A 72,089-nucleotide genomic window follows, 5' to 3' on the forward strand; every position below is an offset into this window, starting at 1 on the left:
AATGTGCAAGCAAACAACCCAGCCCAAAACCCATCAAAAGGTTCCCTAATTGAACTGTGAGCTACATATATTCTATTGCAACATAACTACATTTAAAATGTTATCTAGTTGGTTAATGAAATACCTGCAAGCAAACAAGCAAGTTCAGAAAGTACTAAGGACTCCTTAGTTATACTGAATATTATTTCCCCCTCAATTTAGGAGTTACTGGTGACTGTAACAATCAGTTCACGATGGCACAAAACGAACATTTCAATGAAAATTATAAGATGCAAATGAAAGGAATAATGCTGTAGTTTTGAATAGAGGTATGATTGTTGTTTTTCCCTCTCCTTGGGTTTGCATTTTCTCACAATTAAAAAATAATAATTTATTTTATTTTATTTGACTTATATGACTTCCAATCCTGTGGGGCTCAGGGCGGCTAAAAAACCTACACATTCTATATATGTGCCCTGAATGTCAAAGCAATGGAAACTGCAGTTTAATGTTTCCAAATGTAAAATAATGCACTTGGGGAAAAGGAATCCTCAATCTGAGTATTGCATTGGCAGTTCTGTGTTAGCAAAAACTTCAGAAGAGAAGGATTTAGGGGTAGTGATTTCTGACAGTCTCAAAATGGGTGAGCAGTGTGGTCGGGCAGTAGGAAAAGCAAGTAGGATGCTTGGCTGCATAGCTAGAGGTATAACAAGCAGGAAGAGGGAGATTATGATCCCCTTATATAGAGCGCTGGTGAGACCACATTTGGAGTACTGTGTTCAGTTCTGGAGACCTCACCTACAAAAGGATATTGACAAAGTTGAACGGGTCCAGAGACGGGCTACAAGAATGGTAGAAGGTCTTAAGTATAAAATGTATCAGGAAAGACTTAATGAACTCAATCTGTACAGTCTGGAGGACAGAAGGAAAAGGGGGGACATGATCGAAACATTTAAATATGTTAAAGTGTTAAATAAGGTTCAGGAGGGAAGTGTTTTTAATAGGAAAGTGAACACAAGAACAAGGGGACACAATCTGAATTTAGTTGGGGGAAAGATCAAAGGCAACATAAGAAAATATTATTTTGCTGAAAGAGTAGTAGATGCTTGGAACAAACTTCCAGCAGACGTGGTTGATAAATCCACAGTAACTGAATTTAAACATGCCTGGAATAAACATATATCCATTGTAAGATAAAATACAGGAAATAGTATAAGAGCAGACTAGATGGACCATGAGGTCTTTTTCTGCCGTCAGACTTCTATGTTTCTATGTTTCTAATGCATGTCAGCACATGGCATATGCCTCCTAGTTGATATTAAGTCGTGGGAATGATGATAGGAGGCAGATTTCAGAAGAGCTCTTTACTCAGCAATTGCTCAAGACAACCCGCAACTTGCATTTTTATAGGGCGTTACCAGAAACATTTTCCCGCTCAAATGTTGGACCCGGGTGAAACCATATACAAACGGTCACTACATAATATCCCTCCCCTCCTGGATGGAACAATCTAAGCGGCACACTAATCACGCTAATTCTCTTGATGTGGTCAGGGATTTTTTTTCCCCCAGACTCGGGGCTGAAATGAACAAAACTTTTTCTCTCCTTTGTCTCCATTTTCAATCTTCCAGCAATATGTTTGCAGCTCCCCTTTTTCCATACAGGCCCTAAGGAATAACTGGAGTATCTACAGCATCTCAGTAAGATAAAAAGCAAGCTAACACCCAGCTCAAATTGCCAATAACCGGGAGGGGTTTAACGACAAAGGAAATGAAAAACTATGAAATCTTCTCACTGAATTTCAACCGCAGAAATGGCCCAGAGCCAGAAGCTTTTGGCAGGCTCCAAATTTGATTCTTTTCTTTGCCAGGATCAAATTCCATTTAGAATTATTTTTAATTCTTAAAAATATGCTTAAAGTACTTATTTGAGAAGGAATGAAAAGCAACTGTGGAATTGTATAGCCCTCAGCAAAGCTTCCCTTTGCATGCCTCACTTTTAGGAACAAATGGAAAAGTGAGGTGGAAGGCTTTTGATAGGATTGAGGTCCCAGGTGCGTTTTCTTCAAAATAGAAATGCTTTAATTACACCTTATAAAATATCATTAATATGTCAAAGCCTAGCTTCAGCCTCAGTCAAACAAACTATAATTTGAATAAAGACCTATTTTCCAGTATCAGGTTCATTTAAAGATAGAAATTAATTACCGAAGGACTTTTCTAAGTACAGGAAGTCCTTGACTTAGAACCGTTCATTTAGTGACTGTTCAAAAGTTATAACAGCACTAAAAAAGTGACTTATGACTGTTTTTTTCATATTTATGACTATTGGAAAATCCTTTTTCCAGGGATGCTTTGCGAGTTGACATCTTTTTCAGATTCGTTCCTTTTTCAGGTTTTTCCTAGAAACATAGAAGTCTGACGGCAGAAAAAGACCTCATGGTCCATCCAGTCTGCCCTTATACTATTTCCTGTATTTTATCTTAGGATGGATATATGTTTATCCCAGGCATGTTTAAATTCAACTACTGTGGATTTATCTACCATGTCTGCTGGAAGTTTGTTCCAAGGATCTACTACTCTTTCAATAAAATAATATTTACTCGTGTTGCTTTTGATCTTTCCCCCAACTAACTTCAGATTGTGTCCCCTTGTTCTTGTGTTCACTTTCCTATTAAAAACACTTCCCTCCTGGACCTTATTTAACCCTTTAACCTATTTAAATGTTTCGATCATGTCCCCCCTTTTCCTTCTGTCCTCCAGACTATACAGATTGAGTTCATGAAGTCTTTCCTGATACGTTTTATGCTTAAGACCTTCCACCATTCTTGTAGACCGTCTTTGGACCCGTTCAATTTTGTCAATATTCCTTAATTTTTTTTCAAGAAAAAGACAGTTACTGCATGTTTTATATGTTTCAGATAAGCTAAAGATATGAGACATTATGTGTAATGTAAATTCAAGACCATATACCTGGGGAGGCAAACAGTGTAAAATCAAAACTTTCCATTGTCTGTCGAAACCCTTTCATAGTCTCGAGAGAGAGAATACACTGTCTGAAAACACTTGTTGCATTTCTTCACTGTGGAATTCTGGAAGTTGAAATCCATGCATTGTAAAGTTGACACAGCTCAGAAACAGCAATGTAGAAGATTACACAAAAGCATTATAAATTTGGGAATGACAGTCAATCTTATCTCCAACTCTTAGTTTCAAGAGGCAATGAAGCACTAAAATCACATCTGGAAGCAAAATTTAGGATGGATGCAGATAAGCAAACTGAAAGTTAATCCAAATAAAACAATTGTACTGGGAAGCATGCATGGAACCGGTTCTGAAAAAAATTGCAACTCCCTCTCCCTGATATGTTTTTAAATTGAGATTGCTGACAGCATTTTCCTGCACAGTCCATCTGGTTAAAGAAAACAGGAATAAAAGGTAAGAAAGTATGTTCAAGATTATGTAAAGTCCTGACAGTTCAGGAAGTACGATCAGGTTTTATATAAATAGAAAGAGATTATAATTAAAAGCTTTTTGGTGCATTGCATAACTCTTATTGTGTAATTAAAATTCCATGGGAGCAAAAGAAAAAGAGTCACAGGGTAGTTTCAGAGGAGACTTTTATTGTACATATGTTCACCTGGAACAAAAATTATTATGTAAAATAATAGTCAACCTATTCTTGATACTCACTAATTTTCAGGATTTGTATTTTTGCAAATAAGCCACCAAGAAACTAAAGATCAAGTAGCTGCAATTTTTTGTTTGTGTGGCTCAGAATTGGGAGGGACGGAGGGAAGGAAGGAAGGAAGGAAAGAAGGAGGGAGGGAAGGAAGGAAGGAAGGAAGGAAGGAAGGAAGCAGGCAGGCAGGCAGGCAGGCAGGCAGGCAGGCAAGGCCAAAGTACATCCCTTTCAAAAAAACATATCAACTACATGTTCTTAAGCTTCTTCCAAAGTTTCCACAGAAGGAAAGAAGTTAAAAATTAACAAAGCAGCAATTGCAGTTTGGAATTTGTATTTGTTACTGGATTGGCTTTGATAGTAAGAAGTTACAGTAGATCTTTGCCTTTCTCAATGGGTGCACAATGATATCCCGTCTTCAGTTTAACCAAGTTACAATCACAATTGAACCCAAAATTTATGTTGCTAAGTTAAACATTTATTAAGGGAGTTTGCTCACTTCAATTTTATGTTTTTCCTTGTTAAGTGAATCACTACATTTGCTAAGTAAGCAACATGAGTGAATCTGGATTCCCCATTGACACTGCTGGTCAGAAAGTGGCAAAAGAAGATTGCATGACCCTGGATCACTGCAATTGTCGACTACTGCAATGCGCTCTACATGGGGCTACCTTTGAAAAGTGTTCGGAAACTTCAGATCGTGCAGAATGCAGCTGCGAGAGCAGTCATGGGCCTCCCCAAATATGCCCATGTTACACCAACACTCAGCAGTCTGCATTGGTTGCCGATCAGTTTCCGGTCACAATTCAAAGTGTTGGTTATCACCTATAAAGCCCTTTCTCAAGTTTGTTGAGAAAGTGGTGGCTCTCCAACTCCTGTGGTCATTGGACGAATAATGCACAGAAAGCATGACCTTGAAGTTAGGAGGGAATTCCTCTACCAAGTGTTGGTTATGACCTATAAAGCCCTTTATGGCATTGGACCAGATTAGCTCAGGGACCGCCTTCTGCTGCACGAATCCCAGCGACCAGTTATGTCCCACAGAGTTGGCCTTCTCCGGGTCCTGTCAACTAAACAATGTTGTTTGGCGGGACCCAGGGGAAAGAGCCTTCTCTGTGGTGGCCCCGGCCCTTTGGAACCAACTCCCCCCAGAGATTAGAATTGCCGCCACCCTCCTCACCTTTCGTAAACTTCTTAAAACCCACCTCTGCCGTCAGGCATGGGGGAACTGAGATATTATTTCCCCATAGGTCTTTACAATTTACGCATGGTATGTCTGTTTGTATGTTTGGTTTTTATAATAAGGGTCTTTTTAGTTATTTTAGTACGTATTGGATTGGATTGTTATATGCTGTTTTTATCTTTGTTGTTAGCCGCCCCGAGTCTACGGAGAGGGGCGGCATACAAATCCAATAAGTAAGTAAGTAAGTAAGTAAGTAAGTAAGTAAGTAAGTAAGTAAGTAAGTAAGTAAGTAAGTAAGTAAGTAAATAAAATAAAATAAAATAAAATAATAAAATAAAATAAAATAAAAAAATAAAATAAAATAAAATAAAATGAGTCAGTTCCCAAGCATCTGGATTTTGATCACGTAATCGTGGGATGCTGCAATGGATGTGTGAAAAACAGTCATAAGTCCCTTTATCCAGTGCTGTGGTAACTTTGAACAGTCACTAAATGAACTGTTGTAAGTCAAGGACTACCTGTATATATCTTCAAAAATCCTCACCTGCAACACAAGCACATCCTTCCTTCACTAAAATAGAGAGGTAGAAGAGGGTTACCGTTAGGAAGGAAGACAAGGACGCTATACAAAGGATGGGCCTTGAGGAAGGAATTCTAGATTTTAAGGACTAGTGGCACCAGGCATGTTCTTGATAGTGAGACTCTCCACTATAATCAAATCTCTGCCTTCTATACTAGCAGATTCTTCCTAGTTTGCTTTTTCTCTTCTTTTTTTTGGAACCGACTAGTACAGGTAGTCCTCAACTTACAACAGTTCATTTAGTGACTGTTCAAAGTCACACCGTTTTTCACACTGTTGAATCCCCATGGTCACACGATTAAAATTCAGACTCTTGGCAACTAACTCATATTTATGATACCGTGTTTCCCCGAGAATAAGACACTGTCTTATATTAATTTTTGCTCCAAAAGTTGTGCTACGTCTTATTTTCGGGAGGTGCCTTATATTTCTCAAATAAGACAAATTCACAGGCAGAAAAGCTGACACCCCCAAAGAAAGTGTACTGTACAGTACACTAATTACGGTACGGTACCTGTCAGTATGGCACACACACACACAAACGACAGCACTTATATGGTACAACAGTATACTCCTGCTATTGCAACTTCTGGCCACCAGAGGAACTACAGTCTACGCACTGTAGTGGAGACTGTAATGGCGGTGAGACAGTAGCAGACTGTGTCTGCTGTACTGGACGGTACAAAGCAATGAAAGGGGCCAGCAGGGGACTCCACATTATTACGGTACCGCTATGAACAGCTTTGAGTGGTACCGTATGTTTTTCCACCGTACTGTATGTAAACTTGACTATGCCTTATTTTCGGGGGGGGGAGGGGTGTGTGCCTTATATTAGCAAATTCTGCAAAACCTCTGGCATGCCTTACTTTCGGGGTACGTCTTATTTTCGGGGAAACAGGGTAGCGGCAATGTACCGGAATCATGTGATTAACTTTTGTGACCTTCTGATAAGCAAAGCCAATGGGGAATCCAGATTCACTTACCGTATTTTTCAGAGTATAAGATGTATCTTTTTACCCCTCCAGCATGGGAACCTGGATGCATCTTATACCCTGAATATGGCCCCACCTAGCCACCCTCTCCCTTTGGTCTCTGCCTCCCAAAAATTTATCTCCTTGCAGCAAGCAGTCTAGAGTCTGATTAGCACAAGCCACTGATTATCTGCCTCCCTACACTCAGCTGATTAATTGAAGCTGTAGGCAAATACACCTGCTAAAATGAAAGTAAAACTAAAGCTGTATGGAAGCAAATTGCTGGCAGGGAGAGGCAAAGCAAAATTTTATTTTCTTGTGCTAATCAGACTGTCAACCTTCACTGTGCTGTTGCAATCTGTCGCTTGGTTGTCATGTAGTTATGGGGTGGGTTAGAGAAGGAGGGGTGTTGAGAAGAGCATAGGAGGAGAGTTAAGTTTCATTTTCCTAGGTACCAGGAGGGAAAATTCCTAAAGAGTGACGTGAGGGTCAACATATCCCACCTGATGTATATGGACAATGAGGATTGGGCATAATAGCCGCCCCGAGTCTGCGGAGAGGGGCGGCATACAAATCTAATAAATAATAATAATAATCGCAAAAGGGGGTGGAAAAGGGGTTTTGATATATGCTTGTATTGTGCCATTTTCTCAGACTTTTCTTTTCTTTCAATGCATCTAGTTCTGATTTTGATAAATTCACTTTTGAACTTTAAAGCTAGGACTTTGAGTTTTATTTATCTTACATTCTGACTGGCAGCTCGTGCTGAAACTGGATGTTTGTTGTTTGCTGCAAGGAGTCAATAACTATAAATGCCTATAGAATAACAATAACTATAAATGCCTATAGAACTTTCAAATTAAATTTATTTTTTAAGACTGCTTTATTATTCTTCCAGACAACTTAACAATATGAAGAAGCTTTTTTAAAATAAAGGTTTGATCTCAAGAGGCCCAATGCTATTGTAGCTTCTTTTAAATAGCAGAGAATAACTATACTTCCAGAAACTCACATCAATTTTAACAGGATCTGTAAAAGTATAATCTGAAATGTAACAGTGTCCTATTTAGTATTAAGATAAGGCAGCTGAGTTAAACCCTCACTTAGTCATGTTGTGGAGTAGATCTATTTTAAAAATTGGTGAGGCGATGGTGTGATTACATTTAAGAAAACCTTCTGGCATTAATATACTGCACATTTCTCCAATTCTTTGCTATTTCTATGGGTCAGGCCAGGGGTAGGCAAAGGTGGCTCTTCTATGACATGTGGAGTTCAACTCCCAGAATTGCTGAGCTAGCATGATTGGTTCAGGAATTCTGGGAGTTGAAGTCCACATGTCATAGAAGAGCCACCTTTGCCTACCCTTGGCAATGTACATGCACAGAAATACATAGCAAACAGTGTATGTCATCTGTGCTGTTTGCTGTTTCCGGTTTGGAAAATTGCTGGGAGCTAGAGACCTTTTTTTCTTGTTTTCCTCCCCCAAAACTAAGGTACGTCTTACTCCAGTGGGTCTTATGCTCCGAAAAATATAGTAATAACCACATGACTAACTTAACACTTGCATTGATTCACTTAAAGTCTGGCAAGAAAGGTCATAAAATGTGGAAACTTTATTTAGAAACTGTCTCGCTGAGCAGCAGAAACGTTGGGCTCAAATGAGGTCCTAAGTCAAGGACTATCTCTACTTAGAGAGAAAGGATATGAAACTCTCTCCCCGTTCCTTTCTTTTTTTGATACTGGCTCTGTTGCGCACTGCATGAAGTCAAGTTTTGTTTTATAAGCTACAATGTTAACATTATTTGTAAATTTTAAGCCATTGTTTATAATTCCCAAACCTGGCTTTGTTCAATAGAGTAAACAGAAAGCCAAACTATATTTAGGTGTTGCTAAATATTTTATTTATTTTATGAGATCATCGGGCATTCAAGTCAGCTTAGTGTATTTTATAAAGCTACTGGCTTCTTACAGATGAGAGATAAAAACTAGGAGGATGTTACTACGGACAGGGCTTGTCATTCTGCTTGGCTGGGTGCCTGGAAGTCAACAATATCAGCCCTTAAACCAAAGGTCTTCAAACTTGGCAATTTTAAGATTTGTGGATGTCAGCTCCCAGAATTCTCCAGCCAACTGCCTTAACCTGCTCATGTTGAGACAGCATGAAATATATCCATGCACAATGTGTTCTTTATGAACAGCAAGGAAATCATGTAAGAGAATTAACCTTTAATCAGTTGAGAGTTACAGAGAAGCGGATTCATATCAAGGCATTTTGCTAAGATGACATCTCAAATCCATTCAGAAGTCTACCAGTTCCAATTCTGACACTACTGATAGAATATCATCCTTTCCCTTACCAGCAACAACCTACAGGTAGTCCTTGGTTTATGACTTGTAACTGATACTGGAATTATGGCTATACATTGTTCCATTTGTTAAGCGGACTGTTTTATTGTGTCTGATTTTATTAACATTTTTGCGGTGGTCATTAAGTGATTGTGGCACTGGTTAAATGAATAGAAACATAGAAGACTCGACGGCAGAAAAAGACCTCATGGTCCATCTAGTCTGCCCTTATACTATTTCCTGTATTTTATCTTAGGATGGATATGTTTATCCCAGGCATGTTTAAATTCAGTTACTGTCGATTTATCAACCACGTCTGCTGGAAGTTTGTTCCAAGGATCTACTACTCTTTCAGTGAAATAATATTTTCTCACGTTGCTTCTGATCTTTCCCCCAACTAACTTCAGATTGTGTCCCCTTGTTCTTGTGTTCACTTTCCTATTAAAAACACTTCCCTCCTGAACCTTATTTAACCCTTTAACATATTTAAATGTTTCGATCATGTCCCCCCTTTTCCTTCTGTCCTCCAGACTATACAGATTAAGTTCATTAAATCTTTCCTGATACGTTTTATGCTTAAGACCTTCCACCATTCTTGTAGCCCGTCTTTGGACCCGTTCAATTTTGTCAATATCTTTTTGTAGGTGAGGTCTCCAGAACTGGACACAGTATTATTCCAAATGGGGTCTCACCAGCGCTCTATATAAGGGGATCACAATCTCCCTCTTCCTGCTTGTTATACCTCTAGCTATGCAGCCAAGCATCCTACTTGCTTTTCCTACTGCCCGACCACACTGCTCACCCATTTTGAGACTGTCAGAAATCACTATCCCTACATCCTTCTCTTCTGAAGTTTTTGAATACGGTGGTTAAGCAAATCCATTTGCTGCCCTCGTTAAGCAAATGAGGCAGTTGTTGAATGAACACAATGATCATTCAGCGTTTCCAGAAATCAGAATTTGACAAAAACGCCAAAAATCATGGTCACATGACCATGGAATATTGTAAATGGCTGTAAACAGCGATACTTGCCAAGTGCCCAAAATGTGATCATGTGACTATGGGGTTAGTGTGTGGCTGTTAGAATATCAAAATCGAGTCATTAAGTACCTTTTGGAGAAACAACGGGGGACTTCAAATGGTAAGCAGCTGATAATTAAGCTGGTCATTAAATGAGGACTTCCTGTAGCTTAAGAATCCTGAAGATGTGTAACCCACAGAGCTTTGCCCTCTAATGAAAGAGAGACTGAAAGGAAAAACTTGAGTACATGGCTCTGTGAGCTTCTCCAACTGCTCAAAATAACCAATAAGTTTTGCCTAATACAAGGAACTGAAAAACACATTGAAAAAAGACCCCTGTAAGATAAAGAGAGGGGGGTGGGTGGCGTTGTGCAAGCAAACTTGTACAGCAAGGAAGAAAAGTACGCAGCTTCTGCATCAATTTCCATGTGGGAGAGAACCCAGGAATCAGAAGTTTAATTTTCATATCAGTATCTTACCTGACAATATGTCAGTCAAATAGTATTAGCCATTGTCCTGAGTCCTTCGGGACTGGACGGCATAGAAGTTGAATACATAAATACTGTAAATAAATAAATTGCGAATAAATACACTGAGCTGACTGTCAGTAACATGTTAATAAACACCGAGGGAGTGATGCTAACACTACAAATAATTGTTATTCTTATTTAAACGTATGTGTTGTTGACTCAGTCCAACTCGGGGATGCTTACAACCTGAAGTCCCTAAAATATTTCTCAGAGATAATGCTTTCAAGCCAAGAATCTCCTTTCTTCTGATCTTTGTCCTGCATTTCAAACTGCTCAATACCTCACACTTCCCCCTGTTGTAGGACATCTTCTTCCCTTCAATCCAATCCTAATAACCCTTGCTACACACTAAGGGATGACAACCTGATGCTTAGCAAATGTTTCATGCGCCTGTGGAAAAGTCCCTGCCCAAATCTTCCTAATGTAATTCATTGAGTTAATCAGCAAACCATATAAAAGATTTTGTGGGCTTTAATGAGTTTAAGAGGCCACCGGATAAAGTTCACTGCCAGCAGAAAGGAACGGAGCTTAGATACACATTGGGAAATGAGAGAACATTGATTGTGGAATCAAGCAATGGGGAGGGAAAAAATAGCTTTCAAAGGAAAGCATATAAAGTTGTAGGCAGTAAACTGTCGATAGGTAGTACCAAGAGAAAAGTCCCAAAGTCAGCAATAAAGTAACAGCAGTAGCTTTTCAATCTGGTGGTCTATTGCTTAATTTTATTTTATTATTGGGTCACATTTTTCCCTTCCAACCATTCCTATCCTCTCCCAGCCTCTTGAAACAGAAGAAAACTGACAGGTGATAGCAGGCCCGGATTTATTTATTTATTTTATTTATTAATCAGATTTGTATGCTGCCCCTCTGCGCAGATTCGGGGCGGCTCACAGCAATAATAATACAATGTAAACAAATCTAATATTTAAGTTAATTTAAAACCCCAATTTAGAAACCAATCATACATACTAGCATACCATACATAAAATTTTATAAGCCTAGGGGGAGGGAAAGTATCAATTCCCCCATGCCTGACGACAGAGGTGGGTTTTAAGGAGCTTACGAAAGGCTAGGAGGATGGGGGCAACTCTGATATCTGGGGGGAGTTGGTTCCAAAGGGTCGGGGCCGCCACAGAGAAGGCTCTCCCCCTGGGTCCCGCCAAACGACATTGTTTAGTTGACGGAACCCGGAGAAGGCCAACTCTGTGGGACCTAACTGGTCGCTGGGATTCGTGCGGCAGAAGGCGGTTCTGGAGATATTCTTTATTGTTTATTCTGAGTTCACGCTTCATTTATTGGAGAACATTGTGCCATGCATTCCCCCCCCCCCAATTTCCTTAACAACAAAGGATCATATAAAACATTTACATGTCAGCTACTGATTCTGTTCTTAGGTGGGGGGGAAATCACTTTGGTAGCCATTTGTAGTTAACACCAATTAGAATTCATGTTTGATTATTTGTTCAAACACCTCTCTTTAAAAAGAGACAATGCTGTCCTTTCCCCCATTTTACCCTAAGTTTATAAAAAAATTTATTGGGCAAAAATATCTATGGAGATTCTTTTTTTTTTTTTGGAAAATCTCTTTATTAACTTTTCTTATATCATTCCCATCACATATTATTTTGAATTACAGATTATACATATTCTCAGTTAACATTCTGACAGTAAGTTTTGACCGGTTTCATTTCATTATATACAGTACATTGTATTTCATATTTTTAAATTCTAAAATCTATTACGTTCATTAATTATACACGGTAACTGTAGGTCGTTTCAATTGTACTGTTGTTTCATATTATGTTGCTTTTATGTTCTCTTTTGAACCCATTCATGCCATTTTTGCCATGTCCTTTTTGATTCTATTAATTTATTTCCCTTAGGAGATTCTTAATCTTCCAAGTCATGGTTGTCATGAGGTTGCTTTTCAAATAGCAATCGGACTTTCTTGGGGCTTTTATCCCTAAAAAACGTTTCGCTTCTCTTTCAAAAAGCTTCTTCAGTTCTGAAGACTAAACAAACTTCTTGGATGAGAAGTGAACCCTAAGGAAATCCAATTATCTTTTCAAAAATCACCTTTGGGGAATTATTAATTAATTAATTAATTAATTAATTAATTAATTAATTATTTAGATTTGTATGCCGCCCCTCTCCGCAGACTCGGGGCGGCTCACAGCAAAATAAAACAATTCATCACAAATCTAAATTGTAGTTTAAAATATTTAAAAACCCCATTTACTGAACAAACATACATACAAACATACCATTCATAAATTGCATATGCCCGGGGGAGATGTCCCAGTTCCCCCATGCCTGACGACAAAGGAGGGTTTTAAGGAGCTTACGGAAGGCAGGGAGAGTAGGGGCAGTTCTAATCTCTGGGGGGAGTTGGTTCCAGAGGGCCGGGGCCGCCACAGAGAAGGCTCTTCCCCTGGGGCCCGCCAACTGACATTGTTTAGTTGACGGGACCCGGAGAAGGCCAACTCTGTGGGACCTAATCGGTCGCTGGGATTCGTGCGGCAGAAGGCAGTCTCGGAGATATTCTGGTCCACTGCCATGAAGGGCTTTAAAGGCCATAACCAACACTTTGAATTGTGACCGGAAATTGATCGGCAACCAATGCAGACTGCGGAGTGTTGGTGAAACATGGGCATACCTAGGTAAGCCCATGACTGCTCTCGCAGCTGCATTCCGCATGATCTGGAGTTTCCGAACACTTTTCAAAGGTAGCCCCATGTAGAGAGCATTACAGTAGTCGAACCTCAAGGTGATGAGGGCATGAGTGACTGTGAGCAGTGAGTCCCGGTCCAAATAGGGCCGCAACTGGTGCACCAGGCGAACCTGGGCAAACGCCCCCCTCCCCACAGCTGAAAGATGGTTCTCTAATGTGAGCTGTGGATCGAGGAGGACGCCCAAGTTGCGGACCCTCTCCAAGGGGGTCAATAATTCCCCCCCCCCAGAGTAATGAAAGGACAGATGGAATTGTCCTTGGGAGGCAAAACCCACAGCCACTCCGTCTTATCCGGGTTGAGTTTGAGTCTGTTTGACACCCATCCAGGCCCCAACAGCCTCCAGACACCAGCACATCACTTCCACTTCTTCATTGACTGGACATGGGGAGGAGATGTAAAGCTGGGTATCATCAGCGTACTGGTGATACCTCACCCCATGCCCTTGGATGATCTCACCCAGCGGTTTCATGTAGATATTAAATAGTAGGGGGGAGAGGACCGACCCCTGAGGCACCCCACAAGGGAGAGACCTCGGAGTCGACCTCTGGCCCCCCACTAACACCGACTGCGACCGACCGGAGAGGTAGGAGGAGAACCACTGGAGAACAGTGCCTCCCACCCCCAACCCCTCCAGCCGGTGCAGGATACCATGGTCAATTTTGTATTGGGGCAAAATGTTTTATGACACAAGTGCAATCTTTTAAGTTTCTAAGAACTCTTCATCATGATACTTTGAAGTCTAGTTTTAAAAAACGGTGAAGTGAAAGAAAAATAAATCTGGCCTGTGTTAGCTTGTATTATCTGAAGCAGTAAGAGAAAATGTTTACATGGAAAATAGTGTTACACCACTTAAGGATTCTACTAAAACTGTCAGAATATAAGAAAGAAATCAAATGTTTATAATGTCCCTATTTCTGGAAATATAATTTCTAGCTCCACAATTCTTCCCGCTGAAAATTCTAGAGATTTACAGCCACCATTATCTGGTTTTTGTACTTACCAATAACTTTTAAAAAAAATGTTATATAGATATGCCCTGCTTTGATATACCTCAGAAAACTATCAATTGTATAATTCCTATTGAAGGCAGCAATTATTATCGAACGCATTATGATTTCTTCTTCATTACATTTTTTATTAGAACATCCTTTTCTGCTTTATTTTTTGTATTTGTATTCCTATGCAGTTTAAATGTTACAATTTATACAATAAATAAAATAGAATTATGCAATCTGTTGTTTTGAAACTAGTTCCAAGTCACCACCCCTGGTTTTTCAAAAGATTCCAATCCCTGAAAAAAGTTTCTATTGGAATTCTATTTCATCAGAATAACAACACCCCCTTTAATTATTTTTTTTTGCAAGTAGTGAAAGGAATAAAATTGGAAATTGTGCAATAGAAACAATAAAATAATTTTCCATAGCTGAACAGGAGTCCAAGTTATCCTTTTCACTATCACCACCACCACCATCCCCCACAAAATCCCCCCAAAATCTAAAGGAATTCCTGCTTTCCTTTAGAACTTCACAAATTCAGGTCAAGTCCTTGTGTTTAGATTGCTGGATTTAATTACATCTTTTCTCCAAGGCAGGAGGTTTTGCAATCTTCTTAATACAGAGGGGAAAAGATAATTGGAAAAGAATCAAAAGTTCGCAGCAATTCATTAATCTGAGGCATGCCAAAAAAAAAAAAAGGCAGTCTAAATAAAATAAAACAGCTGCAAGGGGGAAAAGTTTTTAAAAATCCGAATAACAAAAACTGGCAAATAGCAAATAATTGTCTGCTCTTTACTCAAAAATTGTAGTTGGTTGCTTACAAAGCAACTGTCGGTAGTCTTTAACTTTTGGAAGTAATCATATAATTATCTCTCTGCCTGTGTTGTATTGGAATGCAAGCTTCTTAGGTTAATAATAATAATAATAATAATAATAATAATAATAATAATAAAAAATTAGATTTGTATGCCACCCCTCTCCGCAGACTCAGGGCGGCTCACAACAATAGCAATATACAGTGTAACAAATCTAATATTAAAAGAAAATATCTATAAACCCGTCATTTAAAAAACATATAATACAAGCATACCATACATAAACTCTATAAGCTTGGGGGAGATGTCTCAATTCCCCCATGCCTGGTGATATAGGTGGGTCTTAAGCAATTTACAAAAGGCATGGAGGGAGGGGGCAGTTCTGATCTCTGGGGCGGGAATTGATTCCAGAGGGCTGGGGCCGTCACAGAGAAGGCTCTTCCCCTGGGGCCCACCAGATGACATTGTTTAGTTGACGGGACCCAGAGAAGGCCAACTCTGTAGGACCTTATCGGCTGGCAGAAGATGGTCCCGGAGATATTCTGGTCCGATGACATGTAGGGCTTTATAGGTCATTGCCAACACTTTGAATCGTGACTGGAAACTGATCGGCAGCCAATGCAAGCCACGGAGTGTTGGAGAGACGTGGGCGGACCTAGGTAACCCCACAATAGCTCTCATGGCCGCATTCTGCACAATCTGAAGTTTCCGAACACTTTTCAAAGGTAGCCTCATGTAGAGAGCGTTGCAGTAATCGAACCTCGAGGTGATGAGGGCATGAGTGACTGTGAACAATGACTCCCTGTCCAAATAGGGCTACAACTGGTGCACCAGGCGAACCTGGGCAAACGCCCTCGTCACAGCCGAAAGATGATGTTCCAATGTCAGCTGTGGATCAAGGAGGATGCCCAAGTTGCGGACCCTCTCTGAGGGGGTCAATAGTTCTCCCCCCAGGGTAATGGATGGACAGATGGACTTGTCCTTCTTGGGAGGCAAGACCCACAGCCACTCTGTCTTGTCTGGGTTGAGTTTGAGTTTGTTGACACCCATCCAGACCCCAACAGCCTCCAGGCACCAGCATATCACTTCCACTGCTTCACTGACTGGACATGGGGTGGATATGTATAACTGGGTATCATCAGCATACTGATGATACCTCACCCCATGCCTGTTGGGGTTGGCTCTGGCCCAGCTCCTGCCCCAAGGAATGTGGAGGTGGATGCAGGGGAAACATCAACATGTCATAGGCCTGTTTTATTGCCGACAGAGGCAGGTAGTGCAGTTTCCTCGGATGAAGGTGGGGGTGACTTGGAGGAGGGACACAGCCCAGGAAGCCAGGAAGGTGGGGGTGACTTGGCACACAGCCCAGGAAGCCAATCTCCATTATCTTTGGTCAATTCGGATGCGGAGGTCTTGGACCCATGCAGGCGCAGTTATGCATAGAAGAGACCAATTGAGGACATATTACAGGAGATAAGAGAGGCCACCTGTGTTTGGGTGGGACTCTAGTAATTAAAGCTGCTGATGTTGGTTTGGCCATTGTGGAAGATTATCTGATTGCAGTTCTTCAGGACCGTGTTTTGCTGTTTTCCGGACTTAGTTGATTTTTCACGCCCTTGAAACCAAAGCAGAGCAAAGTGTGTGTGTCTCACTTCATTGGAAGGAGGGCTGTGTCGTTTCTTCACAGTGCTAGCTAAGTACTTAAGGACTGATTAAGGGAATTGTAAAGCCTACAAGGTTGTTTTGGGACGAGTGCTCTTTGCAATACAAAAAGGGTACTTTGCTTCTTTTGAATTTTGTGATAAAGAACATTGTTTTGAATTTTCAAACGTGTGTGTGTCTGAAATTTGTACCCTTGAATTTTCGGGAGGCTCATACCAGAGTCCGGCAGAACAATGCCCTTGGATGATCTCACCCAGCGGTTTCATGTAGATATTAAATAGCAGGAGAGGACCAACCCCTGAGGCACCACACAAGGGAGAACCTAGAGTCGACCTCTGACCCCCCACTAACACCGACTGCAACCGACTGGAGAGGTAGGAGGAGAACCACTAAAGAACAGTGCCTCTCAGTCCCAAACCCTCCAGCCAGTGCAGGATACCATGGTCGATGGTATCGAAAGCTGCTGAGAGGTCAAGAAGCACCAGGACAGAGGACAAGCCCCTGTCCCGGGCCCCCCAGAGATCATCCATCAGCACAACCAAAGCAGTTTCCGTGCTGGAGCCAGGCCTGAATCCTGACTGTTAAGGACAGTCTGGATTCAGGACCGCTGGAGTTGGAGCGCTACCACCTTCTCAACAACCTTCCCCATAAAGGGAAGGTTGGAGACTGGACGGTAGTTATTAAGCACGGCTGGGTCCAGAAAAGGCTTCTTGAGGAGGGGGTGCACAAGTGCCTCCTTGTAGGGAACCGGGAAGGATCCCCTCCCCAACGAAGCATTGACAATCTCCTGGACCCAGCTCCGTGTCACCTTTTGGCTGGCTGAAACCAACTAAGAGGGACACGGATCCAGTAAGCAGGTGGCGGAACTCACAGCTCCAATGGCCTTGTCCACTTCATCAGATGTCACCAAGTCAAACTCCTCCCAGACAGGTGGACAAGGACAGGCCCCAGTCACCCCAATTGACTCGTTGTCAGCCGACACTGCTGTCCAATTGGAGTTGAGGTCCGCCCGGATCTGAGCGACTTTATCAGCAAAAAAGTTAAACTCCTCGGCACTGCTCTGCAAGAGCTCCCCAACTCCCCCAGGATTCTGCTGATGCAATCAAGGCGCCATGATACACACATCATGCCACCTTGAGCGCCACTTTGTAAGTCTTAATGTGAGCTCTTACAAGTATTCGGTTAGATTCAGATTTACTCTTCCTCCATCGCTTCTCTAGACGTCTCTTCTGGTGCTTCAACTCCCGGAGCTCCTTGGTAAACCTAGGAGCCCTCCGGGGTCTAGCTCCACAGAGAGGTCGCAACGGCGCAATTCAGTCAAGAGCCTCCGTCGCAGCCCTATTCCAGGCCATGGCAAGAGACTCTGCCAAGCTGTGGATGAGTGAATCTGGTAAAACCCCAAGTGCCCTCTGAAAGCCCTCTGGGTCCATCAGGCGTCTGGGGCGGAACCGCCTAGTCGGTTCCACCTCCCCGCGGGGGAGGATTGGAGCCAGGAAATCAAGCCGCTGTAGAAAACGGTCTGACCGTGACAAAGGCAACACTTCTAAGCCCCCATTACTCAGTTGCTCCGAGAGGAATGCCATGTCAGGTGCGTGTCCCCCCTCGTGAGTTGGACCCTGAACTACTTTAGTCAGATACATGGCTGTCATGGTGGTCATGAACTCCTGTGGTAATCCAGAGGAACTGCCAAGTGATGGTAGATTGAAGTCCCCCAGCACGATAAGTCCGGGGAACTCCACTGCCAACCCGGCCACCTCCTCGAACAGCACAGGCTGGGAGGCAGGTACATGAGCAACAAGCCCACCTGAACCCCTACGTCCAACTTCACAAGGAGGACTCACAACCCGCAATCTCGGGAGCAATGAGTCTACGTAGGCAGAGATTCTCCTTGGCTATAATAGCCACTCCCCCCCCCTTCCCTGGGGTCGAGGCTGATGCCATACCTGAAACCCGGCTGGGCAGATTTCCGAGAGAGGAACTCCTGGGCCCAGCCAGGTTTCAGTCATACATGCCAGGTCAGCCTCCTCATCCAGGATCAAATTCCGGATGAGGAGAGAGAGCTTTATTTACCACCGACCTGGCATTGAGTATCAGGGCCCAGATTACACTCATCACCAGTACCCCGGGTTGAGCTCATGGGAGCTGGAACAAGGGATCACTTTCAGGCAGTGATCCCTTCTTCCCCCAGAACGGCTTGCCCCATGGTTCCCGCCATATCTGCCTCTCCCCAGCATTACCGGAATTTTCTGGCCCTCTGCCACCCCAGAGATAGGCTCTCCCAACCCTCCTGCCCTTCCATCACCAGGTGAGCTAAGCATCCCATCTACACTATATGCCAATCATCCATTCCATACATGTAACCAGTGTTCCCTCTAATTTTTTTCTCGGGTGGGCGGAAAAGTATAATGTCCGAGCGGCAGTCCCTTCGGGACTGGGCAGCACTCTTTCCCTCTCACTCTTTCCCTCTCGGCTTCTGGGCAGGTTTGAAAAACTCTGAGTTGATGATGATTTTTAAGTGAGCCATTGCTCACTGCTCAGCTTAGAGGGAACTATGCATGTAACCCCATTCATTCCATTTATTCCAATTATTACATATATCTATCATTTTAAAAAAAAACCTAATAATTTAGCTAAAAAGAGTAAAAAACGTTAAAAAACATTAGAAATAAAAATTATCAACAATTAGCACTATAAGTACTAAATAACTACTAAAACTACAGATACTAGTCGATTGGCTAGCAGTTCTTTAAGCAAATCAGCAGCAGATGGCACAAGACTCTAAGTCGGCAGAGTTCCAGAAAAGTCAGAGTCAGTGAGAGTGTCCAAATCTCTGTTCCGGTTGGTATACCTCGGGCTCCAATGTATCTGCAACGCCCTCAGCTCTCGTCAGTCATTCCAGTCGTCCTCTGATGTCTGTTGTTTTTATGGGGCGACATCTCTGGCTTTCCTCGTTCTCTGTGGTCCCCGCACGATCTCCGGATAGCCTCCAAACAGCCTCCACTCAGCCTCAGCAAATTTGTTGATATCCCTCTCCTCCTCTTCCACAACGACGTTCTCCCTTTCGAAAACGAGCAGTCAGTTCCTAGGCAGTTCGGCTTCCCACACCGGCTCTCCTTCTGACAGTCCCCCCGACGCTGGGCGCCCCCACCATTCGGCGTCCCAGGTCCGTCTAGTCCGGAGGGCCAGGCTAATTTGGCTGTTTCCGGCTCTGTTACCCAATTTTTTTAGAGCTTGGTCTCTTTTAGAGTTGAGTCCCTCGATCTCTTAGTTTTTAATCTCTCTGTGAGATCTGTGAGAGATCTGTGAAATCTCTCTCTCTCTCTGTGGTCTCTGCTCGGCAGGCGGCTCAGCTGTCAATAACGGCCGCCATTTTCCGAGCCTCAGCTGATCGGCTCTCAACATTCTTGCGGCTAAAATTAATCAGAAAACGCCACAAGGGAGAAAACCGGATTGAATTTTCTGAGGCTAGGGCTTCTCACCTCTCTGGAACTGCTAACAAGCTGCTGGGCTAAATCGATTTTTCCCTCAATTTTTTGTGATCTTATACTGTAGTCCAGTGGAGCAGCAGTCTCCTCCCTCCTTCTTCCTGCCCCACCGGAACCGGAAACCCGGAAATAAATTAAGATTCCTGCTCTTGATGAGTTTCTGTTGCTTCCTGTTTCATTCACTGTCCCACTGCAGAAGTTCACCGGGATAGACTTTGTTCCTCACCAAGCTACAGGTGCCGAGCAACATCACTTCTTCTTTGTTTCTTTGCAAGCCACAACGTAGCGCTGAGCTACATTGAGTGGGGGAGAGTAGCCATCTGCGTAGCTGGTATCTTCAAAAAGGACCGAGTAGTCATCTTGGGGCTGAGGCCAAAGAAAAAGAATGGATTTAGTTACTTTTTACAGGGGGATGACCACTGACTGGTCCTCTCCACTGGATTATTAAGCAGATTCGTTTTCTTCTCATCTTTCTCGATCTCCCTTCTTCCTACTCTTTCCCACACTTTTCTGGCCATTTCCACATTTCAGTCCTGCACTACTGAACTGTCTTAACTAAAAGCAGTCAGCTGCATCTTACTGATACAAACAAAAGCCTTCTTGGACCCTAATTATGAATGGATTGGGGAAATTTTCAAAGAGGCTCCTGCTTTCCTGTATCCAGAGCTACAAAGAACGTGCACTCATACATGATTTCTTAACAGTCATTTGCCATCTGTTGATTGAAAAATATTTCTTTGAACTTTTAATCTGTTTCTTTGATCTTTCTCTCTCTCATTTATCTCTCTATCTCATCTCTCCCCTCTCTCTCTAGCTCTCTCTCTCTTTTTCAAACGGAGGCCAGGGGCAACGCATGCAAGCAAACAGCTGCAAAAGTGGGCTGTTAAGGTGAGGCAGATGTGCAAGGTTTGGTTGCAACTGTCTGAAGGTAAGCAGCTTAATCCCCCATCCCGACTTGATTGCTACCCATGTGCTTTGCTTTGTCCCACCCCATACAACTAGGTGCAACCAAAATAGGTGGGGTCTTAATTAGGGCTTATTTTGGGGGTATGGCTTATATTGGGCACACATAAAAATTAATCTAGGGCTTATTTTCGGGAAAATCTCTCTCTCTCTCTCTCTCTTTCCCTCCCTCCCTCCATTTATCTCTCTACAGTATCTATCGCTTATATCCCAAATTTCATAATTATTTAAAACATGTAATGCATAACAATGAAGTAGCAACTCCCAATTAAATCCCTCTGCATTCAGATTTAATAAGACATATTTTTCTTTCCACACACCAGCAACCTAGCTATTTCACCATTATGCCACAACACATTTAAAATAATTGTTGATTCAGAATGCAACTTTTCCCATTGTTGCTTCTCAGCTAATTGCGATTTAGCTTCTTTTTTAAAGAAAGCTTAAATTTCAAATATATTGCCCTTCTATCTGCACTTCTGATTTAAGACAGAGACGGATCTGTTAAACCAGGAATACGATAGCTAAGGGGCAAAACAACGTAACACTGATCAAGTGAAATTCCAGTGCTGAAGAAAACATCAAGGATTTTGGATTTGGCAAAATGAGACAATTTTCTATAAATAATTTTCAGAGATACAGTGGTCCCTCGGTACTCGAACGCTTTGGTTCTCGTACATTTTGGATAACGAACAAAATTTTCGGCAAAAATTTGCTTCGGTATCTGAACAAAAATTCTGTTCATTATCCGAAATGTTACCGCCGGGGGCTGCTGCAATCCCAGCAACTTCAGTGGGCTGAGGAGCTCTCTAAGAGCTCCAAGCTGCAGGGTGGGGGCTGCTACAATCCCAGCAGCTTCAGGGGGCTGAGGAGTTCTATAATTCCGCCCAGCTGCAGGAAGGGTGGGAGCTGCTGCAATCCCGGCAGCTTCAGGGGGTTCCTTTCTTCATTGCTTCCTCCTATTACCTGTAAGCAGCTGCAAAAACTTTCTCCTTCCTGGTGGCTCCTTCCCTTCGAGTAGCAACAGCGCCGGGAACGTCACGTGATGAAGGGAAGCCATTGGAGCCATCTCAGCAGTTGCCGCCACTCCAGCAGCTTCCTTTCATTACGTGACGTTCCCGGCGCTGTTGCTCCTTGAAGGGAAGGAGCCACCGGGAAGGAGAAAGTTTTTGCAGCTGCTTACAGGTAATAAGAGGAAGCAATGAAGAAAGGAGCCCCCCGAAGCTGCCGGGATTGCAGCAGCCCCCACCCTTCCTGCAGCTTGGAGCTCTTAGAGAACTCCTCAGCCCCCTGAAGCTGCTGAGATTGTAGCAGCCCCCACCCTTCCTGCAGCTTGGAGGAATTATAGAACTCCTCAGCCCCCTGAAGTTGCTGAGATTGTAGCAGCCCCCACCCTTCCTGCAGCTTGGAGGAATTATAGAACTCCTCAGCCCCCTGAAGCTGCTGAGATTGTAGCAGCCCCCACCCTTCCTGCAGCTTGGAGGAATTATAGAACTCCTCAGCCCCCTGAAGCTGCTGGGATTGTAGCAGCCCCCACCCTTCCTGCAGCTTGGAGCTCTTAGAGAGCTCCTCAGCCCCCTGAAGCTGCTGAGATTGTAGCAGCCCCCACCCTTCCTGCAGCTTGGAGGAATTATAGAACTCCTCAGCCCCCTGAAGTTGCTGAGATTGTAGCAGCCCCCACCCTTCCTGCAGCTTGGAGGAATTATAGAACTCCTCAGCCCCCTGAAGTTGCTGAGATTGTAGCAGCCCCCACTCTTCCTGCAGCTTGGAGTACCGAATTTATTTATCCCATTGGAAATAAAGAAAATAGATTTAATTGGTTCCCAGTGAGTTAACAGGGGCTGGGAACCAATTAAATCCATTTCCATTATTTCCTGTGGGATAAATACATTCGGTACTCGACCAAATCGGTTCACTTCTGGAACGAATTGTGGTCGAGTACCGAGGTACCACTGTAGTTGGTTTGGAGGGAAGACAAGAGGTTGCCACAAAGAAGAGGGAGTGAAGCTATTCTCCAAAGCATCTCAAGGCAGGACAAGAAGCAATGGGTAGAAACTAATCAAGGAGCTAAGCAACCTAGAACTAAGGAGAAATTTTCTGAAAGAACAGTTAATCAGTGGAATTGTATTCAAGTTGTAAATACTCTAACATTGGAAGTTTCTAAGAAGAGACTGGACAATCCTTTGTCTGAAATAGTATAGGTTTCCTGCCAGAGCAGGGGGTTGGACTAGAAGACCTCCAAGGTCCTTTCCAACTCTGTTATTCTGTTCCATTCTGCATTGCTCTACTCTAACCAAGCAAACTAGAGACTGAGATAGAGGTCCTGACTGATGATCTGTAGTTGTCAGGCTCCTTCTCTCTCTGCTGTTAGATTACAATTAAACGTTGATGAATAATGTTGTCTTTGTTGTCTTTTTAAAACTCCTGCTCCATCCACACCTGGTTTTATCTAAATCACCAAAGTCCTGACATGTCACTCCAGCGAAGATGGATGAGTTTGATACCTTGATGAGTTCCCCATTGATGAGATAAGTGGTACCTCATCTTACGAAAGCCTCTTCTAACGAACTTTTCAAGATACGAACCTGGTGTTTAAGATCTTTTTGCCTCTTCTTCCGAACTATTTTCACCTTACGAACCCAAGCAGTTGCTGCTGGGATGAAGGGGTTTCTTTCCCCCCCCTTTTTTGAAGAAAGAAAAGGGAGGGGCAGCTTGGAGGAGTAAAGAGTTTGCATGCTTGCAAAGGCACTGAAACGGTGTCTTTTTAAGAAAGAAAAGGGAGGGGCAGCTTGGAGGAGTAAAGATTTTGCATGCTTGCAAAGGCACTGAAATGGTGTCTTTTGAAGAAAGAAAAGGGAGGGGCGCCCCCCTTGCCTTTCTTCCTTCCCACTCACCCTTTAGCCTAGCCTTGCTTCTTCCACCCGCCCCCTTTAGCTGCTCCTCCCTGCCCTCTGTTCTCCTCCCTTCTAAAGTTTGGGATTTTCCTGAAGGATTTGCACGCATTATTTGCTTTTACATTGATTCCTATGGGAAACATTGTTTCATCTTACGAACTTTTCACCTTACGAACCTCCTCCTGGAACCAATTAAGTTCCTATGATGAGGTACCACTGTACTAGAAACCTATGATTTGACACTCTATTACAAGATTCCCCAAACTTTCTTGTTTGGCGAACCAGCGGAGGCAGTGGGGGGAAGGGGAAGGGATAGTTTTACGTATGTGTGCTGCTTTCACGAATGCACACACTTGCCCAACATTTCTGCGGTCCGATTCTAAATGGGCTGTGGCCCCACACCAGGGATTGGGGACCCTTGATCAATTAGCATCAGCTGGACAATATTACAGTTTGGACCATTTGTGGATGAAAACTCCTACAGTCCCTTACTTACCCGCTGAGGTGGAGCATGGATAAGGGCTCGGTAGAAGCAGGTGGTTTGTGGGTACAAGGCCAGGACCAACTGGTCCTTCTGGAACAAGGCCTCTGGGTCTGTTTCAGGATTGGCCTTCCACTGAGGCAGAGGGATGATGCGACGTCGGCTCAAAGTATGGCGCCTGTGGAAAAGCAGAAGTCAAGAGAAGCAGATTTCTCGCCAAAAGCCCCATAATTCAGGGCCAAAATATGTGAGGGTAGGGGCCAGTGTTCCCTCTAATTTTTTTTGGGGGGTGGGCGTAAAAGTATAGTGTCTGAGCGGCAGTCCCTTCGGGACTGGGCGGCACAGAAATAATAAATAAACAAACAAACAAACAAACAAACAAATAAAAAAACCACCCTGTTTTGCCTCAGAGAATTTCAAAATAAAATACTGTACTGTGTGTCTATAACAGTGAGCTCATAATAGGGCAACTCTATCAATATCAAAATGCCACTTAAATAGTTGAGCTAGTTTCAAACTAGATTTTGATTTTCTTTCTCTCTTCCTTACTCCCATTCTTTTTCTTTCTCTTTTCCTTCCTCTCTTTTTTCTATCTGTTTCTCTCTCTTCCTCTCTTCCTCTCTCTCTCCTTCCCTCTCACGCTTTCCCTCTCGGCTTCTGGGCAGGTTTGGAAAACTCTGAGTTGATGATGATTTTTAAGTGAGCGATTACTCACTGCTCAGCTTAGAGGGAACTATGAGAGGGGCTGAGGGACACAGATGAATTTCAGGAAGCAGACTGGGGAACAAAACATGCAACATTCTCTCCTGAACGTTCTCCCATCAAACATCAGGGTGACCCCGAACCTGCTGGACTTTCACAAGGACACAAAGACCTGGTTATGTGCTGCGGCCCGGGGCCCCAAGTGTGTTAAATGCCCCATTTCTTGATTATATTAATATCTATTGCAATAGTTCTACTTAACAACCGCATACAGTATATTTATTCTTGATTATGTAATGTTTTTATAATGTAGGCTGCCCAGAGTCACTGATTGTTATAGAAATTAATTAAATTATATATGTATAATTTACCTTTACCTTTAATAATCAATATAATCACTTACTCTTTTCCTTCTTCATCAATGTCATCCACCTCATATCTGAAGAAGAGAAAAAGTTGAATGAGAGTTTGAAGAAATCCAAATGGAATGCCCCCAGAGAAAAAGAAACAAAGAGGAATTCTAACACAACATATCCATGGGATATTAAAAGTCAACACCTTCCTTGGAGTCATTTATTTGTCCAGATTCCAGTGAGAAGTTAAAGAATGCTAATAAAACTTTGCAACCTACCAGAAAAATGTGGTTAGTGCACACTAGAAAGATAACCAATAATAACAATTACCTGCACAGAATCTTGTCTATTCCTTATGTAAATTTTAGCATGTGTATCAATGAAACTCTGCAGCCATTTCTGGTAATGCAGTGAAAGGAAAAGAGATTTTGCTTGAAGTAGGTTTTACCTGCAGAATGGCTCAATACAGTGTTCCCTCGGTTTTCGCGGGTTCGAATTTCGCGGAACGGCTATACCACGGTTTTTCAAAAATATTAATTAAAAAATACTTTGCGGTTTCCCCCCCTATACCACGGTTTTTCCCACCCGATGACATCATATGTCATTGCCAAACTTTCGTCTGCCTTTAAAAAACTTTTTTTTAAATAAACTTTAATAAATAAACATGGTGAGTAATAATCTAAATGGTTGCTAAGGGAATGGGAAATTGTAATTTAGGGGTTTAAAGTGTTAAGGGAAGGCTTGTGATACTGTTCATAGCCAAAAATAGTGTATTTACCTCCGCATCTCTACTTCGCGGAAATTCAACTTTCGCGGGTGGTCTCGGAACGCATCCCCCGCGAAAATCGAGGGAACACTGTACTGACTTCTTTAACATTGTAATGATTTAGCACATAAGAACCTGCATCATGGAAAGACATGACTAATAGACCAAACGCCATGACTAATTAGGACTAACTAACAATTCCCCCCATTAAACAAAAAACCCTTTGGAACCTAAATCTAGAGCCCCTGAGGGCAACATTTAAATTAGGGAAATTGGGGTCCTTGACTAAAAAGGACCCCAGAAAACCAATGATTTTAAACTGTCGACCAACTTATTTTCTCTTTTCTGCCTTCTCCTATTCTCAACCTGTCTTAGCATCATTCCATGTCTACAAAGTGGTGGCAGTTGAAAAACAAATGGTGGAGCTTGAAGGCTTGGCAGAAGAAAAGACCTGGGATGACATAGAAACCTACACCCTAGATGGTTCTCCCATGTCTTCAAAAGCAACGCAACGCAACGCATTTCTGACTTCTCAGACAGGAATCTCTTTTGGACTCCTGAACCGAATCATGTAGTAGTTTAGGCTCAACGGGCATGAAACACATAGAATTTTTAAAAACCTTCTTGTCACTTTAAATGTATACTAATCAGCATATATTAAAATGAAATCTTGTTGCATTCAACTCTCATGTTAACCATTTTGCATATACAGTGATACCTCATCTTACGAACTTAATTCGTTCCGTGACCAGGTTCGTAAGATGAAAAGTTCGTAAGACGAAGCACTTTTCCCCATAGAAATCAATGTAAAGGCAAATAATGTGTGCAACCCCATCCCAAAAGTCACCCCTTTTGCCTTGCGCCGCTGGAAATCCCTGCCTCCGGAATTCCATTGCCAGCCGAAGCGCTGGGATTCCCCTGAGGCTCCCCTCGCTGAAGGATTCCCTTTTTTTCTGACCCTGCTTTGAATCCCAGTGAGGAGAGCCTCAGGGGAATCCCCGTGCTTCGGCTGACAACGGAAGTCCGGATGCGGGGCACCCCAGCGGTGGTGGCTCGGGTTTAAGGTGAAAATAGTTCGGAAGAAGAGGCAAAAAAATCTTAAGCACCAGGTTCATATCACGAAAAGTTCGTATGAAGAGGGGTTCATAAGACGAGGTATCACTGTATCCATATTCTCTCTCACACACACACACATACATACACACACACGATACAAAAAAACACTGCAGTCCAGTTCAGATGTATTTCTACATATACATGGTCGGGGGGGGGGACTTCAAATCTTGAGGGTTTACAAGATGGACGGCATAATTCAATTCAATTCAATTGATTAGATTTGTAAGGATACAGTAATTACAGAATCTAGTACTCCTGCTATAGATACTTTGAAACCTTCTGCCAGAGGGGACCAACAGAAACAGACCATAAATTGGGTGCGTGGATATGATGTTTAACAATGCTTCGAGCTCTAAGCAAATAGCGCTTATAAGCAACACCCTGAATAATGAGAAGTAAGCTCCCTATTATCTTCTCGGTTGTCCTCACCACTCTCTGTATGGGCTTTCTAATTGAGGAACTGCGGCCCCCCAAATTAAACGTTTGCATAAATGCATAAGACGTTCTCAATTGTGTCCCTGTAAAAGTGGCCATGACAGAGGAGATAGATATACTCATCAGATGCAGGAGATTTATTCATTCATTCATTCATTCGATTTTTATGCCGCCCTTCTCCTTAGACTCAGGGCGGCTTACAACATGTTAGCAATAGCACTTTTTTAACAGAGCTAGGCTATTGCCCCCACAATCCGGGTTAGACTCAGATGCAGACTCTGGTTTGCATGCTTCACCAGAGATAATGAAGAGACAGTTCTTGGCACCTCCAGATACTATTGAACCACTTCTGCAGCTGTAGCCTTGACACAAAGTATAGTATGACTATCCTGGCTCTTTCTAAAATCAGCAATGATCTCCTATCTTTTGTTAACATTCAAACCCAGGTTATTTTATTGCGCCCATCCATTTAAAAATTCACCTCCTCTCTATAAGAATCTGCACCATCATCCCAGATAAGACCCACCATTGCCGTGTCATCCACCTATTTCACAATATGATTCATAGCAGACTTGGCACAGCAGTCATCCAGGTGAACAGTAACGGACTCAAAAAAGACACAACCCTGTAGGGCAGTGATTTTCAACCTTTTTTGAGCCGCGGCACATTTTTTACATTTACAAAATCCTGGGGCACACCACCAACCAAAATGACACAAAATGACACCCTAAGACACTCTCCTCTCTTTCTCCATCCTTGTCTCCTCCCCACCCTTGTGTGTGTGTGTGTGTGTATACACACTCTTGAACCATTTCCAAAAACAGGTGAGGGCTGGGTTTTTTCTCTTATACTTTGGGTGCTTTTTATCATATGCTTTAAATCAAGAGTCACTTCTCTCTCTCTCTCTTGTTTCTCTCTCTTTCCTCCCATTCTCTGCCTCAATCATTTTCTCATTTCTCTTTTTTCCTCCCCTTTTTGCTCATTTCTCTCTCTCTCTCCCTTCCTCTCATTTTCTCTCTCTCTCTCTCTCTCTTTCTTTCTTTCTCTCTTTCTCTCTCTTGCTTTCTTTCGCTCTCACTCTTGCTTTCTTTCCTTTTCTCTCTTTTCTTTCTCTCTCTTGATTTCTCTCTCACACACACTCTCTTTCTCTCTCTTTCTCTCTCTTTCTCTCTTTCTTTCTCTCTCTCAGCAAAAAGTTGCGAGACCGGAACCTGAGCTTTCTTCTTCGCGGCACACCTGACCATGTCTCGCGGCACACTAGTGTGCCACGGCACACTGGTTGAAAAACACTGCTGTAGGGAACTCTTAACTCAAGGACTGGAAACTTTTCTTTCAACTCGCACAAACTGGGGCCTATCAACAAGGAAATCAATTATCCATATACACCATGCATGCACACTTCGATACCAACTGTAGTGTTGCCAAATTTATTATCTTTCAGGACAGATTGGTTTTGAATACGCACATGCACACCACACAATAATCTAATGTCAATCTAAACTTTGGGTGACTATTTGGGCACCCAAAGCCCATTCAGCAACGTTTTTGGAAGTAGTTTGCCATTGCCTTTTTTTTTTGGACTGACACAATGATGGCCTAAGGTGTCTTCTGTGCTCAGGGCAGGTGTGAAACTCCTAGTCCAGCACCTTAATCATTAGACCAAACTAGCCCTTACCTAATGCATCTACATGCTTCAAAATGACTGTTTCTGAGACAAACAACCAGTTCTTAATTAGCAAAACACTATCTATTAAAATAAAAACACTATGAACGTAAAAACACTATCAATTAACATAAAAACACTATCTATGAACGTAAAAACACTATTAAAGTAAAATAACAACAACATGAAGACTCTCAATATCACTATCACAGTCCCAGTTAAACTCACTTGTTGGTGGCATGATTGTAGCTCACAGCCTCAGCCAAGATCCACTGCTCATCCCCATCAACAGCCTTGACACGAGCGGCCACTTTATCTCCTGGTTTGGCCACATAATCACTAGAGGCAGGAATGGCTCCGCAAAGGGGAGGCGGTCTGCATGAGAAACCAGACAAAAGGGTCTAATCCATGTCTGAAGGGTGACTTCAGGTGCTCAGAACCCACCATTACCTTCCCAGCAATTACTTTTCTCCAGGCTTCCCAATCCACAATGGAAGAGTCATGGCGCTCTGCTGTAGAAGAGTCATCAGGACTCCACGGCGCATTGTTTTGCGTGGCGGCTCGGAGTCATTGTAGAGGCCAGCAATCTTGGCAGCTGTGAAAAGAGAGGGAAGCAGACCAAAAAGGTTTGGTTATATGTAACAATCAATAGGGACAGACGTGTCTCAACCAATATAAGATAAAATGAATGAATGAATGAATGAATGAATGAATGAATGAATGAATGAACGAACGAATGAACGAATGATCGCTCAATCAATCAATCAAAGGCAAAACCAGATGGATAGTTTAATCTTAGAAAATAACACTTTCAATATTCCAAGGGAGTAAACTCTGCAGGCAGTCTCCCAGCTTTTAGATAAATCTGTCAATCATATTCACTTCCATATCAAGAACAGAGTAACTTTATGTCATAAAGAAGAAGAGAAGGGAACACTCTGCAGGCAAACTTGAAGTCTTGAATGTAAGGGGACATATAATCTAAATAAAAAGAACTGGACTGTAAAAATATAGATAACCACTAAATGGCAATAAAGCATTATACTGTATATTTATTTACTACCTAATGGTTGTCTAAATATTTGCAATCCTGATCTGAAAGCATTAGACTTGAATACAGATTGTCCTTGACTTAGGACCATGATGCTTAATAAACGGTGGTTCTCAAAATTCAATCCATCCCGGCACCCCTGCAATCATGATTTCAATCTGGGCAGTTAGCATCCAGCTCATACTTAAAATAGGTTGTTGTGCTCTTCAAGCCATTGTTGCAATTTATTACCTTCCCTGAATGGCTACCCCATCAATAGGAAAACCAGTAAAGAAAACTGCAAGTTCCTGGGATAGGTCTCTCCCGCCCACACCATTTCTCCTTGCCCATCTGCTCTTACTCCATAATAGCCACTAGCATCCCTGCACATCCCCCTAAGCTTCACCTCCCTCACAACATCTCCCTCTTATCTACTTGCCTGCTTGCAAACCGCTTGTGACTTGCAATTCCCAGCTGGCTCCCCTGTTGTGGGAAGCCAACTGAAAGTTGCGAGGATGAGGATGATAACAATGATTAACTTTTATTCATTAAACATGAAGCTCAGTCAACTGAACATTTAGCAACGTATCAAAAATATTATGGACTGGCACTGATGGTTGATACGGGTTGCTTCCAGCATCCTAGGTATCGACCAAATATCTTCTTAAGATGTACGATATTCTGAATAGCAGAGTTTTTTGTTATTCCACTTGTGTTATTGCAGGAAGCTGCAATTTGTTGATGTATTTTGTAAAATTCTTGGACATGGTATTAAGTGCCCCAATAACAATGGGTATCACTGTAACATGTTTCATCTATAATTGTTGCTGTTGTTGTTATTATCATCATCATCATCGTATGGCATTGTTACAGTAGCCAGGAGACCACAACAGCATTGCAGAATACTAGTTTGGCCTGCCAAGATACCAGCCCACTTATAGGAAATGTTTGGGCCCTTCCCAAGTTGCACCACAGGAGGGCGAGCTGACTTCACACTGGAAAGACGAATGGCTTTTCCCACAGCTTCACCCCTCTCTTCCCAGAGCTGCCTCATAAGCAGGTGCTACAACCAGGAAGGTTTAGAGCCATAGGAAACTGCCTGCTTGCACAGAGCACCAGTCTGTCTCTCCTCCAAAGTGGTACCTATCTATCTACCTGCATAGAACATGTTTTACAACTATTAGGTGAACAGAAGCCGAGGCGAGTGACAGAAACTCACCTTGTCACACATTGCCAAGGCTCAAACTGTCAGAACTGAGAACCATCTCTGGCATCATTAAGAGATAAGATATTTAATTATACATATACTAACAGCTGCCAGGATAGTATATGCCCAACATTGGAAAATAGACAAACCACCGGAAGAAAACATAATAACTAAAAAAATATTGGATTGTGCGGAGATGGACAGGCTATCTAAAAGATTAGAGGGAAAAGAAGATTCGGATTATTATAAAATACAGTGATACCTTGTCTTACAAACTTAATTGGTTCCGGGACGAGGTTCTTAATATGAAAAGTTTGTAAGACGAAACAGTGTTTCCCATAGGAATCAATGGAAAAGCAATTAATGCGTGCAAGCCCAAAATTCACCCCTTTTGCCAGCTGAAGCACCCGTTTTTGCACTGCTGGGATTCCCCTGAGGCTTCCCTCCATGGGAAACCCCACCTCTGGACTTCTGTGTTTTTGCAATGCTGCAGGGGAATCCCAGCATCACAAAAACAAGCGCTTCGCTGGCAACGGAAGTCTGGAGGTGGGGTTTCCCAGCGAGGGGAGCCTCAGTGAAATTGCAGCATCGCAAAAACACCAAAGTCCTTGAAACCCCACCTCTGGACTTCTGTGTTTTTGTGATGCTGCGATTTCACTGAGGCTCCCCTTGCTGGGAAACCCCACCTCCGGACTTCCGTTGCCAGCGAAGCACTCGTTTATGCAATGCTGGGATTCCCCTGCAGCATCACAAAAACATGGAAGTCCGGAGGTGGTGTTTCCCATGGAGGGGAGCCTCAGGGGAATCCCAGCAGCGCAAAAACGGGCACTTCGCTGGCAACGGAAGTCTGGAGGTGGGGCATCCCAGTGGTGATGGTGGGTTTATAAGGTGAAAATAGTTTGGAAGAAGAGGCAAAAAAATCTTAAACCCCAGGTTTGTATCTTGAAAAGTTTGTATGATGAGGCGTTTGTAAGATGAGGTATCACTGTATGGGCAAAATTTTATGATTGGTTAAAGAAAAGAGCAATAAAGAAATAAATAAAAATTTACACAAAGCAACACGTCGAATAAAAGAATTGGAAAATTAATACTATGTGAAAGAAAGATGTAAAATTCTCTGATCAAATACCTAAAAAGTGGGGAAACTTTCATTTCCCAAATGTTATATGTGTATGTTTTTGTGTATGTCTTCTCTTTTTTATGTTATATTTGAAAAAAAACCAAATAAATAAAATAAATTTTAAAAAAAGCCACTGGGCCTCCTTGTTGCAAGGACATCCTTGCCTAACAACTGCTGCAATTCAGTTAATGGACATTGGAAGTGTAGAGATTGTTGTCACCAAGCAATGCAGTCATGATTTATAACTGCATTGCTTAGCAACAGAAATTTTGATCCCAATGGCTATCGTACTTGAGGACTACCATTATAGGTGGCCTGAATAATTAAAACTTTTAAAACCCTGGGATAGCACCCAACGTTTTTGCAACAGCTCAAGCATCCGGCTTGCTCTTTCTTATTCAGAGCTTTTCAGCACACTCACCAATTCGCCTTTCTTCCAGAAGGGACTTTATCTCAGCAATCTTGTCCAAGTCCTTGCGCAGGATGCTGGGTAAAGAGAGTAAAGAAGTGACATGAAAAAGAGTCACCTTCTATGCTCAGAAGCCTTCAATTTAGATAAACTCACTTGCATTCAGCTTCTGCATCCGCCTTGGCTGTTGTATAGAGGCCACGTAACTTCGTCCGATAATATGGAGAGACTAGACAGAAGAAACACAGGCAGGCAATATTCGAGTTCCCATAGAAATCTAATTATCTATTGTTCTAAGCCAAGTACCGAAGATGCTTTTTCAGGAGGCAACTGGGCTTTCTTGTTTTTCTTTGAAGATGTTTTGCTTCTCATCCAAGAAGATTCTTCAACTCTGACTGGATGGTGGCACTGGGAGGATTTATTTTCAAGGATTCTCTAAAACTGTTAGGGAGAATCCATGGCACGCGTGCCACAGGTGTCACACGTAGCCATATCGGATGGCACATGAGGCGCTGTCCTATGTCAGTTCCAGTGCACATGCGTGCACTAGCCAGATAACTTTCGACATTGGGTAAACATAGAAACATAGAAGACTGACGGCAGAAAAAGACCTCATGGTCTATCTAGTCTGCCCTTATACTATTTTCTGTATTTTATCTTAGGATGGATATGTTTATCCCAGGCATGTTTAAATTCAGTTACTGTGGATTTACCAACCACGTCTGCTGAAAGTTTGTTCCAAGGGTCTACTACTCTTTCAGTAAAATAATATTTTCTCACGTTGCTTTTGATCTTTCCCCCAACTAACTTCAAGGCCATTTCATTCTCCATAGACATCAGGGAAGCTCCCCTGAAGCTCCGGAGTACAAAAAACGGCCCAACGGACAAATCGGAAGTTCAGAAAAACTGACTTCTGGTTTGCCCATGGTGCTGCACTTTTGCACTCCAGGGCTTCAGGAACCTTCCCTGAAGCCTCCGGAGTGCAAAAAACAGCACAACAGGCAAATTGGAAGTCAGGTTTTCTAAACTTCTGGTTTGCCCATCTGGCTGGGTTTTTTTTACCATCCCAGGCTTCAGTGAGGCCTGTGCGCATGTGTGGTTATTGGGGAGGGGGGTGTTATGTGAATGCGCAGTACAAGGGGGTTGCACATGCACAGGGGAAGGAAATGGGTATGGACATGTGCACATGTACTAGCACATGCACACACAACCTTTTGGCATGCAAACCGAAAAAGACTCGCCATCACTACTCTAAAAGAACGCAAATGACCAGCTGTCTGCAGGGAATATAAATCCTTCCATTCCTCACCATCCATTGAGAGCTGAAGAAGATTCTTGGATGAGAAGCAAAACATCTTCAAAGAAAAACAAGAAAGTCCAATTGTCTCCTGAAAAAGGACCTTTGGGATAACCATGAATCTGGATGACTGAGAATCTCCATAGATGTTCTAAGGTTTGTTTCATCAAGTTTGTCTAAATATATTAAAACTGAGTTAACACAACACTGTAAGCCATAATCTAAAGTTTAGAAGTGACAAGTCAGGCTCACCTGAAACATTAAGATAAAATCAAACATACCACATATTCTACATATACCAGGCAAAATCCTATTTTGACTAAGAGTATCTCATGTAGAACAAATAGGAAAGATCTGAAGCCTAAAGAAATATAACAGATAACAAGATCACTTGTTCTGAACAGCTCTACCAGTTAAATTTTATATAATGCTCATTAAGTCATGGGAAGCCCATTAATTAACTAGATGTACTCTATATTATATGTAATTGTGTATATATATTCAATCTGTTGTCTGTTTATCCTCTTTTTCTTAATAATTTAAAAAGCACCATTTTATTACTCAGTGCAGGGTGGGGGGAGCTATAAGTGAGGTATCGGTAGAGAAAAACAACACTTTAAAACTAGGCTTAAAATGTATTCCAATGACATAAGCAATCATTATTCATTACTGAAGGAATATCTGCAAAATGGACCCTATTATATTCTCAAAGCACACTTTGCAAGTTGGTCTCTTGTGAGATAGAATTCAGGATGAATAAGCAGCCCTAAGGATTAAGGGGTTAAATAAGGTTCAGGAGGGAAGTGTTTTTTTTAATAGGAAAGTGAACACAAGAACAAGGGGACACAATCTGAAGTTAGTTGGGGGAAAGATCAAAAGCAACATGAGAAAATATTATTTTACTGAAAGAGTAGTAGATCCTTGGAACAAACTTCCAGCAGACGTGGTAGATAAATCCACAGTAACTGAATTTAAACATGCCTGGGATAAACATATATCCATCCTAAGATAAAATATAGAAAATAGTATAAGGGCAGACTAGATGGACCATGAGGTCTTTTTCTGCCATCAGACTTCTATGTTTCTATGTTTCTAGGATCACCTTCTGCAAATTAATTTAATATGCAGAAGCAATTGGCCAGGACATTTTTCAATTCAAGATTTTCTAGGAAACGCTCCCCCATTTCCTCCAAGAGGAAAACTTTAGTTCCAAATCTTTTCCAACCCCACAGCATTTTTCTCCAGCCACTGAATTGCCTTTTAATTAAAACTGCCTTTTAGATATAGCCAACAATGACCCCCCCCCCCCCCCAAGCTTCAGAACCTCCATGGCCATTGCCACTATTGGCAGTTGTTATAGTGATAGTTGAATAAACTGGCTCAACTGACTCTTTCTAGCACATGGGAAATACAGCAGACTTAGTGGGAAAGCCTTCTCTGTGGCGGCCCCGGCCCTCTGGAACCAACTCCCCCTGGAGATTAGAATTGCCCCCACCCTCCCTGCCTTTCGTAAGCTCCTTAAAACCCACCTCTGCAGTCAGGCATGGGGCAACTGAGATATTCTTTCCCCCTAAGCCTTTACAATTTACGCATGCTATGTTTGTTTGTAGGGATGTTTGGTTTTACAATAAGGGTTTTTTAGTTGTTTTAGTATTGGATTCATATGGTTTTTTTTTATTACTGTTGTTAGCTGCCCCGAGTCTACAGAGAGGGGCGGCATACAAATCCAATAAATAAATAGATAGATAGATAGATAGATAGATAGATAGATAGATAGATAGATAGACAGACAGACAGACAGATAAATAAATAAATAAATAAAATGTTGCATCACAAAGGATTTCTAGGGAAGGTGTTAGAATAGAATAGAACAGAACAGACAGAACAGAACTTTATTGGTTAAGTGTGATTGGACACACAAGGAATTGGTCTTGGTGCATACAAGACTGACATTTTCCACTCACTCTTGTTCTCTGTCTGCATCCGTTCATGTGTTTTCTGGATATTCACAAGATTATGTTCACTTCTTGATCGTTCCTCCTAGCAACAAAAAGAGTTAATTATTTGGACAATATGATTTTTATTTTAGCACACAGATAGTTTTGAGCAGGGGTGGGCTACGAGCCGGAACACTAAATTGCGCTCGCCACTGCGGCTTATAAGTTCTTGCAGGACCAGCGCGATTTTGCTGCTGTACCTGTGAAGGTAGCAAAATCGCACACGGACTTGCAGGTAAAATCTCGCTGAAACCCGGGCGCAATTTTGCTACCTCCACAAATGCAACAGCAAAATTGCGCTGGTCCCACAAGAACTTACGAGCCATGGCGGCGAGTGCAATTTAGTGTTCCGGTTCGTAGCCCATCGCTGGTTCTAAGGCAATAAAGGCCTCCAAAAGCAGATCTCATGCCTTCCTCTCATCATTATTATATAGACTCCTTGGTGCATTGCTAAAACAAAATGTGGGCGAAATGAAAAAATACCCCCCCCTTTCTAAAAACACAAAATGAAAGCTTTCTCCTTTCCTCATAATTGACTATGACAAGCTAAATAAGCTTCATATCTCATGCAGGCCTAAATATTCCAGGGGGCGAAGAAATCACATTACCTGGGTCTGTTTGATTAGCTGGTGAAGTTCTCCTAGGAGTTCGGCAATTCTAGAATCAGCTGATACCAAAGCCATGTTGCTGAAGGAAATATAAAGTAGGAGAAAGGAATTTCTCTCAAATCAACTGCCATTATAACATTTTGGAAAGACTGCACTGCTAAATCTTAAAACATTAATAAGGGAATGTAATACTTTTAGTCTTAAAGTTGCTTTTTTAAAAGGCAATTGGAAAAAACAGTCCAATTGCCTTTTGAAAAGGCAACTTTGAGACAACTGTGACCTGACAATCTCTAGACAGTACTTTTAGCATATCCTACATTTGGTGATAAGTAACATAATGAAGTGATAGTGTTTTCCTGTATCACAGGCAAAACTAACTTTAATCTACAAAATAGTGAAAATTTTGTTTATAAAACAGCTCTCTGTGTTTATTAAAGTCCACCTGGTAAGTAGGGACTTTAGAAATATGAAATACAAACAAATGAATAAAGTACAGTAGTTCTAAAAGTTCTTCCTACTTTTAAAATCACTCATCTAGCAATGACGTTCCAACTTCGTCAACAACAAACTCAATGACTCTAGACCTATTCCACCTCTCGTAGGACCCAACAACAAAGAATACCACAATGATCCATCCAAAACTAAACTCTTCAACTCTTTCTTTGGCTCTGTCTTTGTTAACAGTAATGGCTCATCCCATTTTTGCAAATCGCACCTCAAACTCTCTCAACAAACTAACCCAAATAGACTTCACTGTAGAAAAGCAATTCGTGACCTCAAACCTTCCCTATCAGTCGGACCACACAGTCTTTGTGCGTACTTCCTAAAAAAGCTCTCTTCTGCTATAGCTGAACCTCTAAGCATTATCTTCCAAAAATCCTTCAGGACCAGCACACTCCCCAAACTATGGTCAAAAGCAGTAGTCATCCCCATCTTCAAAAAAGGAGACCCTTCTCTCGTAGACAACTACAGACCAATATCACTATGCTGTGTCTCATGTAAAATCATGGAATCAATTATAGATCAATCTATCACCCTTTACTTAGAGTCTACTCTCTAACAAACAATTTGGATTCAGAAATTATCCTGCAACCTACAACAACTTCATTGCAAAAAGATATGGACTACCCAGCTAGACAAGGAAAATCCATTGATGCAATTTATATTGACTTTTGCAAAGCCTTTGACTCAGTGGTCCACGACAAACTATTCCTAAAACTCAAATCCTATGGCATCTCAGGATTCCTCCACAGCTGGATTACTGCATTCCTGTCAAACAGGCAACAAGTTGTCAAAATTAGAAGCGCTATTTCCACCACTATCCCTGTCAAAAGTGGCGTTCCCCAGGGCAGTGTGCTAGGTCCTACTCTCTTCATTCTCTACATCAATGACCTCTGTGACCACATCACAAGCAACTGTGTTCTTTTTGCCAACAGTGTAAAACTTTTCAACACCATGGACAACACATCCACTGTCCAAAAAGACCTCGACTTTGTCTCAGATTGGTCTAACACCTGGCAACTTCAAATATCAACAACAAATGCTCTACCCTCCACATCGGCAAAAAAGAAGTCGAGCCTCATATAGAAATTGAATAAACAAAATCTCACAGTCAACCCTCTCTCAGTAAAAGACCTTGGAATTCTAATATCAAATGACCTAAGTGCCAAAGCCCACTGCAACAATATCACTAAAAAGGCTTCTAGAGTTGTTAACCTGATCCTATGCAGCTTCTGCTCCGGCAATCTCACACTACTCACCAGAGCCTACAAAACTTTTGCCAGACCCATCCTTGAATACAGCTCATCTGTCTGGAATCCATACCACATCTCAGACATCAGCACCCTCGAAAATGTCCAAAGATAATTCACCAGAAGAGCCCTTCACTCCTCCACTCGAAACAGAATACATTACGAAAATAGACTAACAATACTGGGTCTAGAAAGCTTAGAACTATGACGCCTAAAACAAGATCTAAGTATTGCCCACAAGATCATATGCTGCAACGTCCTGCCTGTCAATGAGTACTTCAGCTTCAACCGCAACAACACAAGAGCACGCAACAGATTCAAACTTAATATTAACCACTCCAAACTTGACTGTAAAAAATATGACTTTAGCAATCAAGTTGTTGAAGCGTGGAACTCATTACCGGATTCAGTAGTGTCAACCCCTAACCCCCAACATTTTCCCCTTAGACTATCCACACTTGACCTCTCCAGGTTCCTAAGAGGTCAGTAGGGGGCGTACATAAGTGTGCCTTTCGTCCCCTGTCCAATTGTCTCTCCTTTATTTCATATATCTTTTCTTCCTTTCATATAACTTTTCCTCTATTTTTATATCTTTTCTTCTATCCTTTTCTTTATATATATTACTACATGTCTATTCTCTTCAATATGTATTGTGTATTGGACAAATAAATAAAATAAATCAATCAATTAAAATAAAAAAATAAATAAAAATAAATAAAAATGTTGGAAAGGTTTTCATCTATTTTTATTCAGTAAAATAGCCTTGGGACCAGCTTCCATCTTGTATACCTGTGCTTATATTTGCAGAATACTGAATTAAATGTACTTATTTTCTGAATATTCAGCAGATATGAGGTGCATATTTTATTTTAAAAGCAGAATTTGCTCGTTTAATTTGATCATTTTGATTTCTGTATGTTTTTAATGCATATTTATTCGATTTCACTCTGAGAGCTATGAACAAAGTTGGCATGAACAAGTTGGATTTTAGCATCCTTATAAACCATGCACCCCACCATGGCTGACGTAAGAACTCTGAAGCAGATTTACACTCCAACAGACAGAAAAAGGCATCCCTCTGGAAAGTAATAAATACACGCATGAATTCCAACTATCATTTGCAAACCCAATATGCATATTTACAGTTATTGTACATTATATTCGGCTACCTTATGTTATATTCAGACAACTGCAATTTATGTACTTTCTGTCAAAAACATGTTACTTTGTACACTTTCACTGAACATTGAAGAATACCACCTTCCATTTCTTACATCCAAAGAAAACAGAAGAATCTGCAATCTCCTTAGATACAGCACGGTTTCTCATGATGTTTTGATTGAAAGAAGGTGCATCACTATATACAGGTAGTCCTCAAGTTATGAGCACCACAATTGAGTCCAAGATTTATGTTGCTGAGTTAAACATTTAAGTGAGTTTGCCCCATTTTACGACCTTTTTGCCACAGTTAAGCAAATCATTGCATATGTTAAATTAGTAACAGGGTTATTAAGTGAATCTGGATTCCCCATTGACTTTGCTTGTCAGAAGCTGATACGGAAAAGCGTAAATATGAGTCAGTTGCTAAGAATGACTTTTGATCACATAAAATAGAATTACCGAGTTGGAAGGGACCTTGAAGGTCTTTTAGTCCAATCTCCTGCTTAGTCAGGAAACCTTCCACCCACTTCACATAAATGGTTATACAACATCTTCTTTAAAACTTCCAGTGTTGGAGCAATCACTACTTTACTATGGGATCCTGCATGGTGTGAAAAACGGTTATAAGTCATTTTTTTTTGGTGGCGCTGTCACTTTAAACGGTCACTAAATGAACTGTTGCTAGTGGAAGACCGGCTGTATTGCAATGATCGACCACACGCGCCGCAGCATAGAATAAATTCTCAACATAACGAAGGAAACCAGTAGGGGGCGATACGATACATTTATAATCTGTTACAATTATAAGACTTCTTCACCCATGTTTATTTAAGCCAAGTACAACATGGGCGCGACAAGCAACTTCATCCCTTACCGTTTAAAATCCGTGCAGAAAAACGCTCGCCGCAGTAAACGATAAATAGATAAATAAATAAATAAATAAAGGCGGCACGCGCGCCTAAAAATGACGCAGAAGCCCGGCACAGTGAACTTCCTACGGCTACGGGACTAGCGCATGCGCACTCAGCGGTGGAACGTTTAACGCACGTGCGATCCGCGGAATCAATTAGCCCCGTTCAACGGGCTCTGGTTTTGCGCATGCGTCTATTCCCGTTTACGAGCTGTATTTTGCGCATGCGTCTATTCCCCATTGACGGGCTCTACTTTTGCGCATGCGTCTATTCCCCCGTTGACTGGCTTTATTTTGCGCATGCGTCCATTCCACATTGACGGGCTTTATTTTTTGCGCATGCGTCTATAAACTTCGTCCCACACCAAGCATACACAAAACGCATACACGCATATACAAAAACAACCCTACCAAAAAACACCGTTGTGAACAGAGTTCTGTTCATTTCTCTGTTGTTCTTCCCAATCTTAAAAAAAACAAAACAATGTGGAACATTGAGGAAAAAGACAGACCTCTATAGTTGGACGATATTAAGAATCCATCCCAAAGCAGGAGTTTTGATTGTGGAGTAATTTATTATTTCCAAGAGTTAATTACTATTGCAAGAAGCCTCCTGGGAATTGTTTTTGTTGATCGACGCATGCTCTTTGGTTTACTTTCAAGCGCGGATTTGTTGCGGAGTGCGTGGTTTAATTTTCCAAATCTTCGAAGTTTTTGAGACATGATCGCGGTTCATGCAATGTTAACATTCTCTAAAAATTACTTTTCGTATGGGGTTTACTTGGAGATGTCATACTCATTTAAGTTTACTTTCAAATAAGCGTTACTGAATTGCAAACATAAAACCTAGCACGGAATTGATAGGAAAACACAATTACAGTCAACAGGCATTCTCAAAATCAAAACATATTTTCTATGTCGTAACAAAGCTGGAAATTAATTGCAAAAAGTGGGGGATTCCTGCGGAGAACATGCTTCGTTTTTGTAGCAAGCATATTGAAGTGGATTAATGCAATCATAAAACAAAAACAAATACCAAGAGAGATTAAGACAACCGGTCAAACCACAATGTGGAACAGCTGGAACACCATGCCTTTCAGGATTATATTCCATGGATTGGGGAAAAAATGAGATGTGGTCCACAAGAGTTTATGCTAAATAAAGCTGCATACTACCTATTTACTTATCTTTATATCCCACCTTCATTATTTTTGCAAATAACTCAGGTGTCAAACATAGTTTCCTCTTATTTTCCCCCCAACAACAATCCTGTGAGTGGATTAGGCTGAGAGAGAAAGATTGGCTCAAAAATCATGTTTACCGTTTGTTGAAAATTTAATTGAACAGCTGGAAAAGTTTTGGTAAATTTTTTTAAAGAGCAAACAGATGCAGAAATGCTTCTCAAATTACAGTGACAATTTTATTAGCTGTACTCATTATTCCTATCACCCATTTCCTCCCATGTTGACTGTATGACTGTAACTTGTTGCGTATATCCTAAGATTTTTATTAATATTGCTTCTTCATTGCTTATTTGACCCCTATGACAATCATTAAGTGTTGTATCACATGATTCTTGACAAATGTATATTTTATTTTATGTACATTGAGAGCATATGCACCAAGACAAATTCCTTGTGTGTCCAATCACACTTGGCCAATAAAAATTCTATTCTATTCTATTTTGTCTGCTCTATTACATGGCAGGCAATTTCTCTCATTGGCTACTACAATGCTTCACTCCCCACAATCAGGACAGTTTGCATCATGTTGATTTCAGCCATTTCTTCGTTGAGTATGTTCAGGAACAAACTGTACCAGCGTAACATTTTTGACCCTTAGATAATGTACTGGCTGAACTGAAACTACCGGTCATCAGAATCACAGGATGGCAGAGTTCACTTCAGAAGTACAGTACTGTAGTTTGCTACTGCTCTTATAGATAATCCCTCGATTTACAACTATTTTTAATGACCATTTGAAGTAACAATGGCACTTAAATTGGTTCTCACACAACCGTCAAATATCCCCATGGTAATGTGATGAAAATTCAAGCTCTTGGCAACTACCGCTAACATGTGTTTACAATGGTTGCAGCACCCCAATGTCATGTGATCGCCATTTGCAAACTTCCCAACCAGTTTCTGACAAATGAAGTCACAAGAGAAAGCTGGATCTGCTTAACGACCACATGGTTCATTTAACAGCAGTGATTCACTTATTAACCATGGCAAAAAAAGATAATTAAATCAGGCATTACTACACTATAACTGTCTGGTTTGGCTCTGCAATGAGGATAATTAGAACTGCAGAAAAAATAATTGCTGCCAAACTGCCTTCCATTGAGGACCTGTATACTGCACGAGTCAAAAAGAGGGCTTTGAAAATATTTACTATTATAAGAAATAGAGCTAAAATGTATAAGCATGTATGATGCCAATATGAAAATCTGCAAATAATTTAGAAATGTATAAGTGATAGCATGAGGAAAGAGAGAGCAAGGTCATCTCTTGTTTTTAAAGATGTGTGTATATTGTTGTTTGCTATTTTTATTTGTATATAAATTTACATTTTTTTCTAGCTAAAAAAATAGAAAATATTTACAGACATCTTTGACCCCCTCAGAGAAGGTCCTCAACTTGGGAGTCCTTCTTGATCCACAGCTGAGTTTAGAAAAACACCTCTCAGCTGTGGCAAGGGGGATGTTTGTGCAAGTTTGCCTGGTGTATCAGTTGTGGCCTTATCTGGACAGTCCTTACAGTCACTTATGCCCTCATCACCTCAAGGTTAGATTACTGCAAAGTTTCTATTCTACTAGTTTTTCTCATCATTCCTATCACCCATTTCCTCCCATGTTGACTGTATGACTGTTTTATTAATACTGCTTCTTCATTGCTTATTTGACCCCTATGACAATCATTAAGTGTTGTACCACATGATTCTTGACAAATGTATATTTTATTTTATGTACGCTGAGTGCATATGCACCAAGACAAATCCCTTGTGTGTCCAATCACACGGCCAATAAAATTCTATTCTATTCTATTCTACATGGGGCAACCTTTAAATAACGTTCAGAGACTGCGGCTAATCTTCATGAGCTGTCATGGGCCTTCCCAGATATGCGCATGCCTTGTCAAAACTCTGTGAGCTGCATTGGCTTCCAATTAGTCTCCGAAAGCAATTTAAAATGTTAATTGTTACCTTTAAAGCCCTATACTGTATATGGCTATATGCCGCCCCGAGTCTACGGAGAGGGGTGGCATACAAATCTAATTAAGAAAGAGAGAGAGGGAGGGAGGGAGGGAGGAAGGAAGGAAGGAAGGAAGAAAGAAAGAAAGAAAGAAAGAAAGAAAGAAAGAAAGAAAGAAAGAAAGACCAGATTACCCATGGGACAGTCTCTTGCATCATGTATTCCAGTGGCTGGTCAGGGCTCACAAAGATGGGCTTGCCCAGGTCTCGTCAGCCAAGCAATGCTGGCCGGTGGGCCGTAGGGGAAGAGCCTTCTCTGTGGCAGCTCTGGCCTTTGGAATCAACTCTCCCCCAGAGCTTTGCACTGCTTCCACTCTCCAGTCCTTTCCGAAAATGTTGAAGACACATCTTTGTTGGCAGGCTTGAATACAAACACTCTGTTGCATCCCATGTTATGATAGAGATAGGGATGAATGTGATTGAATAATTTTAATGATAGAGGTTTTAAATTGTTAGGTTGATTTTAGCATGTTTAATAGATCTAGTTTTAAAATTAGCTTAGTTTTAATCTTCGATTTCTACTGTTTTATGTATTTATCTTTATAAATACATTGTCCTGAGTCTCCAAAGAAGGGTGGCCTAGAAATCAAAATAATCAACAAACAAACAAACAAATAAATCCTGGACACAAACTGCTTCAACTCTTACCCTCAAAACGACGCTATAGAGCACCCCCTGAACATTATCACTCTACTAAATAAATAATTCCCTCAGCACTGTCAAAGTATTTAAACCTGCACTACTATTAATCTCAACAGTTCCATCACCCATCTCCTCCTAAAAATGACCGTTGTTTGTATCCTTACAATTTATATTGATTAGTTCCTAATATGATTCGATTCTTATTTGTACCCAGACTATCATTAAGTGTTGTGCCGCCCATCTTACAACAAGCTAACTTGGGGCAGTGGCTTACAATATTGAGGCCATAACTGCATCCATCAGAAGCTGAAGTGAATTTAAATGTTACCTAAGCTTAATTTCTACTATATGCCTGCATATTTTCCTGAGATTCTTTGCTTGGATAAATTATTTTTGGCTACTTAAGCATCATAAAGCCATGCTTCCAAAGGTTCAGTGTGCTGCGATGCCTTAACTCTGATAATTATCATGAATTTCACATAATCTTTCTAGAAATAGAATGATACTTGTTTCCCTTAAATTTATTTCAGCAAACATTTTCATGAAGTAAAACCGGTATAGGTAGAACTGCGGTATGTAAATTTATGTGATATACAGTTATTTCTGATTTTCAATTGTGTAACAATATTTGCATGGATTCAATTCATATCAGATTCAGAAAATTAGCTCCTAAATTCAGAATATGCTCAGAGCTACCCTGATCTTTAACTCAACCTTCAACTTAATACAAAGTGTGGATTGTTTATTTGTTTATTGCAGGGTGATATGTAAATCCATTCATTGTGATTCATAAATGATCTACAGTTGGCTCAACTAAAACCAAACAAACTGTATTATAACTTAATATAATATTCAAACTCAGCGATTTGTGGCTTTGACAACAAAATTAGCTGAACATTGGAACAATATGAATGCCTTTTGTATCCAATTCTGATTAATGGATCTTGGACTTGTGATAAAATGAAGTGAAATGAAACAAATCTGGCTAGTCTGAAATCTTTAGTCATCGCCTGAAGAATTTCATGAATTATATAACATAATAAATAAATTAGTCTTTATGTTGATCTTAACCTGGGATGGCCTTGTTAAGATAATAGCATAATATGATTAGCAGTAATTATGGATTTATTAAAGGCAACTTAAGTCTGTACTTTGCTTCATGAAAATAAAATGTAGAGTTAATAAATGTTTTATGTTTCATTTACAAGAATGAAACTGTTTCACTTGCAGTATATTACACCGTTCTCAAGATCAGAATCGTTGCAATGGTTTTCCTGTGACAACCAATGGTAGCAAAAGTTGGATTTTGAAGAGAATGTATGCATTTGAACTTTGGTGTCGAGGAAGACTCCTGAGAATTATTATTATTATTATTATTATTATTATTATTATTATTATTATTATTATTTATTATTATTATTGTTTATTAGATTTGTATGCCGCCCCTCTCCGTAGACTCGGGTCGGCTTACAGCAATGATAAAAACAATATATAATAACAAATCTAATAGTTAGAATCTAAAATAACAATAATACATTTAAAAAGTCTAAAAAACAAGAAACCCCAATATATAAAAACATACAGTCATATCATACACAAATAACTACGTAGGCAAGGGGAGATGTTTCAGTTCCCCCACGCTTGACAGCAGAGGTGGGTTTTAAGGAGTTTACGAAAGGCAAGGCGGGTGGGGGCAGTTCTAATCTCTGGAGGGAACTGATTCCAGAGGGTCGGAGCCGCTACAGAGAAGGCTCTTCCCCTGGGTCCCGCCAAATGACATTGTTTAGTTGATGGGACCCGGAGGAGACCAACTCTGTGGGACCTAACCTGTCGCTGGGATTCGTGCGGCAGAAGGCGGTCTCGCAGATACCCTGGTCCGGTGCCATGAAGGGCTTTATAGGTGATGACCAACACTTTGAATTGTGACCGGAAACTGATCGGCAACCAATGCAGACTGCGGAGTGTTGGAGTAACATGGGCATATTTGGGGAAGCCCATGATTGCTCTCGCAGCTGCATTCTGCACGATTTGAATGCCAAGGGTAGCCAGAAAAATAAACAAATGCATCCCAGAAAAAATAAATGAACCCAGAATTCTTACTCAAGACATAAATTATCCCATTTCAGACACATGCAAAGATCCAGCTCTCTAATGTTCTATTACTGGGAAAGATGAAAGGAAAAAGAAGATGACCAGTAACAAAACAGAATGGGTTACAGTGGTGATGGACACCCTTCAATGACCTGAAAAAACCTGATTATACTTGATTGTCCTGGAGAACATCTTATCTACGTTGTCATTAGCAGCTGATGTCAATTTGACAGCACATAAATTAATCATTAATCGCACCCTTTTCAGTCTGGGCCCCTGCCTATGAAAAATATGCACAAAAATATGCATTTATTGCCCATGGTGCATGCAAAACCAGATATGTGGAGTCTTCCCCAGAATCCTTTTCCAATCCATCTCAAGCAAAACAATTGCTGCAAGAAAGAAGAATGGGGAAATGAAACTTTAAAAATGCAATATCACTTTCTTTAGAGAAGAGAAAGTATAGATTGCTAACTGTTAAGTATACTATTAATACACCAATAGGACTTTCTTGTGCAATAAAAGCAGAACTCAAGAGCCAGAACAGGGGAAAGAAAGAAGGAACAATGAAAAAAAGTTTATTAATGATTTCTGATAAAAACTTCAGCTGCCCAATGAAAACAAAACGTTACTTCTTCCAATATTAATACCTTGCAGGCACTGATTATAAAATGGAACTTGGGTTTCTCTGTAGTATTAACATTGTTAGGTGATATAAAATGAAGTAATTTTTTCTCTGGGTTAGTTTCCAGAAAGGACACATCTGGTGAGAGCAATCAACCAATGGAATCGCTTGAACCAAAAATATAGAAAAATAGCATTGAAAAGGACATTGGAGGTCTTCTAGTCCAACCCTTTGCTCAAACAGGAGACTCTGTATCATTTCAGATAAATCCAGTCTCTTTTTGAAAGCCTCTAGTGATGGAGCACCCACAAATTCTGAAGGCAAACTGTTCCATTGGTTGATTGCTCTCACCAGAAGTGTCCTTCTGGAGGCTTTGGCAAAGGTAACCCAGAGAAAACATGGCTTGACTTCAGAAGACCTCAAAGGTCCCTTCCAATTCGGTTCTATGTTCTAGGACAGTGATGGTGAACCTATGGCACGGATGCCAGAGGTGGCATGGGGAGCCATATCTGCTGGCAAGTGAACCGTTGCGTAGCTCAGCTCCAGCACACATGTGCTCAGTGGCCAGCTCATTTTCAGTTCATATGGAGGCTCTGGGAGGGTATTTTCGGCTTCCAGAGGGCTCCTGGAGGGATGGAAGACAGCATTTTTGCCCTCCCCATGCTCCAGGGAAGCCTTTGGAGCCTGGGAAGGGTGAAAAACGGGCATACCAGGCCCACCTGAAGTTGGGGAATGGGCTGTTCACCCATATTCTGCTTTCTCAGTAGAGATATTATACCATAATCTCTACAAAAGGCTTGCTAATGCACTTTTAAGGGTTCTGAGAAGAACAGAAAAATTATAAACTACTGTAATGCCTTACCAAACGTCCAAAGTGTTGTTTATTTGATTGGCTCAGTGTTTTCTATTACTGTGGCCAATCTAAAATTCTTATCTTGTGTTTTGTCTCTTGATTATGAAACAGTCAATGTCTGGGATTCATTATAATATGGTATATCTTCTACAAACAGAGTGGAATTTAGGTACTGGCTGAGCAGTTCTGGGAATTGAAGTCCATTGCTGAGTTGCTGAGTTTGGAAAACACTACTGTTAGATTCACGCGGGAAAGAAGGAACGAGGCACAGGAATAGTTCAGAGCCTTTTATTCTCCTGGCTGAAAGTAGTACAATCTGCTGGCAGGACCTAGCTCTCAGAATTGCTTGTTCTGTATCGTCTTCAGCGCAGAAACCCATGTTGTTCTTGCCTTTGCACTGTGCTTTCTTGTGGTTGGTTCAGGCAACGGCTGCTGGCCACACGGGGGGAGGGGGGCTGCCGTGGGGGTAGCAAAAATGGAGCTGCACACGTAGCTCCAGCACAGTTTGCCATGCATGTGCACAACTGGCTAGATTCCGGTGAAAATCGCCGGGTCTTTTTGCTTTTGTGCATGCGCTCACGGCATGCTCCTGTAGCGCCGGCAAATACAGCCTTTCACTGGGTTGCCCTTCATGGCATTGGACCAGAATACCTCCGGAACCGCCTTCTACCGCACGAATCCCAGCGACCGATAAGGTCCCACAGAATTGGTCTTCTCCGGGTCCCGTCGACCAAACAATGTCGTTTGGCAGGCCCCAAGGGAAGAGCCTTCTCTGTGGTGGTCCCGGCCCTCTGGAATCAACTCGCCCCAGAGATTAGAACGGCCCCCACCCTCCTTGTCTTTTGCAAGTTACTCAAGACCCACCTATATCGCCAGGCATGGGGGAATTAAGACATCTCCCCCAGGCTTTCTTATATTTTATGTTTGGTATGTATGTGCTGTATGGTTTTTAAATTGTTGGGTTTTTTAAATATAATTTTATTATTAGATTTGTTCCATTGTTATACTGTTTTTTATTACTGTTGTGAGCCGCCCAAAGTCTTCGGAGAGGGGCGGCATACAAATCTAATAAATTGAAATTGAAATTGGTCAGCTTCTGGGTGGCGAAGCCAGGAATCTCCCAGCCTGTCCCTGAATTGGTCAATGTGTGTCCACCATACTCGGCCATTGTCAGGACTTGCTTCAGGATATCTCAGGACATAACAATGAATACGGAGCCAGTGTCTAGCTCCATATTGCATGGGGTTCATTCAATGGCTACAGTGATGTGGAACCTCTAAACTTGACCAGTGTTGGAGTGGCCAACAGTGGTGTTGTGGAACCCCTAGTTGTCCTAGTATTGGTATTTGTCCCTGTGCCTACCCCAGGGGTAGGCAAAGTTGGCTCTTCTATGATATGTGGACTTCAACTCCCAGAATACCTCAGTTAGTATGATTGACTTGGGAATTCTGGGAGTTGAAGTCCACAAGTCATAGAACAGCCAACTTTGCCTATCCCGGGCCTACCCCATGGGCCCCCTGAACAGTTCTGCCCTTGTCTTCCTGATCCTGTGGGTTTTGGGGGTTGGTACGGGGCTGGCTGGTAGGGGGTCAGTTGGGTGACTTGGCAAGCTTCCTCTTTTGTGGCAGTGGCAGCCAATGGTGTCTTTAAATTTACAAAATGCCCTGGCATGGCCCCTTAGGCCAGTGTTTCCCAATCTTGGCAACTTGAAGATATCTGGACTTCAACTCCCAGAATTCCCCAGCCAGCATTTGCTGGCTGGGGAATTCTGGGAGTTGAAGTCCGAATATCTTCAAGTTGCCAAGGTTGGGAAACACTGCCTTAGGTAACCCAAACATTGGGTTTGCTTGTTCTCATAGTCTCTGGGGCTTACTCTTTTCTCAGTCTGAACACGGTACACCAATTCATTGTCCTCTGACTCGTTATATTCGGGACTTTGGTCATCCAATCGGGCTTCCTGTGTGTGCGATGGACTGCTACTGAGTTGTCCAATAATTCAGTGGCTCGAGCTTCTTCCACAACATTCTTGAAAGTTGGTCCCCTTCTGATCAGCAGCTTCTTTTTTCTTTTTTTCTAAAATGATCCGATCTTGTCTCATTTTCTCCAGGTTTATGAATTCACATTTGGCTGCAATCTCCCAGAATTTAGCTTCAAAGTCATTGATTGATTAACCATCTGTTGGCAGCAATGGTAAAATTAGTTTTTGCTGACCATTGGGGTTGCTGCAAGAGCATAGTGTTCCTTCAAACTTGTCTGGAGCGTTGCTCACAAAATGGACTCAATGTCTGCGTGTGTGCCACTAGAATCTGCCATTTTGTAAATTTTTGGCCTGCAGTAGGTTAGGAACAAAGCCCTCTTCCTATTGTCAGGTAGATCCTGGAAGTTGTTGGCTTCTATGAACATGCAATCTTTGGGTCAAAGATTGCTGGAGTGGGAGAGGTGTGAGTAACCATCCTCAAGTTTGGCCAGAGCAGGCTGATACTTGCTTCTAAGATGGCAGCAGATGGCACGAGGTGCCTTTGTCCTGTTGTCTTTCTTCAACCACCTTTGTCATCAGTTTTAGAATTGTGCAGGAAAGAAGGAGTGAGCCACAATAACAGTTTAGCACCTTTTATTCTCCTGGCTGAAAGTAATATGAACTGCTGGCAGGCTACAGGGAAGCCACTTTTATGGGCTTCCCTGTAATCTAGCTGGCCATCGACAGCAGTTTATTTTCCCCACTGCTTGATTAGCCAATCAGCAGAAGCTAGGCAAATTCGGCCTACGTACAGCTGTACGTACAACTGCTTTAGATGAACGGTATCTACATGGAAATGCAACACTAAAGCATAGTGGTGGGTTCCTACTGGTGCACTAGGGTGCACTGTTCAAGTAGCGGCCTGTCAATTCTGCAATTTGCATGCAGCAGCTCTGGTGCCACCTTTGCCGGTCCATCATACGGTGCCATCTTTTTTTCAAATTTTGGACCTTTTTTTGCTTCCTGTGCATGTGAAGAACAAAATTTTGCAGGGGATGCTCTCGCGCGGGGGATTTTGACAATTTTTTGCTTCCGCACATGCGTGTAAGCAAAAAATTGCTGAAATCACATGCATGTGAGCATTCCCTTTGGAGATTTCAGCATTTTTTTGCTTCCTGCACGTGCGAGGAAGCAAAATCGTGTGAGCGGGGTGCATGGGTGTGTGCAAGCACCTAAATTGTCAGGAGACATTTGTAGCGCACCAGTAAGCAGCTAAGAGGAACCTGCTGCTGGTCTGCACACATAAGTGTAGTATAGATCTAAAAGGGGGTGAGTAATAGATAGAGCAGCATCTAACAACAGATCTTTGCATGATCAACACCTATTTAAAACAACCAACTGTTTACCAATAAACTCTTAAAATTGCACTACTGAAAACTTTTGGATATGCTTACAGAGTTTTATATAGAGAACTCTATTCCATACAAAGTTGCATACATGATTATACAGTGATACCTCGACATACGAGTTTAATTCGTTCCAGACCTGAGCTCGTAAGTCGATCAACTTGCATCTCGAACGAATGTCTTTAGACTTTGTTTTTCGCGCCGAGATAACCAGAAGCAAGGAGATTCTTGCACCACCTAGTGGAAGCTCGGCTCGTATCCCGAATTTGAGCTCGGGTGTCGAACAGAAATTTCGCTTGCGTCGCGGCTCGTAACTTGGAATACTCGCATGTGGAGCAGCTCGTATCTAGAGGTACTACTGTATAGTGAGCATCTATAGCAGTGATGGCGAACCTATGGCACGGGTGCCACAGGTGGTACGTGGAGCCATATCTGTTGGCAAGTGAGCCGTTGCCCTAGCTCAGCTCCAACATGCATGTGTGTGCTGGCCAGCTGATTTTTGGCTCACATAGAGGCTCTGGGAGGGCGGTTTTGGCTTCCAGAGAGCCTCTGGGGGGATAGGGGAGGCGTTTTTACTCTTCCCTGGCTCCAGGGAAGCCTTTGGAGCCTGGGGAGGATGAAACATGAGCCTACTGGGCCCACCAAAAGTTGGAAAATAAGCCATTTTCAGCCTCCAAAGGGCCTCCATGGGGCAGGAGAAGCTGTTTTAGCCTTCCCCAGGCATTGAATTATGAGTGTGGGCACTCATGCATGCGCGATAGCACATGCCCATGCTTTTTCGGCACCTGAGGGAAAAAAAGTTCACCATCACTGATCTATAGGATGTCAAAAATTCAAAATAATAACTGCAATTGCAATTGAACCCCAACTGCTTTTTATGTGAGACATGTAGAAAGAGATGGAACTTAAATTCAATTGTTTGACTTGCCCAGATGCCCAACTGAGACGTTTGCAGAAAGGCAGACCCTTTCCTTCTTCTTTTGATAGAATTATACGAACTAAAGATAGATAATGTTTATGTTATTTTATGCTTTCTTTCTTTTCCATATCTAAACCTCCTCTTCCTCCCTCTCTTTCCTCCCCTCCCCTCCCCTCCTCTTGCCTTTCATCTTTTCCTTTTTTTTATTTCCTTGATACCTGATCTCTTACTGAAGGTGACCATATGTTGGCTGAGTTGACTCCATTCCCATAAGAAATTAGCCATATGGGACACCTCTTCTGCAGTTACATGTCTCTAATTTGACTCCCTCTCAACTGGAAATTTATTTTAAGTAGTAAAGGAATAGAGATGCATCATGAGTGTTTTGCCCTGGTAACAAAATGCATGTGCCTCTGGATTCTATTGAATTCAGAAGTTAATACCCCACAAATTATCTTTTCATGAGACTACCCAGAACGACTCATATTTGGTGTGTCCAAATTTATACCTAGGCAAGAGAAAGCCGTAATAAACTTTTAAAAATTGCTGAACAGTTCCTGATGGAGGTGAGTGAGAAAAGACAGTGTTTACACAGAGAAAAAAACTTAGAGTAAGTCACCTTGGAGCTCAGCAATAACATTGACTCAGCCTGTCCTTGTGATTACATCTGTTTGTCTTGGATATAGTCCAGACTGGGGCAAATACCTTAATAGCCAATAGAAAATGTAAAACAAAAAACAAAAAACAGCAACAACAGACAAAGGGGCCTTGTCTAGGGAGAACTGTGAAGTCTAAATGGGGCAGACAGTCCTAGTGACAGGACTATAAGTTTAGACTTATATACCGCTTCACAATACTTTTTACAGCCCTCTCTAAGAATAAACATAATTGCCCCCAACAATCTGGGTCTGCATTTTACCCACCTCAGAAGGCTGGAAGACTACTCAAAGATGCCAAGGAATTTGATTTAGCTTTTGTGATGATGGGTGTGTGTGTATGTTGAAAGTTTCAGAATTTTTTAAAAATATCCTTCTTTTTGGACAGATTTTCTTTCAGCTGTTTCTTCAGATGACTTGGATTGAATTCCTATTCCCATTCAGAATTCATGATAGGAAAATGAGAGTTGTATTCGATAATAACATGAACTCTCTGCATTGTTTGGAAGCTTATAGCCAGCTGTAAGCAAACAGCATCCATTGTCTGTAAACATCTAAAATATTTTATGTTATTGACATTATTCTGCATAAAATACAAAATGAACACATGGTTTATATTTACTAGCATTGTTTAGCAGCAATACAGAAATGAATAAGACTATGGTAGGCTCAAAACCTTACACTTCGAGGTCAGAAGGATAATCTAGAGCAGTGCTGGCATCCGCCAGCAGACCTCATCACCCGGGACGCCACAGCAGAATGGTGTGTGCGATCGCAGGAACGGGATTCTGCAGACAATGTTTCGTTGTCTCATTGAGGATGCAGACGTGGACTTTTCATACTGGGGCGAGGCATTAAGGTATGCTAATTACATTGTTAACAGAACATGGAGTAGCGTCATTCAAGACACAAGGTACCGCGTGGAGCTATATCAGCTCCAGCGCAGCATATCTGACAGCTAATTTTTGGCTTGCACGGAGGCTCTGGGAGGGCATTTTCAGCATCCAGAGGGCCTTCAGGAGGATGGGAGAGGACGTTTTTGCCCTTCCCAGGCTCCAGGGAAGCCTCTGGAGCCTGGGGAAGGTGAAAAACAGGCCTACCGGACCCACCAGAAGTTGGAAATGGCTGTTTCTGGCCTCCAGAGGACTTCTGGGGGACAGGAGAGGCAATTTTCGCCCTCCCCAAGCATTGAATTATCGGTGTGGGCACTTCCGCAGGCACAATAATGTGTGCACATATGTTTTTGGCACCTGAGGGAAAAAAGGATTGCCATCACTGATCTAGAGTGTGCTATTCACTACATATATGGCAACTTAAAAACTTTAATTAGTAAATAACATTTACACAAAATACTTTTAAAGGTGTTTTTTTTAAACAGATTTTTACTTTGAAAACAAAGGAAATAGAATAATTTTGCTCCAGATGAAACAAATTTTAAATTGATCTTTGTTTCTAACAAAGCAACCCTTCTGGAAGACCACTTCATAGATCCGTAGCTCAGAAATCTTCAAATTTGGCAACTTTAAGACTTGTGGACTTCAACTCCCAGAATTCCTCAGTCAGCATGCATGGCTGGTTGGGGAATTCTGGGAGTTGAAGTTTACAAGCCATACAAGTTGACAAAATTGGACATTCTTGGTTTAAGTGAATTAAAAATAAATTACATTTGATATGTGGCTATATGTCCTCCCTCTGCAAGGAAAGCAGCGCCACCCAGCTACTTTGTATCAATTTGTGTTAAGGGACAACCAATTGGGGTTAAAATTCTTGACATCAATGGAGTTATTTATCAAGCCGTACACTGGCTTCTTACCTTCCCTCTTTCATTTTGAATTCTGGGAGTTGAAATCCACAAGTCTAAGTATTGCCCACAAGATCTTGATCTAAGTATTGCCCACAAGATCATATGCTGCAATATCCTGCCTGTCAATGACTACTTCAGCTTCAACCACAACAACACAAGAGCACACAACAGATTCAAACTTAATATTAACCACTCCAAATTGGACTGTAAAAAATCTGACTTTAGTAATCAAGTTGTCGAAGCGTGGAACTCATTACCGGACTCTGTAGTATCTTCACCTAAACCCCAACATTTTACCCTTAGACTATCCACGGTTGACCTCTCCAGATTCCTAAGAGGTCAGTAAGGGTCGTACATAAGTGCACTAGTGTGCCTCCCGTTTCCTGTCCTATTGTCTCTCCTATACTTCCTATATAATATCTACTGTATTCTTCTATTCTATTCTTCTTATACTATTCTTATAATATTCTTCTATTCTCTTATTGATATACAGTATTTTATTCCTCTATTTTCACTTCTATTCTTACTTTAACATATTTTACTCGAGTATATCCTCTATAACCTTCATTGTGTATTATTGTGCATTGGACTACTGTAAATAAATAAAAGTCTTAAAATTGCCCCTTCCCCTTTACAAGAAAGCAGCCCACATTAAGGAATGGTGAATTACATATTGAGTGATTTCAATTTTCATCAAAGGTACTAACACCCAAAGGATGTAGATACATACTATATATGCCTAAACACGGCAGCACATGGTGGATTGTTTTTATTTATTTGCAAGACAAATTCGCATAGCTCCCAGCAACTCAGCAGAAACTTTTAAGATAGTGTCATCACTACTTGTATGGGCTTTATAGCGGAATTTTTTGCTTTTGTTGTTCTCAGGCAAGGTTTTAAAATGAAACCCTAAAGACGTGTGTTAAGACATGCGCTTTTTTTCTTCGTCCTTGGTTGAGGACAATTGACTGAAGATAAACTCAAATACAGTATTGGCTTAGCATCTGTTTATCAGCCGTTGCATCAGCGTGGCTGTTTTCTTGCCTGCAGCTTTAAGGGGTGGGAAAAGCTGATGCAATTATGGGCGTTCTCGAAAAAAAGATATATATACACACACACAGATATCCAGTTTCCAAAAAACAAATAACGTTCGGAAGATCGGCTGTCGCTGCAAATCGCCACACCGCCCCTGGTTGTTGTTTTTCCCTCTGTCATCTGGGAGCAAGAGACGTCTCATCATGTCCACTTCCTTCGTGCAAGCCGAGAAGCTGCGCCCGACTGCTTTCGAGGTGGAATACTTCGACCAGTACGATTTCTACAGCTTGACCGACAGATACAGCGGTAGGTGCGCTGCCAGATATATGGGATCCAGAGATGAGAGGGGGTGGCGGAGAGAGAGATTAAAGTATGTTAGAATTTAAAAATCGGAGCTTTGGAGGGGCCGGTCAACAATTTTTTTTTTAAGGGCACAGAAGGAAAAAACCCGAACAGCTTGGGCGTTAGCAGGTGGGATGTGGCGTCGCTTAATGTTGGATAGGACACCCATGGGGCGTGGGAAGGAGGAGAGATAGGTGGCGTTAGGTGTACGTTACATCATTGTGTCTGGCGTCGCATGCCTGTGTTTACATTGTAATCGTTCTCACACTCGAGGTTGTTTTGTAACGTGAAATTAATCAAATTAACAATCAGTGCAACAACTTGCCTCCAGAAGATGTGATTCCTCTGAAAGTTTTTAAGAAGAGATGGGACAATTATTTGTCTGAAATGCTATATAGGGTTTCCTGCCTGAGCAGGAATTATTAATTATGCAATTATTAATCTGGAATTTATCTTTCCGATTAGATGTCAGATTTCACCTTCATGTGTATTGAACACCACACCCATAACATAGAGACGTGAATTTCTGCAAAAGTGCTTTCATACATGTTAATCTGGGTGAAAAATACTGGCGGCTCTACTATGCACAAAGGAGTTGATTGGAAATATTTGCATAATAATATTAAACTATTTCTGAAATCTTGTGGGTCAATAGTACCTTGGCTTAATGATCTGAAAATTGGGTGGTTAAATAAATCATTTGTAAACCAAGTCTCCAGATTCTTGGATTTGGGTAGTATTTTACGTAAATCCAGGAATTGAGGGTTATTAATCAAATGATTTATTAGGTTTTTCTCTTACTCAATTACAAGCTATTAAAAGTTTTACATTGGTCTTATATCCACAGACATAGAGGGACTCTACTGGTGCTGTTTACAGATTTCTGTGTCCCTGGCACATGATTCCCACAATGGCTGGCAAACAAGCCTTTGCTAAAAATAAATACATAATTTTATGTTTTAGTTCTAGTGGCTGGAGAAAAAACTGTAACCAACAAGCTTCCAAGTCGCTGAATTCTTAACAACAACAAAATGCCTGTTTTTTTTCATCCCATCAATTTTTTTTAAAGTCATCGCTTACTGAATTTGTCTGTGCATTTTAAAAGAAGCCAAAAAAATAAAATAAAAATCAACTCCAGTTAGTGCACATTAAAAATTCCAGCCAGACGTTCTATGTAGGCACAGGCCAACATATGGCCAAAACCAAGCCATGACAATTTATTTTAGTGGAAACTTTCTGCTCAAATATTCTTTCTAAAATATTGTCCTCACATTAGCATTGACTTGTAGAGTTTGGCAACCACACACCCTAAAAATACCCCTTGTAAGCCAAGATTTTTCTTCAGAGCTAGAATTCTTTTTCATGGGGTCTGAAGATTATGAACCAAAATTTTACAAGTTCTTACTCTTTGCTAAGGCACTGTGAAAAGGGAAGTCTCTCCCCCCCCCCACAGTGGTTATTTATTGCAAAAGGAATAAAGTGGTATGCAAAGCATATAAAAAGTAGCTGTTTTGATCATGTGGTGATGGTTTCCATCTCAACTTTTTTTGACATCCTGGTGCTCTTCTTGCTATTTTTACATTGCTTAATAGATAGCAAGAGTTTGAAGTTGACCTGCAACATCTAATAAACTGTTGATTCTCTACTGGATTTACACAAGAGTGAGTATCAATGGTCCAAAGTAATAAACTATTGTTCTGGGGGTATCCGTAGGTGGCTCTTCACGCAAAGGCCGATCCAAGAAAGAGGCTGAGGACCATACAAATCGCCCGAATCCTGGTGGCCATGAACGCAAGATCGTTTTGAAGCTGCAACGCACAGAGCAAAAGCGAAAGATGACAAACTCCAAAAAATGAAAGAATGAAGGTAAAAGGCCAGTGAATGGCTTGATAAATAATTCCACTGATGTCAAGAGTTTTAACCCCAAGCGATTGTCTCTTGACACAAGTTGATAGAAGGCAGCTGGGTGAGGCTGCTTTCCTTGCAAAGGGAGAACATACAGCCACATATCAAATGTACTGTAGTTTTCACTCTCTTAAAGTGTCCAATTTTGGCAACTTTTCAGACTTGTGAACTTCAACTCCCAATTCCCCAACTAGTTATGCTTTACACAATTCTATCACATAATTAGCAAGTCTGTCATATTATACATACAATTGAAATCAATAATCGGTACATTAAATACCTTCTATTTACAATATATCCAACTATGTAGATTTATAGTTCCTATTTCTATTGTCTATCCATTCAAACCAATCATAGCAATAGCACTTAGGTTCATATACCACTTCACAGTGCTTTACAGCTCTAAGCAGTTAGATTCAGCATATTGCCCCCAACAATCTGGGTCCTCATTTTACCCACCTCGGAAGGATGAGTCAACCTGGAGCATGGTGAGATTTGAACTGGTGAACTACAGCCAGCAGTCAGAAGCAGCTTGTAGTACTGCACTCTAACCTCTGCACCAGCAAGGCTCACTCATCCCATACTGCGTAATATTCTGAAACACCCTTATCCTTCAACTCTTTATCAGCCATTCAGAGTTCACGTTCAGGATAGAAATATTATTTTTCCTCCCTTGGTAGAAGCTGTACCCATCACTCACCATTTTCTTTCCTCTCTCGCCAGCTTTGAATCTGGTTTGCTACTCAGGTTCTGGACACCATGGCAATGTCGACGAGGATACGGAGACCGATGGATGGACGCCATGTAATTTGGTGGTTCCTTGAATTACGGAAGATGGTAGACAGTCTTATGGCTCACATCAGGAGCGAGTGAAAGTGAAGGCTGCAATTCATTTCAAAACCATCAGGGGGGAAAAACAAACAAACCCCACTGCCTTAATGATTATTCACTCTGGAAAAGCAAATAGAATGATTGTACACTTAGGCTTGGAAAAGCAAATAATTGTCTTAAGCTTACCTCCCCCCCTTCAATGTTCAAAACAAAAAGCCAGGATATTGTGATGTCTTAGTTTTGTAACTTATCCTGAGGGAGGATTTGATTCATCTATAAATGCTGTTATTAATGGTAGCCCAATTCTTTGTTTTTCTCTCTAAAAGAGGATGAAAATAGATGAGTAAATCTACTTTTGGTATGGGGGAAAATGTGTTTGTAGCAATGTTAACCTTATATAAATTAGGGGAAAACGGGGAGTGGGCAGGAGAATGGATCAAGAGAAACCTATGTGGAGATCAATGGAATCGCATTATGTTCAATCTTTAGTTCTTTAAGATGTGCATTTATGGTTTTTTTCATGATAAATAAAATTGGCTTCTGTTTTCTCGCAATCATTTGCAATGAAGCATAGACTTTCACAATGAGCAGAACAACAGGAAGAGAACTGAGGCAGATTTTACAATAAGCTTTTATTACACACACAAATCCCTCTCTCTACCCTCCTCCCAAATTATCTTCGCAGTTGGTGCACAAGGCATACAAAGTGAGCAGAACCGAAGGACGAGAACAGAGGCAGATTTTTAAAATAAGCTTTTATTGAAATACTCAAGTTCCTTCTCTCTACCCTCCTCCCACAGTACCTTGGCAGTATTTGCTTGTGCACAAGGCCTAGAAAATAATTCCTTTGATTTCAATATTAGTTTGATGCAAGAAGAGATGAATTTAATAAATGTTAAATAACTTCTGGCAAATATTTAACTTGGTTTGTCAACCTTCACATCTACTACTCCCCAGAAGCTCATGCCAAAAAAATGAAAGAGAGCTTTCAGGGAAGCAAAGACAATGCAAATCAATCCCCCCACCCCTAATTTGATATTGAACAAGAAAAGAGATACCAAAATTATCTTAATGGGTTACCAGAGCTGGGCTAATATAGGCCAACTGTTTTCCTATACCCAAATAGCAAATTCTTGCTCAAATTTAAGTTAATGTGTTACACTTTTTCTTACTACAAAGGACCATGTTAAAAATTCTGATAGTAATGTCACCTCTCTAACATGATAAGTTACATTATTTTGCTTCAATCTAACTTCAGAAGGGTTTAATACAAAACATCTCAGAAGAGTCAGCAAAAGTTTCTTCTAGATACAGACATAATGGTGGTTTCCCAGAGTTGATGAATGCAGGGCAGTGAGATCAAGTGAGTTGAACTGGCCAAAACACTGGCCTCTTTTCAACATAAATTATACTTCCTGGCATTGGAGGAAAAGCTGGCTTGGCATTCCCAGCGTGTTCCACAGGATGCTGAATAAATTATAAAGCCTAGAACCGAAGTCACCAAACTTGACAACTTTAAGACTTGTGGACTTCAACTCCCAGAATTCTCCAGCCAGTATAGTTGAAGTCCACAAGTCTTACAATTGCCAAGTTTGGTGACCCCTGGCCTAGAAGGTCACGGGTTTGGGGAAATCTCACAGTGTTAATTACTGTGCTGGCATTGGTTGGGCTATGACCAAACAATTAAGAGATTGTTAACAGGAATCATGTCCCATCTTTCACTTCCAAGAGATGGTCACAAAGGCACTTGCTCCTGTGAAATGGAAGGGAATAGTCATCTGTGTGCCCATAGCATACTGGTACATTGAGAAATATGAGGTATTCTACAAATGAGAGATAATATGCTACATTTAGCATAATAAGCTTATGTAAACTGTCGCTTTAAATCACTGAGAGACTAAGGCAGCAACCCCAAAATGGTGCCCGTTGCATCTTGATGCAAATACATCTTCCCATTATGATAGGAGCCAACAAAGCAGATCGTTGATTTATAAAGTTGTTTATTTCAGGAGTAGGCAAAGTTGGCTCTTCTATGACATGTGGACTTCAACTCCCAGAATTCCGGAGCCAATCATGCTAGCTTGGGAATTCTGGGAATTGAAATCCACATGTCATACAAGAGCCAACTTTGCCTACCCCTGGCCTTTTAACATCGGGTTAGGCTCTTACCATCCCTAAAACCAGTTCAACTGGATGTAGAGTTGATCTTGGCCACTACAGTCCCCTCGTAAATCTGAAAATAATCATTCTGTCCACAGGCAGCAAACAAATTAGTAAAAAATATAACCAGTAAACAAATCCTTTCAGATGTAGGACATTAGAGGTATGGTTAGTCACAATTCAAAAGGGCCCAGGATGCCATCCCTATCCAACTGGTGTGAAAGAAAGGCAACTGGATTGGATCAAATAGAGTTTGATGGCTTGCCGTTGTAAATGCTCTTCTTTGTGTATTGATGGGAGCAGGGGGCAGAAGAGGGGCTAGGGATCTCTTCAGAATAGACTGGTTTCAGCTCAGGTCTTGTTCACCAATGCTCTGTCGAAGGTATTCCTCATAGAGTTTTCTCTGCAGAGAAACAGTGCAATTTTAAAAAATCTGCTACGTAGCCAACCTCTTCCTCTGGCCACCACAGAACCCAAACAGGATTCATATCCCTGCCCACTTAGGTCCTACAAAATAAGTGCCAGGCCTCATGGCACAACTTCAAACCACCCCACCCAAGTTCCCAAAGTATTAACCTTCTTAGCCAAGACCACATCCAACACATAATCCCGTCGATCTTCCAGCTGCCGCTTCTGCTTTTTGGAGAGGGTGGGTTTCATTCTAAGTGGGGCAAAAGATACAAAGGAGCATTGTATGAAGTGTGGTAGGCAACCCTTCGTGGTAAACAGGAATGCTCTTACCTGAGAGTGTAGCTGGCCAAGAGTAGGAAGAGAACCGAGAGGAAGAGAAGACCAAAAAATACTGTTAAGGTTTGATCTTCAGGGACAATTTTCCAGATTGATGCAACCGGCCGCTAAAAATTAGGATTTAGAATAAATGGGATACATAATATTAACTGAGGAAAATATAAGTTTATCCACTTTTAAGAAAATAATATAAAAATATACTTCTGACAACGATGTCTGAATTCTACGGTAATAATGTACAGTTAATCCTCGACTGACAACAAGCAGTGGAAGTGATGTGCCGGTGCCTGGAGGCTGTTGGGGCCTGGATGGGTGTCAACAAACTCAAACTCAACCCAGACAAGATGGAGTGGCTGTGGGTCTTGCCTCCCAAGAAGGACAATTCCATCTGTCCGTCCATTACCCTGGGGGGAGAACTATTGACCCCCTCAGAGAGGGTCCGCAACTTGGGCGTCCTCCTCGATCCACAGCTGACACTGGAACATCATCTTTCGGTTGTGGCGAGAAGGGCGTTTGCCCAGGGTTGCCTGGTGCACCAGTTGCGGCCCTATTTGGACCGCATTGCTCACAGTCACTCATGCCCTCATCACCTCGAGGTTCGATTACTGCAACGCTCTCTACATGGGGCTGCCTTTGAAAAGTGTTCGGAAACTTCAGATCGTGCAGAATGCGGCCGCGAGAGCCATCATGGGGCTTCCTAGATTCGCCCACATTTCTGCAACAGTCCGTGGCCTGCACTGGCTGCCGATCGGTTTCCGGTCACAATTCAAAGTGTTGGTAATGACCTTTAAAGCCCTACATGGCATTGGGTCAGAATACCTCCGGAACCGCCTTCTACCGCACGAATACCAGCAGCCGATAAGGTCCCACAGAGTTGGCCTTCTCCGGGTCCCGTCGACCAAACAATGTTGTTTGGCAGGCCCCAGGGGAAGAGCCTTCTCTGTGGCGGCCCCGACCCTCTGGAATCAACTCCCTCCAGAGATTAGAACGGCCCCCACCCTCCTTGTCTTTCGCAAATTACTCAAGACCTACCTTTGTCGCCAGGCATGGGGGAGTTAGGATATTCCTTCCCCTAGGCCATTACAAGTTATGTATGGTATGTTTGTGTGTATGTTTGGTTTTTATAATAAGGGTTTTTAGTTGTTTTATTAAATTGGATTGTTACATGTTGTTTTTTCATTGTTGTTAGCCATCCTGAGTCTGCGGAGAGGGCGGCATACAAATCCAATAAATAATAATAAATAATAATAATAATTAGTTTAGTGACCATTTGAACTTATAACGGCACTGGGAAAAAATGACTTGTGACCAATTTTTACACTTTCAACCATTGCAGCATCCCTATGATGTGATTTACATTCGGATGCATGACAATGGATTCATATTTATGATGGTTGCAGTGTCCTGGGGTCATGTGATCAACTTTTGCAACATTCTGACAAGCAAAGGCAATGGGGAATCCAGATTCAATTAATTAATTGTTACTAATTTAACAACTGAAGTGATTCACTCAAGTGTAGCAAAAAATTTCGTAAAATGGGGAAGTCACTTAACACATTCCTCATTTAGCAATATAAATTCTGGGCTCAGTTGTGGTCATATGTTGCGAACTACCTGTATATATAATTAACACACAACTTAGCTATAATTAAAGTACAGTAGTCAGAAATTACCTATAACAAATAGGCATTCTCTGATTGTTTCTAGACTTCCCCAACCATAGCCAAAACTTTATAAATTTAAGGAAGGGAGACAAGAAATGAAGATTACTCAATTGTGGTTTTGCTAAGTTACACAATGAATCATGAAATTATACTTCTTATCCTTTTCTTATTCTATTACTCTAGGCTATCATCTGTCCTACTTTCAGCAGGCTTCAGACATTTCTATTTCTATTGGTGTAAGAATTAGAAACTTGATTATTACATATTTCTCCTGCAAAAGAAATGAATCATGAAATTATACTTCTTATCCTTTTCTTATTCTATTACTCTAGGCTATCATCTGTCCTACTTTCAGCAGGCTTCAGACATTTCTATTTCTATTGGTGTAAGAATTAGAAACTTGATTATTACATATTTCTCCTGCAAAAGAGGGGGGGGGGGAGAGAGAGAGAAAGAAAGAAAGAAAATCCAGGATTCTGAATTTTGCAATAGTGAGCCATTCTTAATTATTAGTGTATAACATATGTTCCTTATATTTTGTGTGTTGTCTCTCTCTCTCTTGTTCTTCAGTTTTTACAAGTTATATGTTTTTAAATCCTACCCACCAGCTTGTGTTGATTTGTGGATGTGAGGCTAGAAAAACCTGTTTCCCACACCCTCAAGTAACAGACATACTCACTATGTATAGATCCAGGGTCTGGCTTTGCTCCTCCCCCAGGACCAAGCTCCACAGTTGGTGAGCAAAGGTTGTACCAAATATCAATGTCAAAAAGAGAAAAATGGGCAATAGACAACCCGCTATGCCCAGAATCATCCCATGGAAGAAAGCACGGAAGTTGCTCTTTTTGGCCTTGCTGAATAACAGAAAAAGTGAAAAAGCAAAGTCAGCATATAGGATTCAGGAAGATATATACAGTAGTTGTATAATTAAATCCCACATCCCCCTAGGAATAGTTTTCTATCTTCAGAACTCTCCCAGATATTAGTTTCCAGGACTTGTTTTCTCCAACTATAATCTTCTCTTCCTTTTCAAAGTGAAGGGCAGCAACCAGAACCTTCCAGTCCCAATTATATTTGAAATAGTGGAATATGTCTTTCTTTAAAGGAGTCTACGTTACAATTCAAGGCATTTATAATGCTCCATTTCTGTCCTAGTAAATGTGAGAAAGACTGTGCTGCAAATTACATAGCAATCCTTTGACATAGGTCATATTTGCCACTCACTTTCTACTCAATTTTCCTTCCAAAGCAATTTTTCATTTATATCTCAACAGCTGTCAAATCAGAATTTTCCACTCAGTTCTCAATTTATTTTAATTATTAATTAATTAAATTTGCCACCCATCTCACTACAAGGTGATTCAATTTGCCATCTTACATACAAATGCACACACCCAGTTTTCTACCTGGGATCTGATATACCATCCCTCTTTTGTTGTAAACGGTAGGACCTCTCAGATCTCAAGTCTCCCACTCCCACAATGCTATGTTCTTACCTGTCATCCTCTAGCATAGCCTGTGTGGCCTCTTCAATGAGCCGGCAATCCCTTTCCAAGGCATTGAGTGTATGCTGCACAGTTTGGCTGATGGTCTTCCCAATTGTGCGACAGATCTCCTCAATCTGATTAACACACCGACTCGGCTAAGGGTGAGTGCAAAATCCACATCACCATTTTGCAGACAATCTATCAACATTCTATTTTCAGTCCCAATTTGTTCCACATTCATTCATTCATTCATTCATTCATTCATTCATTCATTCATTCATTCATTCATTCATTCGACTTTTATGCCGCCCAATCCCGAAGGACACATCCTCATAAGATGCTGACCAACAAGCTGGGTTGTTGGTAGCATTCCTGCATTACCAATATTAACCCATCTTCTGATTCAACTTTTCTCTTCCATCCATCCCAAAGCTCCCCATCTGGATTAATCATGGCTTCTGCTTCAATCTTATATCAAAAATAACTCCAAGCTTGTCACTCACCTTGTTGGGGTTGGGAATGTAAATTGTAGGCATGTCAAAGCCACATTTATTGAGACCAGGGCGTTTACAAAGTTCTTGAACAATTTGCATCAGCACTCTCTGTCAGACAAAAAGAAAAAGATCACGCACAAACAATTTTACAAATTACCATTCTTAACTCCTCCTGTTCCATGACAGGGCCATTCCCCATCCCATTATCCGCGGGAGACTTTCTACCTGTCGGTCGCCCTCTGTGCCTGCCTCATCAGCTTTGCTCAGATAAAAGTGTAACTTGTCTCCGTACTCTTCATTGATCTTCTCCACAATGTTTAAGGTGCGTTTGCAAAGGGCCTGCCCCATGGGGTCGAAGAAGACCAGGATGAGATCGCAGAGTTGGCCTGAACAAGAGTACAAGGGAAGGACTTAGGGTGCTATAACATGGGGAGAAAAATTTATATGAGAATAATAAATCATAAATAAAATTTCTCTCCAGCTAATGCCCTATAGAAAATGCCCTGTGCTAAAATCTGTTCTCCCATCACCAAGCCTGTATTTTCTTCCCAAACCCAAAATATCTCCATTCCTGGGTTACCTATATTAATCCATCTTCTGATTCAACCTTTCTTGGGCACATCTATTTCGTTTTGAGGGCTAGGATGATTTGGAAAAATGTGTTTTCAATACTTCCTGAGGCCAGGCTCCAATTTAATAGAATCCTTCTTCAGGAACCAAGGCTATTTCTTGAAGCTATACTCACCAAACCAGATCAGTGCTCCTTCCACATCAAAAGGGTATTTCATATCACCATCTACCAAGCCTGGAGTATCAAGAAAAGTGATCAGAGGAAATTGTTTTTGCTTGGAGGTACAAATCTCAGTAGTCAGATATTCTGGCACTCCTAAATGAATGATAAAGAGCAGAATGTTAAAATTCACTAGCAGCTTCTTGCCATTAACAGATAACAAATGCCATATTTTCCTTCTAATAATCCTTAAACCAGACACCATACTTCAAATTTCATTACCGACATGAATTATTACAGGCAAGTTGTCAATGACCAATTACTCTAATTTTTAAACGTCAGCTTTCTGATCAAAAGCAATATTCATTCAGGCTACATAACACTGTTCTGAATTAAAAGCCAACCACTGATTTATCTTCAGTCAGCAACTAACCTTTGAAGTTCTGCAAAATCTGAAAATGAGGATAGAGGTGGAGTGTAGCATTGCCCTGGAGAAAAGGAGTGGAAAAACAGAAGGCTTTAGCGTATGTGATATTACTATGGCTGTAGCAGATGGCTTTTAATGTCATTAGACAAGTTCTATTTAGCAAGTGTGCACAATTATTTCAAGGCTGAAGATTGCCTTTGATCTTTTATGTGGGATGTCAGTGTATATGCTCAAAAGCTTGGTGGGACCAGGACAAAAATAAATGCAACTGAATGATTTTATTAATTAATTTTATTGTGTCTCATGCATTGTCCTCTTTGGACACATAAAATATACCTGTCTGAAGTAATGTTTGAAAATCCAAACATATGAATAATATGTGACTCTGGGAGCTAAGTCGCATGCTTGTTTTAAACCACCAGCAAACTCACTGCATAGTCTAGGTCAGTGATGGGGAACCTATGGCATGGGTGCCTCAGGTGGCACTCAGAGCCATATCTGCTGGCATATGAGCCGTTGCCCTAGCTCAGCTCAAACGTACATGTGTGTGCCGGCCAGCTGATTTTGGGCTGCAGCGCCCCGTCCGGCTGGAGTCTCCTTGGCAGATGAGCTTTGAGGCCTGGCGGGAGGGCGCTGGCAGCGGGAGGGCGCTAGCAGCAGCGGCACCAGACAGTAGCTGTGGGGCGGCGGCTGCAAGAGGTTGGCAACAGCATACACCACGCTGGCAACAGCAGCATTGGGCAGTAGCTGTGGGGTGGTGGCAGGGTGGTCGGCTGCAAGCGGGAGCTCCAGGATGGAGGCACCGACGGCGGTGGCTGGACGTGTTGCTGGACGCCGTACATGCTGGCGCTGCGGGGCTGGCACTAGCCCTCTGGATGGGCCGGAACGGAGGTGCCAGCCCCGCGCCCATGCCCAGTGCAGCATGTACAGCATCCAGAAACATGTCCAGCCACCGCCGTCGGTGCTTCCGTCCTGGAGCTCCCACTTGCAGCTGACCACCCTGCCACTGCCCCGCCCCTACTGCCCAATGCCACCGGCATGGTGTACGAGAAAGAGAGAGAGAGAGATAGGAAGAGAGGGGGGGGGAGAGAGAAAGACAGAGAAAGAAAGTAAGAGAGAGAGAGAGAGAAAGCAAGAGAGAGAGAAAAAGAGTGAGAGAAAAAGAAAGCAAGAGAGAGAGAGAGAAAGCAAGAGAGAAAGACAGAGAGAAAGAGAGAGAAAGCAAGCAAGAGAGAGAGAGAGAAAGACAAAGAGAAAGAAAGCAAGAGAGAGAAACAGAGAGAAAGAAAGCAAGAGAGAGAGAGAAAGCAAGAGAGAGAGAGAGAAAAGGAGAGGAAGGGAGAGAGAGAGAAATGAGAAAAAAAAGGGAAACGAGAAAATGATTGAGGCAGAGAATGAGAGGAAAAAGAGAGAAACAAAAGAGAGTAGTGACTCTTGATTTAAAGCATATGAGAAAAAGCACCCAAATAATAAGAGCCCTCACCTGTTTTGGTGAATGGTTCAAGAGTGTGTATACACACACACACATACACACACACACACACGGGGGGGGGGGGGGGGGAGGAGACCGGGATGGAAAAAGAGAGGAGAGTGTCTTAGAGTGTTATTTTGTGTCATTTTAGTTGGTGGTGTGCCCCAGGATTTTATAAACGTAAAAAATGTACCGCGGTTCAAAAAGGGTTGAAAATCCTTTTTCTAGAGGACCTCTGGGGGATGTGGGAAGCTGTTTTTGCCCTCCCCAGGCATTCAATTATGGATGTGGGTACAGGCGCATGCACAGTAGTGCGCGCTCGCACACTTTTTTGACACCTGAGGAAAAGAAGGTTCGCCATCGCTGGTTTAGGTGGTGAGAAATGTGTGGCCTTCCAAATGTTGTGAAACACAACTTTCTTTATTCTTTATCACTGCTTTTTGGGGTTAAGACTACTAGAATTATAACTCCCCAATCAAATCTGCATTACTCATGCACAAGAAGAAAACACCAGCAGTTTGGAGAAACCTAAGGTTTTTCAAGGGGAGACAAATGTAGAGGGTGAGGAGAGGAACTTTTGAATATCTTTACGTAAGCTGCCAATGATTTCATGTTGATTGACTGTTGATAAGAAAATGAAACAAAGCAAAACAAAACTGGGGGAGAGGATGAATTGACTGCCTGCCAGGAAGGGCAAGTCTTACTGGTTAAATAGCAATAGCCAAAACAGCGATACATGCAATGTTATATTAAAAATGAGTGTCTCTGTACATCTCACCGTGAGAGATTCTCGCTTCTTTCCACTGGTTATGAAGGTGAAGCCCTGAGTCTCAATAGCAACCCCAGTACGTTGGATGTGCTCCTCCACATACCTGCACAAATATGTCAAGAAAACCAAGATAATTTTTTTTTCTTCTTTGTGTGCAAAATATGGCCAAATCTGAACTGAAGAGGGGAAGTACAATATTGCAACATACAGAGCCAATTTACTGAAATGTCCTGGGTTGATAAATCGCTACAAGTGTTTCAACACCCATTTATTCTATTACATGGCATCATTTGTATCAATGACACAATAATCTAGGCATCTGTGGATTACAATTCCTCTCCTTTTAAAATTAGGTATAAAAATATTAACTCTTCCAGATAATATTCAGAATAATCGACAAACAGTATTCATTTTGTTCATGCATCTTTTGTCAGTAGCCTTTCATCACTTCTTTTGACATACAGAGCACTGCGCACCAAGCTACAGAGCACTGCGCACCAAGCTACAGAGCACTGCGCACCAAGACAACTAGACACAAGAACAGTTTTTTCCCGAACGCCATCACTCTACTAAACAAATAATTCCCTCAACACTGTCAGACTTTCTACTAAATCTGCACTTCTATTCTACTAGTTTTTCTCATCATTCCTTTCACCCATTTCCTCCCATGTTGACTGTATGACTGTAACTTGTTGCGTATATCCTAAGATTTTTATTAATATTGCCTCTTCGTTGTTTATTTGACCCCTATGACAATCATTAAGTGTTGTACCACATGATTCTTGACAAATGTATATTTCATTTTATGTATGCTGACAGCATATGCACCAAGACAAATTCCTTGTGTGTCCAATCACACTTGGCCAATAAAAATTCTATTCTATTCTATTCTATTCTATAAACTTAAGCAGAAGTATAAGAGTGGAAAGGATTTTTTTTCTCAGGGGAGCTATCGAGAGGTTCAGCTTTTCAGACTGCCACCTTAAATTATTAATCACCAGTAGAAACAAATAAACAATACTTTCAATTTTTTTATCAGATATAGTTAAAATGCATTTAGGAGCCACAGTTTCTGCAAGACCTGAACTGCCCCACAATTTACAGGTTGCCTGCAAATTCTTGTACAGGTAGTTTTCGACTTACAAGGTCCAATTAGCGACAATTCTGTTAGTATGTCTCAGTGCAGCCTTGTGTGAAACCTTTGACATACACTCAGCAGAGTTATAGCAGTTGTGTAGAATTGTGTGCCAGCCAGTAAAAGACACAGGCTTAGTATTTAACAAAGTATTATTTACAAATGTATACAAATATCAACAACACAGAGAGAGAGAGAGAGAGGGAGGGAGGGAGAGGGAGGGAGACAGAGAGAGAGAGAGAGAGAGAGAGAGAGAGAGAGAGAGAGAGAGAGAGATGCTGTGTTGGAGGTGTGGTGTCAGTAATGGAGAGGTGGCTACCTGCAGGACTGGCTCGGCTACTCTGGGCTGTTTGATGTTTGCCTTCTCTTCTTCACGGGCAGAAGTGCCTTTTAAATTGCTGGAGGTAGAGCCCACAGGAGCTGACAAGCTAGTCCCTTTGTGAGTGTGTGCACCTGCCTCTCGCTATCCTTCTAGCCGCAATCTAAATTTTCGCAATGCTGCGATTTCGCTGAGGCTTCCCTCGGTGGGAAACCCCACCTCCAGATTTCCGTTGCCAGCCGAAGCCCCCATTTTCACGCTGGTGAGATTCCCTTGCTGGGAATCCCCTGCAGCATGGCAAAATCCGGAGGTGGGGTTTCCCATGGAGGGGAGCCTCAGGGGAATCCCACCAGCGCGAAAACGGGCACTGCAGCTGGCAATGGAAGTCCGGAGGTGGGGCATCCCAGCGGTGGCGCCAGGTTCACACGCTCACCGCGGTGTTCGAGCGAACGCCGAACCTGAACACAAACTTTCAAAAAAGTTTAGGTTCGGGTTCAGTATGCCGAACACCACAAAGTTCAGCAAGGACCTGAACTATGCAAGTTCGATTCGCCCAACACTATCAACAATGCAATTGTCCTTCTTAAACAATACTGTATAACCCATCTTACTTAGTACATTGACAGATAGCAGGTTATACTTCGCCTGAGGAATATATGAGAACATTGTCTCTTTAAGATGGTACGGTACTGGCACCCTCTTATGCCAAACCAGCCAAAGTTCTTAAAGAAATATTACATCTTTATAGTCACAGACTACCATTGGAAGTTTACTACATGGCAACCCCAAAACAGGTGAGTACCAATGTACTAACAGATTCAAAGTTATAACATCGCTGAAAGTTATAACATCACTGAAAAAAGTGGCTTGTGACAATTTTTCACACTTACAACCATTGCAGCATTTTGATCATGGTCACATGATCAAAATTGAGACTCTTGTCAACTGACTCATCATCCCAGAGTCATGTGATCTACTTTTGTGATCTTCTGCCAAGCAAAGTCAATAGGGATTCCGGATTCCACTTAACAACCATGTTACTAACTGTGCAGTGATTCACTTAAAGTGGCAAGAAAGATTGTAAGGTGGGGAATATTCAATTAACTAATGTTTCACTTAACAACATAAATTTTGGACTCAACTGTGGTTGTAAATCGAGGATTATCTGTACTATGGATAACTTTGTAGGATTTTCCAAGAATGCTATTGACATGTCACCTTATTAGGATTTGCCCAGTAAGATTGACTCAAATGTATCCAAACCTATCTCCTAAATGTTGAAAACTGCAACTATAAAATTGGATTTTATTATCACATTTGGTGGACTTGTCCTGTTATAAAGAAATGCTGGTGTAAAATCTGGAAATGATTGGAGGAAACTACAGAACAGAAAATAACTATGAAACCAGAAATATTTATTCTGGGAATTCTGGACTGGAAACTTAAGAAAAAATACTATTACATTATATTACACATACTGTACTCACCACAGCCTTGCACAATGTTGGAAACAAAGTGATATGCCA

At 41.6% G+C, this 72,089-nt stretch overlaps 2 protein-coding genes and 1 long non-coding RNA gene across 8 annotated transcripts in view; 1 reads left to right on the forward strand and 2 right to left on the reverse strand.

The window, feature by feature from the left end:
- Nucleotides 1–209: 209 nt before the first annotated feature.
- LOC139152884 (uncharacterized) lies at nucleotides 210–26,816 on the forward strand. Its single transcript, XR_011556726.1, has 5 exons — nucleotides 210–308; nucleotides 3,189–3,416; nucleotides 20,794–20,907; nucleotides 25,465–25,662; nucleotides 26,514–26,816. It is a non-coding gene; the product is annotated as an uncharacterized lncRNA (long non-coding RNA).
- On the reverse strand, nucleotides 19,056–41,457 carry LOC139152883 (SAGA-associated factor 29). Of its 6 annotated transcripts, none has more exons than XM_070726244.1 (11): nucleotides 41,355–41,457; nucleotides 40,392–40,533; nucleotides 37,021–37,099; nucleotides 36,380–36,455; nucleotides 33,275–33,347; nucleotides 33,131–33,195; nucleotides 29,818–29,947; nucleotides 29,581–29,727; nucleotides 25,423–25,458; nucleotides 24,333–24,495; nucleotides 19,056–20,345 (listed from the first exon to the last, which is right to left on the reverse strand). In XM_070726244.1, exons 3-11 carry the CDS (start codon nucleotides 37,093–37,095, stop codon nucleotides 20,229–20,231), a joined length of 882 nt encoding a protein of 293 aa, XP_070582345.1. In that variant the 5' UTR covers nucleotides 37,096–37,099; nucleotides 40,392–40,533; nucleotides 41,355–41,457; the 3' UTR covers nucleotides 19,056–20,228. The 6 variants fall into 6 exon arrangements, with proteins under 6 accessions (XP_070582345.1, XP_070582344.1, XP_070582350.1 ...); XM_070726243.1 differs by lacking the exon at nucleotides 41,355–41,457 and adding an exon at nucleotides 40,807–40,935; XM_070726249.1 differs by lacking the exon at nucleotides 40,392–40,533 and having other exon boundaries at nucleotides 41,355–41,374.
- An 18,443-nt stretch (nucleotides 41,458–59,900) lies between these two features.
- Nucleotides 59,901–72,089, reverse strand: part of LOC139175733 (uncharacterized) — a 13,237-nt gene continuing 1,048 nt past the window's right edge. The window contains exons 3-12 of the mRNA XM_070766968.1: nucleotides 69,119–69,212; nucleotides 66,876–66,930; nucleotides 66,458–66,598; nucleotides 65,938–66,098; nucleotides 65,722–65,820; nucleotides 65,228–65,373; nucleotides 64,411–64,585; nucleotides 62,062–62,174; nucleotides 61,897–61,981; nucleotides 59,901–61,723 (exon numbers count right to left, since the gene is read on the reverse strand). Coding sequence (XP_070623069.1) covers nucleotides 61,667–61,723; nucleotides 61,897–61,981; nucleotides 62,062–62,174; nucleotides 64,411–64,585; nucleotides 65,228–65,373; nucleotides 65,722–65,820; nucleotides 65,938–66,098; nucleotides 66,458–66,598; nucleotides 66,876–66,930; nucleotides 69,119–69,212 — 1,126 coding nt within the window. The 3' untranslated portion in view covers nucleotides 59,901–61,666. The remainder of the gene's footprint in view (nucleotides 61,724–61,896; nucleotides 61,982–62,061; nucleotides 62,175–64,410; nucleotides 64,586–65,227; nucleotides 65,374–65,721; nucleotides 65,821–65,937; nucleotides 66,099–66,457; nucleotides 66,599–66,875; nucleotides 66,931–69,118; nucleotides 69,213–72,089) is intronic.

This window comes from Erythrolamprus reginae, chromosome Z (genome assembly GCF_031021105.1).
Source record: "Erythrolamprus reginae isolate rEryReg1 chromosome Z, rEryReg1.hap1, whole genome shotgun sequence".
Taxonomy (NCBI): Eukaryota; Metazoa; Chordata; class Lepidosauria; order Squamata; family Dipsadidae; genus Erythrolamprus; species Erythrolamprus reginae.

Coding starts and splice junctions, on each gene's coding strand:
- LOC139152883 (XM_070726244.1), bottom strand. CDS start 37,095: ATGGCTTTGGTATCAGCTGATTCTAGAATTGCCGAACTCCTAGGAGAA. Junction 36,456..37,020: donor AGCTAATCAAACAGACCCAG/GTAATGTGATTT, acceptor TTTTGTTGCTAG/GAGGAACGATCAAGAAGTGA. Junction 33,348..36,379: donor GATGCAGACAGAGAACAAGA/GTGAGTGGAAAA, acceptor TCTTCTGTCTAG/TCTCTCCATATTATCGGACG.